Genomic DNA, 72,089 nt, shown 5'->3' on the forward strand with positions numbered 1-72,089 from the left:
CATGGGTAGATTCATTCTTGATAGTCATTAGGTTGAATCTCAGACTACTTCTTTTTCATCATCATCTTGGTCATGAAACTTTTGCCAGTGAATTCGTCAATTACTTTTGAGCTTCTGAAAATCTGAGCTAATATAATACTTTTGTTAAACCCTTTGAATTAAAGCTGAAAGTCTGCACTTCAATCACATCCTAATTCTTTAGTTTAAAATCATCTCTGATGATGCACAGAGGCAAAATAATCAAAACAAAACCAAAGAAATAAATGTGTCTCTGTCCAAATACCTATGGACCTAAATCTAGAAGAGAGGAAACTTCTCCCACTAGCTCTAGCCTTTCTGCATATGTATTTGAAGGTGTTTCTCTTTCAGACTGCAAAATTTGAGTGGGAGATTGTTTAAGTACACCTTTGAACTGTAAGATTTGTGACAGGCTATTTACTGCTATTTGTGCCACTCTTAATGCTGAAAAAACATAGTTGTGACCAACATAGTTGTGATTTCTGTCACTTGTGGTGTTAATTTAATTTGAAATGTCAGATGGAGTTGTTAGCAGAACGACGAGCACCAAATCGTTGGCCCCATCCTACTGCTCTTCACTGAGTCCTCACCCTGAACAAATTCTGGTAAGCTATGCTACTATTTCTTATCTAACAAAACAGAGGTTAACTTGGGGAGTCGAGGATAGGTGCCCAACACAGGATCCTTTTACAGTGATCAGAGTGATCTCCAGTGTTTTTTTAAAAACATTTTTCTAAGTGTAAAGTTTCTATAGAGACAGCGTCCCATAATGAAAACTGCAGACAGCACGAGAGCCTGTCTGTGTTTCGCTCAGCAGTACACACACAGAGCTCTGTAACATTACAAAATTGACTAATTTGCATAATTTTTAATCAACTTTTCTCCCATATTCAAAATATTCCAAATATTATGTATAATATAATTCACTGGAGAAGTAGTAATCAGAGTAATGTCTGATTTAGTTATTCATGTTTTAAGCTATTGTACTCTGATAAGGACTTGTGTTTCATGAAAGCTCCTGTAGTGTGTCTGATGTGAGATTTAGGGTTGTCTGTAGTTATAAAGTTTTCTGTTTAAGTATTGATGTTGTTCATTGTTTTGGTTACCAGTGAATACTGGTAATAAAAAAAACCCAACTCGGTTTAGACAGCAAGTCAGCATGAGGCATCATGGTTACATGTGTGATCAAGCACTTGTCACACTGCTTCTCAGTCTGATGGGTAATTGAAGTATAAGCTGAAGAAAGATCTGGATATATGGATTATTAAGATAGAATATAAGTTCTGAATTTCTTAAGCTCAATACACTTTCTTTAACTGCATGAGGATTTGCCAATAAATTAGCAAGGACAGCAACACACTCCCACTGCCTGCAGTGAAAACTTTGTTCCTGTAAGTGCAGAGAAAGGCATTGAAGTCTCTGTTCTCATATCAGCAAGGCCTGGAGGACTGGAGGGCTGCTCCAGCCTCAAGCAAAGACAGTTTTCCTGGAAACCTAGAGGGACTTGCAGGTGTCTGCTCTCAGAGTCAAGTGGCCCCCTCTATCCCACATCCTGTGGAAGACATGTTTTCCCCTCTGCTAGAGGGGATCTGCTAGAGCTGAGAGCCTTTAAGCTCATCTTTCATACAGCCATGCTTTATAAAATCCCAGGGGGTAATGAGTAGAGCAGCATAAGACAGATTTGGCATAGATGAAATTACCGTTTTGAAATTGGTTGGCTGATTTATAACTGTTGAATGAAACTTCTGAAAAAAGTTAAAGAAAGCAGAACTTTCCTATAAATGTATGACCTACACTTAAAGTAAAACTCCAGCATTTATTGTATTTAACTCAAAGTCGTCTTTAAATTACAGTGTCCTCTCTCAGCCATGTAAAAATGCAGATCACGTGATCCTAAACAACATCTTTCGTTTTCTAATCTGTTGTCTTTAGAATCAGAAACTAACATGTTCTTTGCAGTACAAGTATATTTACAGCCTAAAGCTATCCAGCAACCAAGATCTTACAAACGTCCTACAAGTCGATCTTTAAGTTTATTAGAATCTTGCACTATTTAATAATCAGACAAGCTGGTCACACCGCTGAATTGGGCCCCTAAACTCCAGCTCGTAGAGTCAAAAATCACTAATGTATTCTGTCACATTGAACATATTCTGCAGGCCCTTCAGCACACCTCCGCTGACCTGTTTAATGCAGTTCTTGTTCAGACCATAGCTCTTGGAGATGACGAGTCGCTCCATTATCTGAGCTACCCGACATCTGATGCGGTCGACACACTCGTCCTGCAGGCAGGCGTTGATACTGTGACACTTGGTCAGCACTCTCATCATGCAAATGAATGTGCAGGGCTGGTTGAACTGATCCCTCCCGGCTGTGGCTTCAAAATTGTGGTCAGGCTGGTCATCAGTAGCTGTAATCTGTAAAGCCACAATATTCAACATGCTTTACTGTATTATGATTTCTACTTTTTGGTATGTGTCTGTCACTGAATGCTCACTGACTGTTCGTGGAGACAGCTTGAACTGTAAGAGCGATACAGCACAGTGCGCCGTTGCTCATAAAAAACATATTTACATACAAGGAATATGGATGTTTATCTGCACTTATTGGTGAACTTTTTCCCCTCATCGATTGTATATTATTTTATATTCTTTTGTAGATTCATCGCCCCATGAATACATGAGAACAATAAAGATCAAAGAGCAAATACTGAGGTGGGGAATATTACGGTATATGAATCACACAATATGGTTCTGCAGCAGACAATCTTCTGCAAATTGCATCATTATTTAGCACTCACAGAAAAGGATGTCTTAAATCATCTGCACCTGACGTGACTAGTGGGAGAGTATTTCACTCAACTAGTAATTGCTGCAGGTGGACGTCTCACAGCGTTGAGCAAAGTGCTAAGACAATGAATCCAACCTGTAGCTTATCACTGAGTCATCTCACCCTAGGATCACACATATATCTGGGCTTCTACTGTTATATTAATGTTACAGAAGTTGAGTTGATGCATCTGATAGAGGGGAAGACTAGTTTCCCAATGCAAGACATATTCAAGTAATCCACATATCACATACAGTAAGTTACATTTTTGCAGTATGCTGAGCAGTTTTTCAGTTATTTAATCACATTTTTGCATAAAGACTGACCATCATAGAAACTGCAGCTTACAGTTTTTTCTGAATGCTTAAACCCTAACTGTGATTCTTATAGCACAATTCCTAAAACTATTAATACTTATAGCAAAACCACTCACTGAGTTTGCAAATCTAAAAGCACAAACACTGCTTTGCACTCAGTTTGCAATTTTGTAACACACACTTTGCAAAACTGTAGGCACAACTCACTGCTTACACTCAATTACCAAATTTCCAACACACTCCTAGCAAAATTATACACATGTATGGCTATCATTAACACTATTTTGCCAACTGTCTGGCACACTTTCACTTGTGAAAACTTTTTTAGATAATTAGTTCACTTTGCAATCAGCCTAAGCACTATAATACAGGTAAGCTCTGTGTGTGGAGTACAATGGAGGGAGCAGGAAGAGTGAGAAGTAGAGGAGGCCGAGGAAGAGGACGTGGAGGTGAAGAAGTAGGATGAAGAGGACGACAAGGACAAGGAGGAGCAGGAGGAGGATGAGAAGGGGGTAGAGGAGGACGAGGAGGGGGGAGAGGAAGGGTAAGAAGAGTAAGAAATAGAATTGCTGATGACATCAGAGCTACAATAGTGGACCATGTAATCAACCGTGGAATGACCCTGAGGGAAGCTGGCCAACGGGTTCAGCCTAACTCGAGCCACTACTCTGTAGCAAGCATCATAAGGACATTTTGAAATGAGAATCAGTTAGTACAGTCACTTTGCACTAAGATTTGTAGCACAACAATACCATAGATGTAAAAATACTGAAATTGTTACTTTACAGAATTGCTAGACGACCAGATGCTGGGGGCAGAGGAAGCATGTTCACTGCAGAACAAGAAACCCATATAGTCAATATGGCGATTGCAAATAATCCTATACTTGGAAATAAACACTTATGTTTGTTTTGATGTGTGTGAATAATAGTACTTGAAGTTAACTGACATAGCCTACCTTGTGCACAGAGAAAGCAAAAGCCAGATGTGTTTTTTATTCATACCATCAGTGTGCAGTTAGCGCATTGTGTGCTTAGTAGATGATGGCTTGTGTGTACTGTTTGATACGAAAACACCATTTTTACGAAGGTGTGAAGAGTTAATCTAGCTGTGTTCGCTTTTGCAAGAGAACTACAATGTTTTGATAATTGGGTGACAGGTTTTCTTATTTGTGTGTAGAGTTTTGCAAAAATAGCCAATAGTTACAAAAAATGTGCTTAAGCAATCAGAAAAAACTGTAATGTGACTCACGCAGAACTGAAGTGTCTTCCATTCATGCATGAATGTAGCAATACTGTTGTGTCAGTGAATGTAATTAGATTTAAAAAACAAAACAAAACGTGAGTAGACCTACTGATGGCATGTTTGCTGTCCACAGCCAGATGGGTCTTGGGTTTTTCCTTTGACTTTGATAAACACCTGCAGCATCAAAAATCAGTGTGGCATGCACGTTTATCCACATGTTTGCCTTGTTATCGGTTCTCAGTTCCAAAGTCTGCATCTCTGATGGCATGGGGTGCATCAGTGTGTATGGAACTGGCAGCTTGTACATATAGAAAGGTATCTACAGGTTTTAAAGCAACACATGTTCTCATCCAGATTACAGCTTTTTCAGAGAAGGCCTTGCACATTTCAGCAAGACTGCTAACGTGGCTTAGTTGTGGATGACTCGGGTGCTGAGCTGACCTGGCTGCAGGCGACACCTTTCATCAGTTGGAAACATTTGATAAATCATGAAATGCAAAATATAACAAAGAAGACACAGGAGTGTTGGCAAATGAGAATCTGATATCAAGGAAAGACTGGGACAAGATATCTCTCCCAAAATTCCAGCAGCTGGTGTCCTCATTTCCCAGATGTTTAGGGAGTGTTGTTTAAAAATGAAGGGATGCTGCATAGTGGTAAACATGGCCAAGTGGGTCCAGGCGATGTGGGAAAGCAACAAAAAGTGTCCAGGTCAGAAAAAGGAGACAGGGAGGCAAAAGGGTTAAATTAAAGAGTTTTATTAAAGTTTCTATTAATAACTCAGCTAAAAGAGACGGGCAAGCCGCTATCACTATTTGAAGAAACAAACAAAGACTCAGGCATCGGTCAGTAAACTGAAAAGTAAGTTAAAAAAAGTTTAGTCAAGAAACACTCCTCTCCACAGAGCAGGAGTAAACAATCACCGAACACAGCTCACTAGCTGCAACCACCAACATGACTCTCTGGCACCAGAGCTCACCTTTCTCTGGCCTTAAATACCTTTAACTGCTGACGTGAGTCAGCTGTACAAAAGAAAAAGGTGGCACCTAAGGCAGGAGAGACGGTAGGACACGTCTTTAGGAAGAGCTCTTTCAAGCTATATCCACATATTTCAAATATAAACGGCAGGAAAATCTTCTCAGTTATTGTGGCTGATTTTAGGAGCTGCCTCACAGCTTGAAAATAACAAGTACAGTCAAGTTGTAGGTCAAACTAAGCCATGAGTACCATATGCTTCCCGCAGCTAGAGGTCATGCTAAGGTCTCTTATGATGAAGTGTGCCACACGGCAGGGAACAGTAGATTATTAATAAGCAGGTGTACACAGGAGTTTGTTTGGGAAATCTGGCACGCAAACCCTTGAGAAGCTCTTAAAAGGCCTTCCAGAGAGGAGAATGCTGGCAGACAGTGGGGTGACGAGGGAATTAAGTGAAAGGCCGACTGGGTTAGTTGGGATATTTTTTTTCTTTCATTTTGAATGCTCGATGTAGTGGTGGCAGCAGACACTGTTATGAATTATTTAGCACTTTAGCCCTTAAAGTAAATTTGCAGTGACTTTCCTAAATGACGCGGTGTGTCTGGCTTCAAGACAGACACTGTGGGATAATGGAAGGATAATAATGGCTTTCCTATTGGCTTGTATGTGTCTGTGAGTGTGTGTATGCAAAGATTTATACTACATGCAAAGATTAGCCTTCACACACACACACACACACACACACACACACACACACACACACACACACACACACACACACACACACACACACACACACACACACACACACACACACACACACACACTCGCCTAAGTCCCATTTGGGGTCGCACATCTTAACTCCCACCCTTTGGGGACACCACTTTCTGTATGGTTTAGAAGCAAGCTGGCAACTCAGTTTTACTCCTTCAAGACCACAGAAATAAAAAATCACTTGAGATTTTCATTTTAAGCAACATTTGTTCAGACAGTATTTTTACCCTCACATTGGGGACTGGGGATTTTTAATGTCCCTTTTGGGGTCTTCAGCGATACACAGATAAACAAACTATTTTATGCCACTTTTGGGGACCTTACTTCCATTTGGGGTCTTCAGCAACACACACATACACAAACTATTTTATGCCACTTTTGGGGACCTTACTTCCATTTGGGGTCTTCAGCAACACACACATACACAAACTATTTTATGCCACTTTTGGGGACCTTACTTCCATTTGGGGTCTTCAGCAACACACACATACACAAGTTATTTTATGTCAGTTTTGGGGACCATACTTACCTTTTGGGTCTTCAGCAATACACGCATACACAAATTATGTTATGCCACTTTTGGGGTCGTTACTTCCATTTGGGGTCTTCAGCAATACACACATAATCAAACAATTTTACTTCAATTTTGCGATTATTACTTCATCAAAGTAAGTACAAGGTAATGTTATGATTTAACCATCTAGAAATGTTTTAGTATGCTGCTGCTGCTCAGTGTCACAATGTTAAAAGTCATCTTTTTCTACCCTACCTAACAATATTCATTGCAATTAGGTTTGCTAACTTGACAGAATCCAATGGATTTGCCAGAACTTCAAAGTCAGGTCATTACTTATTATGAAAGAAATCACAACTTATTGTGCCACAGAACCATTTAAATATTCTGATTCTTTTATTCCTACCGTGTTGTTTTTAGCAATTTACATGCACTTCATGTATACACAGGAACTTGCAGCAACAAAGAAACAACAAAATAGACAACAATTCATTAAGTGCTTCTACCTGCAAATGTAAAAAACTTTGATTCCAAATACATTTCATAGAGTGTGAAGTGGACACAATGAAAACCATGTTAAGAAAAAAATGTCAACTTGAAAAGTTTTTTTTCCTCTCAGAATGAGAAAAGGTTGTAGGCAACAAAATTACACCTGCTTACTGAACCTGAAATTTTTTGAGTGCAACGTCTTCAAAACATCTTCAGAACCATTTTACCAGAGAAACAGGAAATTTTAACTCACTGAAATCACAAACAGCCCTCAGTCCTTTGCACAAGCTTTTTTTTTTAAGGCAGTAATGCGATTTCTAACATAATTTTTTACCCCAGTCCAGTTTCTGTCTTTCAGTGCATAGGGTTCTGCATTGATGCATTGAGTGCAGTCCAGCTTCTGAGGCACCTTGCATGTGTTGATGAAACGCATCATGTGTCTTTCAACTGCACGTACCTCATGATCTTCCCACTTACATTTGGCGTTACCTCGGCTGCCTTTGAAGAAAAGAAAACAGACATCAATACACTGCTTAAAACCTTTTCAATATCAAATGTTTTCCTCCTCTACTCAATGAATGTCATGTATTTAATATATATTCTTAGTGCTTATTTGCTGATTATATTGTTTTACGTATAAGAGAGGGCCAGCGTTGAGTGTAAACTAGGTCGCAGGCTGATAGGAAACTGCATGCTTTTGCAGAGCATATGAGCTGCAGGCAGAAAGTGAAACTAAGTAGAGTGTTTGATCGAAACTTAAAGTGTGCGTGACGTCTAGAGGAAATATATAAATAACCAGACTGCCTGCTGCTGCTTCAGACTTGAGCTGATGTCTGTGTGCTTAGTCTCCATTTTCCGGAAAATGTAAAATTAAAGATCATTTTTTGAGTTAGACCACTTTGAGCCGTTAAAAGAATACAAAGAACTGAATTTAATAATTGGTGCCGTGACCCGGGTTCTTTTGCGGCTGAGAGGATTAATTTGGACCTTAAGGTCAGTGTTGGGGAGTAACGGAATACATGTACCGCCGTTACGTATTTAAAATACAAAATATGAGCAACTGTATTCCGTTACAGTTACCGTTTAAAAAGGTGGTATTTAGAATACAGTTACTTTGTTGAAATAAATGGATTACACTGCGGTACTTTCCTGTTTCATATTGTGGTGAGTCAGGACTAAAGAGGACTGTTTGGGTTTTGTTTGACAGCTACGTTCTGTTGTTCCAGACGGCAGCGTTACGGTTGCCATGGTTACAGGGTGACGCTCTCTCTCTCTCTGCGACTGTGGTCGTGTCCAAATTCATGGGCTGCATCCTCCTGAGGACCCAGCCTTTGCGGTCTACGTGGGCCGGGTCCTCAGAAGGTCGGGTAGGCCGGAAGTAAACGGCTGTGAAATGTGACGGTCCAGCCTTCTGACTAGCGTCACCGCTGTCTCGGTGGAGTTTAATAAACTCGGCCGTCTGCTCCTTGCTATCTAAAATATAACAGGACACTGGAGTAAATTCTCGACCGTCTCACACTTTGGTTTAATCAGTTTTCTATTTGACATTTATTCAGCTGTGTGAAAACCACCCGGGGGATTAATAAAGTTTTATTTTATCTAATCTAATAACTTTAATCTCAGCCAAACCGATTTACTCACGAACAAATAAAACACTGAAAAAAGCCCAACAATAACATCTTTAGGTTGTCTAAGTGACTTATATATCACGTTTAACCTGAGTAGCGAAAGTCCGCGGTGATCTGAAAATGATGTGCTGGGAGTTGTGCTGTTCTCTGCGGCTTCAGTAACCCTCGAGCTCCCTAGCTATCGAGCTGGTGGGTAACAGACGTCTCCGAAAACATCGAAGCACTTTTGCAAATATGCGATATCTTGATAAACCGAGCAGATATTTGAAGTATACACAGCTACTTTCTCACCTTAATATATGTTAAAAGTTTATTTTGTGACTCAGAAAGAATAATAAGAGTAATTTTAAAACTTAGTAGCGGCCGCCATTGCTGGGAACTGGAATTGGCTGGGCCGCGCTATGAATTCTGGGATATGGTGGGCCACGAAGGACACACCCGACCCATCCTTCAAATTCGGGGAAAAGGAGGACGCATTTGTCGGCTGCATTCGGAGGAGTCTATGAATTTGGACAGCCTTTGGTGCGTTGCTGTGACGTAATCGGTCTACAAATGCGGCCTCAGGAGGATGCAGCCCATGAATTTGGACACGACCTGTGTGTTTCCTGGGTGAGAGAGCGCCTTTTTGTTGTTGTTGTGCTAAGCTAACAGGCAGAATGCTACAGGTATAGCTCTAAAGAATGTAGCCTCATGGGCAGTGTAGTCTGTGTTGCAGGGAGAATGGACCGCCAAACACGTTATGTGTCTGTGAGCAAGAGGAGGGAGAAAAAGGAAAAGTACGAGCTGTCATCGAGCAATAACGGGAGCTGGAAGCATGTAAATATAATAATAACCACTGCAGCCAAGAAGAGAGCCTGACGAGCCCAGTTGTAAGTAAGCTATTAAGACTCGACTGTACACTGTGTTCGTGTTTTGCTCCGAAAACAATAAGTTCCGTTGGAGCAGCCTTTCAACGCCTCTCTCTGTCTCTCGCAAGAAAAGTTGACCCACACAACAAAGTAAAGCTAGTTTTTGGCTATGAGCCGACACGGACCCCGCCGTATTAGTCAGAGGTCCCTTTACTACGGTTCAGAGCCGCGGACCTTCAGTAATAGTAATAAATCACACAGCAATAGTACATTCACGTAGTTGTAAAAAACATGATAATATATTAAGTAATCCAAAGTATTCAGAATACGTTACTGTCATTGAGTAAAGTAACGGAATACGTAACAGAATACATTTTGGGGCATGTATTCTGTGATCTGTAATGGAATACATTTTAAAAGTAACCTTCCCAACACTGCTTAAGGTATGATCTGATATGAGGCGGACAACAGACCGGTCTAAAAAGATTTAAAGGTAGGCACAAGCCTGTTCAAAGTAAAAGCAAAATCGTGCATATTGGATGAATTCCAAATTATTTGTTCGCCGAGTTGATGATCGTCACCATCAAAAATTTCCTCAGTAGTGGTGAAATTAAACTAAACTTAATCATTTATAACCACATGACCCATCACCTTTTCACTTCATTAATTCACTGAACCATATTTATTTTTCTGTGCCAATGTATAAAGTTTATGTTTATGCCAAAACAAATTGGTCGGTACCGTTTTTCAAGGGAGGACTGAAAGAAGTCCTTGGAGATGAAGACGTCCCTGGCCCTCTGTCTCCATCCTGATCCATTGTCTCATTCTCTGGTGTTTTTATTGCCTCCAGAGCTGATTGAAGAGGCTCACTCTCATCGCTTGAGTTATCTGAATTTTCCAGATCAACTTTTTCTAAAGGTTAAATGAAAATAAAACACCGCCAGAGCATTTAATAATTAAAAATAATAATAAATTATTATATTTTAGAGCATCCTAATAAAATTTACACTCTTACCTTCAGGGTCAATTTCAATATCATCAAGTGTTTGGCCTTTATAATTTGAAACAGTTCCATTCTCCAGTGCCAAAAGCAATTTGCTCATCTTAGCAAGCTGAAGTGTTCCCTGAGGCAACCGGTAATACTGCCTGTGCACACGTATGTCATGACCCAGAAAGTCTGCTAGTTGATCTGCTTCATTTTCTTGAAGATTAAGCACCTGCGACATTGTTGCGATATGTTTTCGGAGCCTTGTTGATGTTAAGATTTCAGGGTGTTTTGCTCCACTCTCCTTTGCAAACATTTGGATACAGTCTCTTCCTCGATAGGCAGATAAAGCTCCTGGTCTAGCAAACATGTAAATGTTCTCTTTGGGGACGCCACAAGATTCACGAGTTTTCACAAGGAGCTCCATTGCAGAGACCATTGATGGTTTTAGGAGAATAGGAACTCCTCTCCCTCGTTTTCCACGGATTTCTACTCTGGTGAAGAAATCACACATTTTTTTCTCAAGTGAGGTCAGACAAGCCGCCATGTCCATATTGATTTCTGACTTTTTTCTGTCTTTAAAGGTGGACACCTCCATTCTTGATACCTCTCCTTCTCTTCTTCTGTTAAAAATGATCACTTGAGCAAGTGTCACTTTGGCAAGCATTGCATAGCTGTATGGAGTTGGAGTCAACCTCAGCATTCTTTCCGCACCGCTTTTAACAGTCTCCATATGGCGATCCAAGCATTTGACATCATCTGTTAAAGGTAAAATCTGTGGTGCATTCCACTTAGACTCCTTCATGGTTGTTGTTGCACCTCTGGTGATCAGTCCCTTCCATCTAAAATTTTTGATAGCCTTAAATTCTCTGGCAAATTGCACAAGGCTTGAGTCTCTGTCTTCTAAGGACAAATTGTCAGTCTCTACAAGCTCACAGATAATTCCCAGATTGTTGCCAATTTTTAGAGCTAAGGTAGGTTTCTGGAACGTATTTCTTTCAGGACTGTACCCAGCCACCTCTTTCACTGCAGATATCAAATGGTTGAAGTTTGCAGGATAAATCAGTTCCTCTGCTTTTTGAATGGGGGTATTCTTCTGAGCTATAAGCAGCAGTCGCCCAAGTTCCCTAAGCCTTTGCCTTATGTAGTCATGTCTGTTCTTTCTTGAACCATTTAGATCATAAAGGTGCTGTCCAAACTGAAGAAGAAGTTGGTCATTTTGGATTAATTGAGTTACCTCGTCATATTTCATGCAGGAAATCACAGTTTTCAAGCCCTCTCCAATGTCACGAGCAACAGCAGTTTTCAGTGCACATTTGGATCGAACCCACTGCTTCCCACTCTGGGAGTTTTCTTCACTTTCTTTCTTTGCTGGGCATATTCTCATGTGCTTCCACAGTGTTTTCTTAGAATAGAGTCCCTGGCAGTGATAACAATGAATGTAATTAATGCCCTCTGTGGATTTCTTTGGTCTATAGCAGGCCTGTAGCTCACCAGCCCCCCTCTTCACAACACTGGCATTATGGGCAAAATTTCCACGTCTTCTAAGGATGTTCAACCTATTGCGTCTCTCTCTTGAATTTTTGGGATATTGAAATGCACGAGCAACCTCTTCCTTATTTTTATGTACAGTCTCCAGGTGTCGTGCAATTTTTGATGTAGGTTGGAGACAAAACAAACAATAGTTTCTCTTATCATACACACGGCGACTTCCAGACTTTGAAGGTGGTAACACTTTGATTGAGTCCAAAATCTGTTCAGTTCTACTTTTCTTCGGTGTACTTTCATTGCTATTTGTTGCACTGTGGGACGAGAGCTTTCTCTTTCTTGGAGTTTTTGAGATCCTCTTCTTAAAAGTTGTGGCACCATTCCCTTTATTTAAAATTTCTGAATAATTATCTAGTTTTTGTGGAGATAAATCAGGGTATTGCAGAGAAGGCAGAGACTTCTGTGCAGTTGGATAAAGAGGTTCATCTTCATCTAGCTGAGAGGAACTTCCTTCAGTGTCTGGAACATAATCAACATCACTATAGTCTGTGTGATCGGATTCATCAGAAGACGTTTCTGTATATGTTGAGACCTTGGGGGAAAAAAATAACATCTCTTTAAGTTTTAAGACATGATAGAAGTATTTTTTGTGACAGATTAAAAGTTAGAACCATTTAAAGATAAATAAAACATGTATATTAAACATTTTCCACCTGTTTTTGTCTTGAGGACCTCTTTTTTGAGTATTCAACGAAGCAATTCTCAGATGCTGGTTGAAGTAATGATGTTGTGGCAACTATAGGAGGAACTGCAGCCTTAAACGATGGACAAAAAACAAAAACGGAATTTCTAAAAGTATCATATTATTACAACATATTTTTGATATCTATAAAACCAAATAAGGAAATATTGAACTGTAAAAGTAATACTGGTTATAGCATAAAATTCAACACTGGAATTACTGAAAAAAAAAAATATGTCATTTAGTAAAAAAGGTTGCATAGGGTATTTTTTTAAGAGGGATATGAAAATTAATATTAAAACAAACCTAAACTGCAAAGCAGTGTACTTGTTTAAATTCAAAGACTTGTTACCATTACTTCAGCTACCTTCTGTGCATTTTCCAGAGTTTCCCTGGTCCTCTCCAAGGAGAAATCATCAGAATAATGTAGTGGCTATGAAGATACAGAAATTCATTATATAGCAGACATATTTAACAATAATAAACAATCTTTGAGTTTTCAATTACACAGTACTTGTATGGACAGAACTTTGTTAAATTAGTTAGGTAATAAATGTATTGCATGTATAAGAAAAAGCATCATGTAAACAAATGACAGCCTAACAGTAACTGTTATGCTTATTGTAGCTGTTAGCTAAAACCACTAATTTAGCTTAGTTTGCCCTGGGTTCAGCTTTGACAAATATGATCGACTGTTGTTATTATTATTAGGCCTCAGACTTATAACTTTTGGGGACATTTCTAACACAAATACACTCTGCTTTAACCTAAGTGAGGACAGTAAATGGCAAACTGAACTAAGGCTACTCATAAGATACTGATGAGAACGTAACACTTACCTGAGTGCAGTGTTCAAGATCGCCGGTTTGGCTGCTGATCTCAAGAGTAGACTTATCCTGAAAACAGAGACATGACTTCACTTACAACTACAAAAACATCACCAACTACAGTCATCATTAGGCCTCACACTTATAACTTTTGGGGACGTTTCTAACACAAATACACTCTGCTTTAACATAAGGCTCCCCTAAATTGACCGTGTGCTTCGTGTTGTGCGTGCCCGCATCTGTGCATTTCATGGAGTCTGTGTAGAAATGACTAATAAGACAAGGCTGCAAACTATTCTCACAGACTTCAAATGTGAAATTGAATCCAATAAGATGGAGGATGATTTTGGGCAAAATACATATAAAAAAAATCGATTCTGGATTTTAATGAATCGATATCACGTTATCCAAGCCAGAATCGATTTTAATCAATGAATCAATTATTAAAACCCACCCCTACTAACAACTACAAAAACATCATCAACTACAGTCATCATTAGGCCTCACACTTAGAACTTTTGGGGACGTTTCTAACACAAATACACTCTGCTTTAACCTAAGTGAGGACAGTAAATGGCAAACTGAACTAAGGCTACTCATAAGATACTGATGAGAACATAACACTTACCTGAGTGCAGTGTTCAAGATCGCCGGTTTGGCTGCTGATCTCAAGAGTAGACTTATCCTGAAAACAGAGACATGACTTCACTTACAACTACAAAAACATCACCAACTACAGTCATCATTAGGCCTCACACTTATAACTTTTGGGGACGTTTCTAACACATATACACTCTGCTTTAACCCTTTAAGACCTACCATAGAACCAAGTCCGCCAGAGCTTATATTATATTTTTACATGCTGTGGAGCCATTTTTGGGAGCATTTCAAGTTGCTATACATCAATACAACCATTATAGCCCAAATATTAATAATACGTATGCATTAAGTGCATAGAAATTACATAAATTGCAAGAAAGTGCAATAAACTACAAAAAAATTTAAAATCGTTTTTGTTTTTTTAACATATATTTCTAGTTAGAGAAATTTAAGAGGCTTATCCCTCAAAACTGTAAATACAAAAAAGTTGCACAAAATAGTTTCCCACCACAGGAATTTTATTTTAAGTGTCTTCATAGTTTTATTTTTGAAATACACCAATTTTTATATACTGCAGGAAAATGAAAATAAATATTATAGTGCAAATTTGCAAAAAAAGCAGCATATGCATCAAAATAAACTATTTCCAGCAGTGCAATATTAGTCCTAAGCATCCCAGAAACAACACAGAAAGTCATAAAGTCAAACATAACTTTTAAAAACACCAGTATAGGCTCATGAGGCCCTGATGGTAAAAAACTACATTTCCGCAAAAATGACGTCACTTCCGGTTTCGGGCAGGTAATGGAGGACATGCAATAGCTCAAGCTGACGTCTATTCTAACGTACGAAGTGTTATGAACAGCTGATCGGATCGGCAAAGCGTGTTTCTGGAATATTATGTTTTTGTTGATGCAAGAGCTTTTTATGCCGTTTTTGCAAAGCTATATGTGGAAAGAAACCGTGACCTAGGAATAGCTGATGGCATAAGATGTAAGTACAACTCCTCCGGTTTCATATTGCAAAAAACAATTATTGCGCTAGCTTACGTGGTTGCAGTTCTACAAGGATTTAAAAGTAGTTGCGCAAAACGGAGCGTGCCCGCTCTGACCGGTTTTAAAGGGTTAACCTAAGTGAGGACAGTAAATGGCAAACTGAACTAAGGCTACTCATAAGATACTGATGAGAACGTAACACTTACCTGAGTGCAGTGTTCAAGATCGCCGGTTTGGCTGCTGATCTCAAGAGTAGACTTATCCTGAAAACAGAGACATGACTTCACTTACAACTACAAAAACATCACCAACTACAGTCATCATTAGGCCTCACACTTATAACTTTTGGGGACGTTTCTAACACAAATACACTCTGCTTTAACCTAAGGCTCCCCTAAATTGACCGTGTGCTTCGTGTTGTGCGTGCCCGCATCTGTGCATTTCATGGAGTCTGTGTAGAAATGACTAATAAGACAAGGCTGCAAACTATTCTCACAGACTTCAAATGTGAAATTGAAACCAATAAGATGGAGGATGATTTTGGGCAAAGTACATTTATATAAAAAAAAAATCGATTCTGGATTTTAATGAATCGATATCACGTTATCCAAGCCAGAATCGATTTTAATCAATGAATCAATTATTAAAACCCACCCCTACTAACAACTACAAAAACATCATCAACTACAGTCATCATTACGCCTCACACTTATAACTTTTGGGGACGTTTCTAACACAAATACACTCTGCTTTAACCTAAGTGAGGACAGTAAATGGCAAACTGAACTAAGGCTACTCATAAGATACTGATGAGAACATAACACTTACCTGAGTGCATTGTTCAAGATCGCCGGTTTGGCTGCTGATGTCATAGGTAGATTTATCCTGAAAACAGAGACATGACTTCACTTACAACTACAAAAACATCACCAACTACAGTCATCATTAGGCCTCACACTTATAACTTTTGGGGACGTTTCCAACACAAATACACTCTGCTTTAACCTAAGCCTCCCCTAAATTGACCGTGTGCTTCGTGTTGTGCGTGCCCGCATCTGTGCATTTCATGGTGTCTGTGTAGAAATGACTAGTAAGACAAAGCTGCAAACTATTGTCAGACTTCAAATGTGCACTTGAATCCAATAAGATGGAGAAGGATCTCTCTCTCTCTCCCTCCAGCTCTGTTGATGTGCCACTGGGAGTGTAACGACTGCTCCTCCCCCCTCTGCTCAACAAACACGTGGCTGCTTTTGCATTCGTCCCCTCGCTGCTCAGAGCAAACACAAGGCTCATGTGCAGAGTGAAGCAAAAAAAAAAAAAAACATTTAGAGAGATTTAGAGAAAGGAAAAAAAAAACGGGGCAGGCTTCAGTTGTTCACTTCAAGGAGGCGGCTCTACGGGCCGTTTTGTTTGCCACCGACACACACACACACAGTATATATATATTCTCAATCACATTCACACCAATCTCTTATATCAGTTCCACTACATCAAGACTATTTTATGGTGATTAGCCGTTTTATTACCATGTATTTTGCAAGGTAAGATAACCATGTCCTGCATTCAAAACCACTGAAAGTGTCTATGGTGGTGCTGTACCTAATATTGTGCTCATTTGATCCAAAACCTATTTTTACTTTATTTTGAAGGCAGAGGCTTAGATCCATTAGGTATTCACGAGAAAAGCCTTATCACATGTCAGGATTACAGTATATGGAAAATATGTGATTATAATGGGAGTCAAAGGGGCCCAAAATGGTACAAGGGTAACAGGAGGTAGTACATATGTGGATCTCCTTACCTATACACCACACCATAGAGGGGATCAAATACACTCTGCTTTAACCTAAGTGAGGACAGTAAATGGCAAGCTGAACTAAGGCTACTCATAAGATACTGATGAGAACGTAACACTTACCTGAGTGCAGTGTTCAAGATCGCCGGTTTGGCTGCTGATCTCAAGAGTAGACTTATCCTGAAAACAGAGACATGACTTCACTTACAACTACAAAAACATCACCAACTACAGTCATCATTAGGCCTCACACTTATAACTTTTGGGGACGTTTCTAACACAAATACACTCTGCTTTAACCTAAGGCTCCCCTAAATTGACCGTGTGCTTCGTGTTGTGCGTGCCCGCATCTGTGCATTTCATGGAGTCTGTGTAGAAATGACTAATAAGACAAGGCTGCAAACTATTCTCACAGACTTCAAATGTGAAATTGAATCCAATAAGATGGAGGATGATTTTGGGCAAAATACATATAAAAAAAATCGATTCTGGATTTTAATGAATCGATATCACGTTATCCAAGCCAGAATCGATTTTAATCAATGAATCAATTATTAAAACCCACCCCTACTAACAACTACAAAAACATCATCAACTACAGTCATCATTAGGCCTCACACTTATAACTTTTGGGGACGTTTCTAACACAAATACACTCTGCTTTAACCTAAGTGAGGACAGTAAATGGCAAACTGAACTAAGGCTACTCATAAGATACTGATGAGAACATAACACTTACCTGAGTGCAGTGTTCAAGATCGCCGGTTTGGCTGCTGATCTCAAGAGTAGACTTATCCTGAAAACAGAGACATGACTTCACTTACAACTACAAAAACATCACCAACTACAGTCATCATTAGGCCTCACACTTATAACTTTTGGGGACGTTTCTAACACATATACACTCTGCTTTAACCCTTTAAGACCTACCATAGAACCAAGTCCGCCAGAGCTTATATTATATTTTTACATGCTGTGGAGCCATTTTTGGGAGCATTTCAAGTTGCTATACATCAATACAACCATTATAGCCCAAATATTAATAATACGTATGCATTAAGTGCATAGAAATTACATAAATTGCAAGAAAGTGCAATAAACTACAAAAAAATTGAAAATCGTTTTTGTTTTTTTAACATATATTTCTAGTTAGAGAAATTTAAGAGGCTTATCCCTCAAAACTGTAAATACAAAAAAGTTGCACAAAATAGTTTCCCACCACAGGAATTTTATTTTAAGTGTCTTCATAGTTTTATTTTTGAAATACACCAATTTTTATATACTGCAGGAAAATGAAAATAAATATTATAGTGCAAATTTGCAAAAAAAGCAGCATATGCATCAAAATAAACTATTTCCAGCAGTGCAATTTTAGTCCTAAGCATCCCAGAAACGACACAGAAAGTCATAAAGTCAAACATAACTTTTAAAAACACCAGTAACACCGTTTCTAACACAAATACACTCTGCTTTAACCTAAGGCTCCCCTAAATTGACCGTGTGCTTCATGTTGTGCGTGCCCGCATCTGTGCATTTCATGGAGTCTGTGTAGAAATGACTAATAAGACAAGGCTGCAAACTATTCTCACAGACTTCAAATGTGAAATTGAATCCAATAAGATGGAGGATGATTTTGGGCAAAATACATATAAAAAAAATCGATTCTGGATTTTAATGAATCGATATCACGTTATCCAAGCCAGAATCGATTTTAATCAATGAATCAATTATTAAAACCCACCCCTACTAACAACTACAAAAACATCATCAACTACAGTCATCATTACGCCTCACACTTATAACTTTTGGGGACGTTTCGAACACAAATACACTCTGCTTTAACCTAAGTGAGGACAGTAAATGGCAAACTGAACTAAGGCTACTCATAAGATACTGATGAGAACATAACACTTACCTGAGTGCAGTGTTCAAGATCGCCGGTTTGGCTGCTGATCTCATAGGTAGATTTATCCTGAAAACAGAGACATGACTTCACTTACAACTACAAAAACATCACCAACTACAGTCATCATTAGGCCTCACACTTATAACTTTTGGGGACGTTTCTAACACAAATACACTCTGCTTTAACCTAAGCCTCCCCTAAATTGACCGTGCGCTTCGTGTTGTGCGTGCCCGCGTCTGTGCATTTCATGGTGTCTGTGTAGAAATGACTAGTAAGACAAAGCTGCAAACTATTGTCAGACTTCAAATGTGCACTTGAATCCAATAAGATGGAGAAGGATCTCTCTCTCTCTCCCTCCAGCTCTGTTGATGTGCCACTGGGAGTGTAACGACTGCTCCTCCCCCCTCTGCTCAACAAACACGTGGCTGCTTTTGCATTCGTCCCCTCGCTGCTCAGAGCAAACACAAGGCTCATGTGCAGAGTGAAGCAAAAAAAAAAAAAACATTTAGAGAGATTTAGAGAAAGGAAAAAAAAAACGGGGCAGGCTTCAGTTGTTCACTTCAAGGAGGCGGCTCTACGGGCCGTTTTGTTTGCCACCGACACACACACACAGTATATATATATTCTCAATCACATTCACACCAATCTCTTATATCAGTTCCACTACATCAAGACTATTTTATGGTGATTAGCCGTTTTATTACCATGTATTTTGCAAGGTAAGATAACCATGTCCTGCATTCAAAACCACTGAAAGTGTCTATGGTGGTGCTGTACCTAATATTGTGCTCATTTGATCCAAAACCTATTTTTACTTTATTTTGAAGGCAGAGGCTTAGATCCATTAGGTATTCACGAGAAAAGCCTTATCACATGTCAGGATTACAGTATATGGAAAATATGTGATTATAATGGGAGTCAATGGGGCCCAAAATGGTACAAGGGTAACAGGAGGTAGTACATATGTGAATCTCCTTACCTATACACCACACCATAGAGGGGATCAAATACACTCTGCTTTAACCTAAGTGAGGACAGTAAATGGCAAACTGAACTAAGGCTACTCATAAGATACTGATGAGAACGTAACACTTACCTGAGTGCAGTGTTCAAGATCGCCGGTTTGGCTGCTGATCTCAAGAGTAGACTTATCCTGAAAACAGAGACATGACTTCACTTACAACTACAAAAACATCACCAACTACAGTCATCATTAGGCCTCACACTTATAACTTTTGGGGACGTTTCTAACACAAATACACTCTGCTTTAACCTAAGGCTCCCCTAAATTGACCGTGTGCTTCGTGTTGTGCGTGCCCGCATCTGTGCATTTCATGGAGTCTGTGTAGAAATGACTAATAAGACAAGGCTGCAAACTATTCTCACAGACTTCAAATGTGAAATTGAATCCAATAAGATGGAGGATGATTTTGGGCAAAATACATATAAAAAAAAATCGATTCTGGATTTTAATGAATCGATATCACGTTATCCAAGCCAGAATCAATTTTAATCAATGAATCAATTATTAAAACCCACCCCTACTAACAACTACAAAAACATCATCAACTACAGTCATCATTAGGCCTCACACTTATAACTTTTGGGGACGTTTCTAACACATATACACTCTGCTTTAACCCTTTAAGACCTACCATAGAACCAAGTCCGCCAGAGCTTATATTATATTTTTACATGCTGTGGAGCCATTTTTGGGAGCATTTCAAGTTGCTATACATCAATACAACTATTATAGCCCAGATTTTAATAATATGTCTGCATTAAGTGCATAGTAATTACATAAATTGCAAAAAAGTGCAATAAACTACAAAAAAATTGAAAATCGTTTTTGTTTTTAACATATATTTCTAGTTAGAGAAATTTAAGAGGCTTATCCCGCAAAACTGTAAATACAAAAAAGTTGCACAAAATAGTGTCCCACCACAGGAAATTTATTTTGAGTGTCTTCATAGTTTTATTTTTGAAATACACCAATTTTTATACACTGCAGGAAAAATGAAAATAAATATTATAGTGCAAATTTGCAAAAAAAGCAGCATATGCATCAAAATAAACTATTTCCAGCAGTGCAATTTTAGTCCTAAGCATCCCAGAAACAACACAGAAAGTCATAAAGTCAAACATAACTTTTAAAAACACCAGTAACACCGTTTCTAACACAAATACACTCTGCTTTAACCTAAGGCTCCCCTAAATTGACCGTGTGCTTCGTGTTGTGCGTGCCCGCATCTGTGCATTTCATGGAGTCTGTGTAGAAATGACTAATAAGACAAGGCTGCAAACTATTCTCACAGACTTCAAATGTGAAATTGAATCCAATAAGATGGAGGATGATTTTGGGCAAAATACATATAAAAAAATCGATTCTGGATTTTAATGAATCGATATCACGTTATCCAAGCCAGAATCGATTGTAATCAATGAATCAATTATTAAAACCCACCCCTACTAACAAGTACAAAAACATCATCAACTACAGTCATCATTAGGCCTCACACTTATAACTTTTGGGGACGTTTCTAACACAAATACACTCTGCTTTAACCTAAGTGAGGACAGTAAATGGCAAACTGAACTAAGGCTACTCATAAGATACTGATGAGAACATAACACTTACCTGAGTGCATTGTTCAAGATCGCCGGTTTGGCTGCTGATCTCATAGGTAGATTTATCCTGAAAACAGAGACATGACTTCACTTACAACTACAAAAACATCACCAACTACAGTCATCATTAGGCCTCACACTTATAACTTTTGGGGACGTTTCTAACACAAATACACTCTGCTTTAACCTAAGTGAGGACAGTAAATGGCAAACTGAACTAAGGCTACTCATAAGATGCTCATTAGATACTGATGAGAACACATTATGTGCTAACACTGCTGAAAAGCTGTGTGTGTTGAGACAACAACCAGAAATAAAAAGACCGACAAGGTGGCTCAACCCCTCCTCCCCACCCCTCAACATTTTTATTTCTGGTTGTCGTCTCAACAAACAAACACAGAAGCAGCTCTTCAGTGGTGTCCTGTACAAAATGACAACAACAAGTCAGTAAGGACCCAGTACAGGCTTTAATGCATGGTCAGCGTGATGAGCCAATGCAGCGGCCCCACAGACCACACCCCACCATACGAGTATATTCACTGATATTAAATACTATTATCTCATCGAAATACAAAACATACTTTGTATTTCAACTCAAAAATAAAAACATCATGTTCTGAAGAGGTTTAAGAAAAACTTGAAGAGGTTTAAAATTTAAGCTGTTTTAACAGTACAGTTTATGTGATATCTTTGGGCCAAAATCAAATATAGTTAGACTTATTTGACATCATGTGCAGCAATAGTGCAATGCAATAGTTTACCATCTTGCGCCAAGGCCAGTCAGCTTTCCCGTAGTCATAAGTTATTTCTTCTCCTGGGTCAATGTCACGTAAGGCAAACAGGCAAAGATGTGGCCTTCCTTCAACTTCAACTGTTTTCATCTTACAGCTAGGCCTTCGGTGGTCATCATTCACAAGCCTTCCTAATGACTTGTCTTCAACAGAAGCATCAATGCTTGAAGAAAAAAATCGCATCAACAATAGAGTAAATCAACATACTGTGTGGCATGTTACATAAATAGATATTTGTAGTAGTGTATTAAGTATAGCATAGATCCAAAATACACTGTAACATGAAATATTGTCTTACCACCAAGAGGTTCCTTTCCATTTGAAATCAAATAAGAACACTTCCACCATATCATTGAACTTGTTTTTTTCAAGATAAGGATCTGCTTTGCAAAGTTCTCCACAGTATTCAAGAACAAATTCCCCCTGTTTGAAAAACTGTGAGGCAATTACACCACGACCTTTAAAAGAAGAAAATATTGCTCTAGTTTAAAAAAAAAAAAACGTTTCCACCAATTGTAAGACATTTTAAAACTTATGAATAAAGTTACTCTTCTTTACACAGCCTATTAAAAAACTATAACATAAACACTTGATAAATGCAAATGACATGAGCAAGGTTATCAGTACTAAATGTCTAATTTGCATACAGGAGCAAAGTGTTACTGATTATGCCTGCTGTAATTATCAAAATGCACAAATTACACTATACCTTTGCATGGGCTGATGAATTGCTCTGTTAGACCAGTCTTGTCAGTTTTCAGCTTAATATAGTGTTCTGCATCATGTTGAGGATTAACTCTTTTCCTTCTTCTACCTGATGTTTCCATCATAATATCAAATGCAAGATTTCTTTTCTGTAAAAAGAGATTTAAAGACCTAATTATTCCATGTGTTCACCAACTCCAAATTAAAATACAGTATGCCTTTTCTTAAACGCTTATGATAAAATATAAATATTTGATAAATTATTAAAAATATTTGTTAATTACTAAAGCACACTATCAAATCTCATGATTACATTAAAGATTACACTGAAATTTAACATTTGTACTTTTTCTTGGCTTTTTTCTGTTTTATTCGATTGACTCAGTAAAGAATGGCAGGAAAGCGGGGCAGAAAGAGAGGGGGAAGACACTGGGCAAAGGACTCGAACTCAGGCTGGTGTCAAGAAAAAAAAAAAGCTCAAGCTGGTGTCGAGGCCACCACGAAAACAGCTAACAAAAAAATGTCACCACGCTAATGCTGTTCACAAGACAGCAAAAATCAGCGATCTGGAGAAAATTGTCTTGTTATCATTCCCCCTTACATTTTATTACTCTGATTTCAATGTTAGCTCGTTTGGGCTTTATCAAGGGCACACCTAGCTAACCAATATCAGCATTCATCTTGAAATAACTTTCTTACATTCAGACAGAAAATACTGACATTTCTTTTTGTCGTGTAATTTCCTTTTCAGCAGAAACCTAAAGGCATGGCAATAACAAACTAAATGTCTTAAGCTAATTTTCATACCTTTAAAGCTGCTCCATGCGCTGCTGCTCTCCGATGGTCACCTCGATGACTGTGATCCAAAGCTATTGTGACCCTCCCCCACCCGCCTCTTCTTTCGCGCCTCTCCTTCGCGCCTCTCCCTTTCGCGCGCCTCCCGCCCGCCTACCGGCAGGCGCTTGCCGCACCCTGCCCCGCCCCGCCCACATATCTAAAAAAAAAAAAAAAAATCGGAGAAACCAACGCTTTTTGCAAAGCCTAATGGCAAGATTATGATTATGCACTTAAAGATGTTCAATCAGTCAGTTCAGTATTATTTTAATTATTAATTTAATTAATTATTATTTTAATCACTGTTTAACTTATCAAAATTTTTTAAAAAAAATCAATATATTAATCTGCAAAAATTAAATCAATTTCTAAATGTAATTTCTCAGTTTCCTTGCTATAAAGTATAGAGGAACTAATGTTCGGGGTTTTGTACACAGTGAATAAAATTGTCAAATGAGAAATATAAGAGATGCCTTACTATTCCACTGTTAATTTAAGTATTACTTTTACCTTTTAAATGTTCTAGTATTATAAGTTTTTTTGTTTTGCTGCATTTTATTTCACACTATTTTCTATGTTTAAAAACAGTCTAAAATATGTAAAGACTTAAATTAGGTAATAAACACTTTATCTTAGTCTCTCCAACAAGCTCTAGATCTTCCCCAGAGAGATCCCAGTCAGTGGAATATGCCCAGGGAGGCACCCAGTAGGCATCCTGGTCATTTTGATGTGGTGGAGCAGTGTCTCTCTTTCAAGCACCCCTCAGATGACAGAGCTCTGCACAGTACCATAGACCTAGAGGAGCTAACTCTAATCACAGCCGCTTCACACTCAGCTGCAAACCACTCTAGTGCACACTGAAGGTCATGGCCTTAAGAAGCCTGAAGTACCATGTCATTTTCCAAAGATGAGACCCCAAGGTTCACAAACCAGACACCATTTCATCCATGAAAACCACCAACAGAATCCGTGACAAAGGTCAGCCTAGGCAGAGTTTAACCTTCCCTGGGAACAACTTCAGCTTTGTGTCAAGAATGCAAACACAGCTCTCGCTTTGGGAATACAAAGCAAATCAGGTTACCAGAGGGCTCATAATTGGTTTATTTCTCTCAATCCAATTGAAAGTTTTCTATACTCTGTGATTGGGATTATTGTCTTGCCTGAAAATCCACACTTGTCTTTTCTTCAGATTCTTTTGAACAACTGTCCAGGTACACTTCTCCATTCATTTATCCTACAATTAAATAAAGTCTACCACTACCTTATGGTGTAAGACAGCCCCCACCATAGTGTCTCCATGTACAAACTTTTCTTTTTGCACAGTGTTTTTGAGGGTGATGTGGAGAACAAATCTCTCCAAAAAATGCTGTGTACAATGATATCAAAAGAGTTCACCTTTGAACATGTGTATACAGGTCAATGCAGTAGAATGGGTTACTTTTTTTTATGGGAAAAACTGCTATTTGCATGTCTTGATGCATGCTCGATCATCCAGATAAGTAAATCCCAAAAGGTTGATTAAGTTCTTCTGGACGTAGCATTTTCAATGGGAGAAACGTTTTATCACTCATATCCTCCCTGGTGAATTTGATGTGTTAATCCACTGAGTTAATGTGATCCATTACTTGTGGTACATCCTGAGATTTAATTTTCAGCTAGGTGTCATCCACATACCTGAACCAATGACTTGGTGGTGTTCCAGGGTAGGATAACAAAGATCTCTTTTCCACTTCTTCCATGTACAAGTTATGAACTACCTATTCTTCAGTGACTGGAACACAAGTGAAGTAAGAGGTGCAACATTGTACAAGACCATTGTTTCATCTGCCTCCATAATGGCATCTCTCACCTTCTCGACAAGTTGTTCTGGATGTGGTGTTCAGAGCTGCCTACCAACAGGTTGAGCATCAAAGCCAGAAAATTTGAGATGTTACAGTTGATCCATGTTGATCATACAGAAAATTGGACTTAAATGTACACCCTGTTCATATAAACAGTAAGCCATATAATCAAGAATTACTTACCTGGATGTTTGAGCATGCATCAAGACAGTAATCAACGTATTAACATTATCTGTGCAAAGATGACTACTTCTGAAGTAAAACAGTGAAAAATTACAGCACTTTAAAGGAATAGAAAGCCAGGTATTTGGCACATTTTGGCACCTTTTGTGAGTTGAAATTTCTTAGGTATTGAACAGAAATGATTTAACTTTATTTACATACCTAAAAAGGTTTCCCTCTAAATTCAGAGGGGCTGTAACTTCGGCTTCTATTGTCCGATTTGTGTTGATTGACATCTCTTTTTAATTGTTTGAGCTAATAAAATCACAGTAATATGGCCATGGTCACGTCAGTCCCACCAATCAGAAGTTGCAAGGCCAAAAAAAAATGCGTGACCTCACCCTGGTCCAATCAAATGTCTGTAACTGGGCAGAAAATGATAATTTTTAAAAAAAATAGTAAACAGCTCCAAGGCATTGTGGGAGAAGGAAACATTCTGTAGTCCAATATAGATGTTTAAACATTGGAAACAACAAGCAAAGTCCAATTATAACGTTACTGATTATTGATCGTAAAAATATTGTGGTCTGATTTTACGGCTGGTTTGTTGATTTTTGGTCAGAGTGTGACGAAGCTTGCAGTTCTGGAATCTGTAAGAGCTTTCTTTTCAAAACCATGTATTGTTTGTTTGGTTAGCTGAGGCTCCGTGCTGATGAGGCTCCACTGTGTTTGTTTACTGACATTTCATGAAATGGTGTAACTGCTTTTGTGTTTGTGTTTGGTGGTTGTAGAAATGGTAGAAATGGATAATATGAGCGTTTAGCTGAGATTCACAGGTCTCTATGGATACCATGTATGCCAGGACTTAATATTAGTGAGCTTGTCTTACAGCTGATTAAACGGGATCTAACTCCTTTTTGCCCCCAGTACCAGGGCTCAAAAGGTAGTTCCAGAACAGTGTCAGCCTTCTTTATGCATGTTGAACTTTTTTAATCCCTGGCTCTAATGCTGCTACTCTATCAGATTATGGCAGAAGAGACGACTCTCTACAATTTACATTGGCTTCTCCTGTGATTAAATGACAGATTAAAACAGATATGTATGGGAAAAATATGAGTAAATCAGTGTTGTTGAAGAAAGAACAATTCTAATTTTTTATTTTATATTTCACTTGCTGGCACAACTGCTGTAAGAAAACTCTTAAGAGATGTGCTATCAGGAAGCGGCTGCAGTCTTTATACTTAAAATGGCAGCACAGAAGGATTTGAAAGAAAGGACTTGTAAGTGTGCATCCTTGTAATCTTAACATAGATTAGCATTATAGTGGCTCTTTTTTATCAATACAGATATAAAGAGCCACATATTCATCATGACTCAAGTATTTGTGATCAAGGAAAAAAGATTTCAGAATATGTTAGGAGATATTGGATGGTAATGATTTCTATTGATATACTGATCTTTGTTGAAATTGCAGATTTCCAGTTGCATATGATTGATTTGATTTGTGGATTTGATTGATTCAATTCAATGTTATTTATACACCAACAATAGGCAAGGCAAGTTTATTTATATAGCACAATTCAACAACAAGGTGATTTAAAGTGCTTTACAGAGACATTAAAAAACCAAAACAGCATGATTTAAAATTGATTAAAAAACAGTAGATAAAATCAGAACACTAGATAAAATCAGTAGTTAAAATATAAGTTTTGAAATTTAAGCTTAAAAGTGTGGATTTGGTGCTTTATTCAAATGCAGCTGAGAATAGGTGAGTCTTCAACCTGGATTTAAATAAACTGAGTGTTTCAGCTGATCTGAGGCTTTCTGGGAGTTTGTTCCAGATATATGGAGCATAAAAGCTGAATGCAGCTTCTCCATGTCTGGTTCTGACTCTGGGAACTGATAAAAAAACGGATCCAGATGACCTGAGGGATCTGGAAGGTTCATACTGGGTCAGGAGGTCAATAGACTAATAGACTAATAGACTCCAATTTGTTCACGTAAATGGAGAGTTGTCTTCACACACTGAGGTTAATTATGGAGTTCCATAGGGTTCAGTGCTAGGACCAATTCTGTTTACATTATACATGCTTCCCTTAGGCAGTATCATCAGAAGGCATAGCATACATTTTCACTGCTATGCAGATGAAACACAACTTTATCTATCCATGAAGCGATATAACACACACCAATGAGTTAAACTGCAGGAATGTCTTAAAGACATAAAGACCTGGATGGCCTCAAACTTTCTGCTTCTTAATTCAGATCAAACTGAGGTTATTGTATTCGGCCCTGAAAATCTTAGAAATATGGTATCTAACCAGATTCTTACTCTGGATGGCATTACCTTGGCCTCCAGTAACACTGTGATGAACCTTGGAGTCATTTTTGACCAGAATATGTCTTTCAATGTACATATTAAACAAATATGTAAGACTGCTTTCTTCCATTTGTGCAACATCTCTAAAGTTAGAAATATCCTGTCTTTGTTAGGATGCCTGGGTCGTTGACCCAGGGTTCTGAGTTCATTATATTATTTATCATTTCTAGTCTTTGGTTTCTTTGAGTTCTGTCTTATGGTTTATGTCTCTGTGTTCTCTAGTTGCTGTCTCCCCTGTCAGCTGTATTCCCTTGTCAAGTTCGCGTCTCTGTGTTATGTTTCCTGTTTTACTTTGAAAGTCTGTCTCATGTAAATGTGTCTGGTTTTGCTTCCTTTGTCTTGTTAGGCCTGATTTGCCCCAGCTGTGTTTCCCTCCTGTTACCCATTCCCTGATTGCTCCCTCTGTGTATTTAAGCCCTGTGTTTCTCTGTGTCACGATCTACCCTTATTCCATGCTGTGTGTTCTGTCAGTCGTCCTGGGTAAGTTTGTTTTGATATATCCAGTTATGTTACATTTGAGTTTAGCATTAAAGCTGTTTTGAGTCCAAGTTTTGCCTCTGAGTGTCTGCACCATGGGTCCTTTTCCTGCCTGCACAAAGCCATTTCATAACAGTCTCAGAATAATGCTGAAAAACTAGTTCATGCATTTATTACTTCCAGGCTGGACGACTGTAATTCATTAATATCAGGAAGTCCTAAAAACTCCCTGAAAAGCCGTCAGTTAATCCAAAATGCTGCAGCAAGAATACTGACAGGGACTAGAAAGCGAGAGCATATTTCTCCTGTTTTGGCTTCCCTTCATTGGCTTCCTGTTAAATCCAGAGTTCAAAATCCTGCTCCTCACATACAAGTTCTTAAATAATCAGGCCCCATCTTATCTTAATGACCTTATAATACTAGATCACCCCATTAGAGCAATTTGCTCTCACACTGCAGGCTTGTTTTTCCTAGAGTATTTAAAAGTAGAATGGGAGGCAGAGCCTTCAGTTTTCAGGCCCCTCTTTTTCTGTGGAACCAGCTTCCAGTTTGGATTCAGGAGACCGACACTATCTCTACTTTCAAGATTAGGCTTCAAACTTTCCTTTTTACTAAAGCATATAGTTAGGGCTGGACCAGGTGATCCTGAATCCTCCCTTATGCTGAAATAGACGTAGGCTGCTGGGGGATTCCAATGATGCATTGACTATTTCTTCTTCAGTCACCTTCACTCACTATGTGCTAATAGGTCTCTCTGCATTGAATCATACTTTAATTTCTGGCTTTCTTCCACAACATGTCTTTATCCTGTCTTCCTTCTCTCAATGCGTCACAGCAGATGGCCACGCCCCTCTCTGAGTCTGGTTCTGCTGTTAGTTTCTTCCTGTTAAAAAGGAGTTTTCCCTTCCCACTGTCTAAGTGCTTGCTCATAGGGGTCATGTTTTTTTTTTTTTTTTTTTCTTTGAATGTATTATTGTAGTGTCTACCTAACAAAATAAAGTGGCTTGAGGTGACTGTTGTTGTGATTTGGTGCTATATAGATAAAATTGAATATAAAGCAAAGTGGATGAGCAACTGTATCACTTAGCAGTAAGGTCACTTTTTGTGGAGAAATTTGTTTCAAATCTGAGACTCTTGCTGAACTCTAAATGCAAGTAGTTAATGTGAATTTTTTTGTACTTAAATATATATCATATAGGAGATACACTATTTTAACCCCGATTCTTTTGTCCCCATGATGGAACCGAGAAAACAGACTCATAGTGTTAAAACCTTTATATTTCTTTTTATTCAATCATCTTCCAGAAGAGAGACCCCTGCACAGCTCAAACGCCAGTTGCAGGATCTCCAACATTTTTAGCTCAACATGTGTCTTATATGGTGTTCTGTACTTCAGACATCACAAACTGTTTCAAACATTGCTTATATGGAAAGTTCCTCTTTTCTGTGTCTTATCTATTAATATGCCTGTGCACTTAGTTTGTGAGTTAAAAGTGGCCTTGCTCTACAAGCCTTCATTATTAAAGTACATAAAACAATATAATAGGAAAATAAGGATACTAAGATATTGATTTCATGACAACTAAACTTTGTGGTGCCCAAATTTATGCACCTGCTTGATTTTTTGTTTAAACATCTATTGCGCACTTTTTGTAAATCCAGTAAATGTCTTTTCACTTCTCAAATATCACTGTCTCCTATATGATATATTTAACTGACATTTTTTATTGTAACAACCAACGATTTATAAAGGAAAATAATGGCTGTTAACAAAGTTGCCCAAACTTTTGCATCCCACTGTATTAGTACATGTTGTCATTAGTATAATATGAAAAAATTCTACATGTGTCAAGTTGTGTGCCAACATTTGCTGTGTAGTAGAACTGAGACATTAATATTATTTCAAATAGATTTTTATAATGACTAAAGTTCTCAAACAGAAAAACATTAAACATAAGTATTTACAGAGAGACAGGAATGAAAAGGACCCAGCTGCTCTCCAGAGCAGGAACAAGGCTGAGGAGGAAATGCTCCATTGGAGACTGGCATGGCCTCTTCAGGGACACCGGGATGGCCAGCTCCACCGCCGATGGACCTTCCTGGGACCCGTCCCTCATCTGCCTCGGAGCGGTCCTGTACAACAAAACACAAAGAAATGAGAAGGCTGCTACTAGATTTTCATTTTCAACATTGAGAAAAAGAAAAACCGGATATAATCAGATTGATTGTAGATACTTAGTAAAGGTGATCACAAGGGAATCCCACAGAGTAAAATGCTATCATACATACCTGTGGGTGCAGGAGCTCAGGGACTGGGGAGCCAGGAGAAGCAACAGGGGATGCTCTGCTGCAGAATCAGTTGGTTCCATCAATACAGTATTAAATGTTAACAGGTTGAATATAATAATCAGAGTATATAGTGGTCCCTCATTTATTGCAGCAGGGGCTATAACTAGACCCTCACCATGCACTTCATACACTTTTTTCCCCCCCCACACATGAACATTACTCACAGTTCTCACCAGTTGATTCTGACAGTGCAAACCTTTGTAGATTGCAAAACGTATTATTATGCCGCGTTTTGTCTTCATCTGCCTGCCACTTTCGTGCACCTTTTTTCCCTCGCGGTGCAGGTGTCTATTTCCGAATGAGGGTCATAGTTATGGGTGTTTTTGTGCTGTTTTTTCTATTGGACGTGATGGTTATCAAAACCAAACATGATAAATTTGGCAAGCGCAGGAGACACAGCACGGAAGAGATTTGTCAATCAGGCTGCAGAATGCAATGCTGTACGGTGCAATAAAAAATCAGCGAAAAAGCGAGGCAGTGACGGATGAGCGGGACCACTGTGTTCTGTTTATTAATAAACAAAATATATTCCTATATGACAACATGCATAAAAGCAGAACAGTATTTGTACATCAGTGGGAAACTAGCAGTGGCTTGCTAGCTTTTGTGCGGCTTCCCCGGGTCAGTGAAAACTTTCAAAAGAGAAATGAATGAACTTACCAGGTTGCCAGCTTCACATATCTTCCTCCAAGCTCGGTCCTTTATATTCCTGTCTCGGTACAAAAAGCAGCTGGTGTCGTACAGCTCCGGGTTGTTTGCTACGGCGTTGATTAGCCTTTCCTCCATATTGAATGAAGGGCTTTGGCTGGATCTGACCCTTTGACCTAGGTCAGAGCCACATCACCAGGCTTCTGATTGGTTGTTGCGGCGCAATTTGACGCTGGAGTTCAGATTTTTCCAACTCGAGCGGTTGACGCGATACGCGTGTATGCACAGCAACACAAAAACTGACGCGCGTGGGTTTTTTTTCGCAAGTCAAACGCGCCAGATGCGATACACTGATGTGCATTTCACGTTTTTTTTTCGCAACACAAATCTGCTACCAAATTTTCACGGGACCTGCAATCGTGTGTCAACGCGCTTTTTCCATTGACTTTACATGTAAACCTGATGCTCTGGCCGCCTCTATCGCGTTCGGTGTGAACACACCGTTAGCTTTTATGCCCCAGTTTTATACTTGGCTTTGGAGTTGATGTCACGCTGCAATGCATTGTGAGACAGCATCACCATTTTAGTAGGCCACAAATCAAAACAAACACACTGTGTTGGAAGGAAGATGCTATGAACCACACTTAAAAGCAGCTCAAAAAAAAAAAAGGACGTATAAAGACAGATGCAAAGAGATGGTACTTGCCTGATGTATTCTCGTACCTTGTCTGTGGAGTCAGCGCATAAGTAGCATAAGTTGGTTTGCGCATACACGGCGAACCAATTTCGCAGTTATAAATCTCTGGAGGCGCACATCCAATTCACCAAGGATTGGGTACAAGATTTTGCTATTTTTAAGCCTTCACGTTGTGAATTCATCATCCAAACAAAGGTAAGGGCTCTCTGTCCTGGTCACTGTGTCCTTGGGCAAGACACTTTACCTTACCGCCTACTGGTGTTGGCCAGAGGGGCCGATGGTGCGATATGGCAGCCTCGCTTCTGTCAGTCCGTCCCAGGGCACCTGTGGCTACAACTGTAGCTGGCCTCCACGAGTGTGTGAATGTGAGAGTGCATGAATAGTGGAATTGTAAAGCGCTTTGGGTGCCTTGAAAAGCACTATATAAAGGAGCGGTGATACACACACACACAAAAATCCAAGAAATGTCACTTTTGGGGACAGTGGAAATCTTTGCAATTCCACACACTTCCACTAGGGGGCAACATAGAGTTATACACAGATGGAGAAAATTTTTGGGGGCAAGGTCATACACATACACAAAAAATCCAAAAAATGTCTCTTTTGGGGACAGGGGAGATTTTTGGATTAAAATATGTTTTAGAGCATGCTGAACATTGTTAGAGGTAAATCTAATTGGGGACGGTGGTTTTGGTCCCCAAAAGGAGAGGTGTCCCCAATTGACTGGTGTGTGAGCTGATAGAAGTCCCCAATTTTGACACAAGCAAACTCACACACACACACACACACACACACACACACACACACACACACACACACACACACACACACACACACACAAACAGCCTTTGTGATTAAGAAAGGCAACTCAGATAATTCATTAAATCCACCATTCCATCGACCCCTCTTCTCTTTATCGTCTCTTTATCATAATTAATGCGATGTTATCCCTTCACGCCACAGCTGCTTTTGCATTATAAAGCTCTCAGTGCTCTTGATGATAATGGTCTCTCCTGTCTTCTGCCTCTGTCTTCTGCCTCTGTGTCTCCATCTGCGACACTGATTATCTCTCACAGTTATTATGCTGTGGCCTGATTATAACACAACAAACCACATGTTTTAGCGTCTGGATCGCATATTTCTTTTAACAAATACGTAGTCAACGTCAGTTAAGCTCTGGGATCTCTGTGTGCAGGCAAAGTCACAACTGCTATTTAGTATGGGCAAGGCAAACATTTTCGAGAAAATTGAATGAGTTTTATTCATCGGACAAATGAGAAAGCCTTGTGTTTGAGCCAAAGAACTCATTTATATTTGGTGAATACAGTGAGCCAAGCACTGAGTAGTCTACTGGCACCAGTACCATCAGTACGGATTTTTGCTTCTCAAGTTTACCTTGAATTTTCAAGTTGGAACAAAAGGACCTCTTTCTTAAAAGCTGCAGCACATGAATAATGGATTGCATTAACACAGAAGTGACTGATGTGAATTTGCGAATGTGCCCAGTGATAAGATATTCAGATATCCGTAGCCACTCGCATAACAGTTCTTTTACCTCCTGGGCAAAAGTAGATAGAGAGACCCTTTTACAGCATCAGATAGCTGGCTCTCCATCACGATTTGTTTTGTGTCCTGGTAATCTTTCAGCAACAGCCGGCTATTCCTGGAGGTGAAACATCAACCCAAAGAAACACTGAAGGGATGCGTTTCATAAATATGAATTATGGAGACAAAGGAAAGAAAAGCATTTCTATGTAACCCGAAGGAAACTGTTAAAGGACTCTATAGCACAAAAAATGAATAGATATCAAATTCAAGCAACATTAGGCCTTTGAACTTCTTTTAAAAAAACAAACAAATAATACAAAACTAGATAGCAGCCACTTGCTCACACTTTCAAGCATCCAAAATGCACTCACAGACCCTAAGTACATATGCATAGATCTCTCTTATCTTTAGTTAATAGTCAGTCATCACACATTTCTGGCAGCTTAGCTCATCGCGTTCATTTAAAGGCAGTAGCACACCTTAACCACCAGGTGGCATTGCAGACCCACAATAAATGATGGTGAGGGTCGGAAACAGTATCAGGACACAGGTGAAAGTTATGAAGTGGTTAGCTGTGAAAAGTACAGTTTGTTCAAGTACTGAACAATGGTTATTTCTATTTATGCCTTTATGTTATTTTCAGAGAAAAACTCTTCTCTTTGACTTGGATTTATTTTTGAGTGAATGTGAATCATGATCATATGATCATATGATGGACAGAACTGATGAACATGAACTTCACACTGTTATGACATTGTGCAGTAAAGAAAAAAAACATCATTAGCCTGCTTTTACTTGAAGGGATAGTTTGAGATTTTGTTTGGCAATGAGTTATTGTTATTGTTTGTGTCTAATATGACGTTATAATTGTGAGAGTTGTTGTTGGATGGCTATCTTCAGACTTCAGGCAAGCTGCCCCTCTCCCACGGCCACCAGCTCATTCTTTGCATCAGAAATCAAATTCTCTAAAATGTCAAACCGTTGTTGCATATAAGGAAGGGACTGACAGTGACATTTCCACTTCAGTGATAAATAAATAATCTCCCAGTTATGATCCTGAAATACCTACAACAGAAAACAAAAACAATGATCAGATTTGATTCACACATGCCTGACTAATGATGATTTGGTACGCAGTCAGCAGAATGCAGCTACATCACAGCGAGCATGATCTTGCACATTACTAGAATCAATATTCGTTAAATGCAAGCTTGTAGGCCTGGATGTGTTCTTCAGGGGAGTAATTACAATTTTTTTTGCCCACCTGCAAATTGTGTGATTTTACCTCTTGACCCCTCTGCCGTGACGAGTGATGATCTGTCGCGGTCTCCCACCTGAACCGAAACACTTCACTTACCCCGTGGTGCAGCGTAATAGCACAGAGAAAATCAATACAGAGGTGACAGTGAATTAAAGCCACTGGGTAAGTTATGTGGACACTGATATAAAACCTTTGCAAGGATGCTGGGATTATCCCAAGAAAACCAACTGGCTAAAGACTGCGACAACTCAGGAAGCCTAAAACCAAGATAACTGCTGATCCCTTTACACTGTCTTGCTTTTTATCCATACATCCTGTGGACAATCTAGCCACGGTGTGGAAAGTAGATATTTTCCTAAACGCCTTTCAGCTCTTGTTGCTGAACAGGCCTTCTGGGAAGGTTATCCACACAGTGATATAAACAGCTGCATTGCCTACTCTGCTAATATCTGAGTAATCCATCCTTCTTTTACTCAAGCCTGTGCAGCTTTCCTGGGAAAACAATCAGTATCACTGTAATCTGGACTAGTGATGAGCAACTGCCTCAGCTGGTTTGTTCATCCTTTTTTGTCTGCCTAAAAACACCACAGGGATGAGAGGAAGAGCGCTAATCAAAAAGAGTTAAATCATGCCCGCGTCAGTTTGATGATCCACAGTGGATTTCCATGCAGATGGAAATAGAAGTAGACAGTAGAGGACTTTTTTTCCCCTCCTCTCCCTCTGAGAGGCACTTCACACACACGCACATACAACTCTACCTCAGCTCATGTTACAGGTGTTATCCCCTAGGAAAATTGTTGCTGGTGGGTTCCCGCCTTTCTCTCTGTCTACGTAGCAATGTAGACAGAGAGGTATAATGGAAAAGCAATGCTGAACAGCGTGAACCTTCAGCTCCTTTCCTTCTTGATGAGAAAATCATGTTGATGCAGGTAGACAACAGAGAGTGAGAAGGAAGCAACGACAGCCCTTTCCCCTGCTACGCTGATCGCAGAGTTCACCTGCAAGTCAATTTGAATAGAGACAAACTGTGTAATACAAATCTCAGAGACATAAATGGGCTTAAAAACATGTAATATGGAACAGATATGCTGCTGTCAGACATTAGATAGCTCCGAGTCATGCTGCCAGTATTTTTGAAACTACCACAGATGACACAATATTGCACAATATTGCACTATGGAGATATTAAAGTCACCTTTTATATATTTGAAAATTTTATATCCTTATACTGCCATAACAGGTTTTCTTTGGTGCCTGCAGGATTCAATAACATGTTTACTATTATCTTATTGCACTTTATGGGATTATGTTTTATCTTTTATTACATTACTATGTTCACGTGGTTCCAGGTATCTGGATATTGACACTCTGTGTAGCTTTTTTACCCTCTCTCTTTATGAATATTACTAGGCGTAAGGAAAGGTAAGGCATAAATGAATAATGTGCTGCATGTATGTGTCAGTTTTCTGGTGGTGGTACTGATTGGCACTTGGCTTGTTGAATGATATACTGGGGTTTTTCCTGCACAAACACCTCTAAGATTAAGAGAGAAAATATATATCCCAATGGGCATCAATTCTTTGGGCAAAAAGTGTATTCAGAAGTATTGTCATCAGAGTATTGTCCCTGACTATGCCCATCCCTTTGTGACCACAGTATATCCATCTTTTCTGGCTGCTTCCAGCAGGCTTACATCCCATGTCACACAGCTCAGATCATCTCAATCTGGTGTCTTGAACATTATGGTTTGTTCACTGTACTCAAATGATCCCCACACTCACCAGCTCTCACCACATCCCAAAGAGCACCTTTGGGATGTGGTGTAATGGGAGTGTTTGATGAGAAACAAATCTGCAACAAGCATTTGATGCTGTAATGTCAATATGGAGCAAAATCTCGGAGTAATATTTACAGCACCTTTCTTAAGCTACACCATTAATTAAGGCAGTCCTGAAGGCAAAGAGGGGGTTCAACCCACAAATTATCAAGGCATACCCAATAAAGTCCCTGGCAAACTTATATTTAATATAAGCCTCCAACGTTTCTGTAGCAGAAGCATTAAAATATTGTGAAATGCAAAAATGACACATTTCTCACTGAAATAATGAAATCAATTTGTTAATTACAGTAAATTTGTTGGTTTTCTTTTCATTTTTGTGCAATTGCTGGTTCAATATAGAACACTTACAGTGTAAAATGGGAGTTAAAAGGTGAAAAGGAGCCATTTATGAAAGAAACAAGGCTTTAGAGTATTAATGTATTAATGGCTTATAAGTGTGTTTTCCTCCTAATCATTAACAGTCAGGGTTATCTGTTCACTTGTTTAACTTTCTTTATTATATGCATTTTAAGGAGTACAGAATTATAACACAGTACAATAATATTACAATTAGATATGATGGCATAAATAACTCTAGCAAATGAGTGCCTAACACAACTTGATCTTTATTATTATTAGATATAATAAATACATTTCAGTTCAATGTATCCTGTGAATGAGGTGTTTTATTTTAAAAAAATCTGACTCTTCACTATGATTTGTTCATATGCCAGTAGAACATTGATTGGCTGTTAGCTAATCAGCAGTACAAACATATAATAAACAGAAAATACATTAAACAAAGATGAAAAAGCATCATTGGCTTCTGGGCTCTAAAGAATAAAAAAATATAAAAGAAAATGAACATGAGATTTGAGTGTGTGATGGGCCTAAGTTTGCCACATTAGGTTCAACATAGGTGGGAATAATTAATTAGGCTTAAGAATATGATGATTTTTCTCTCAGGTTAAAACTCTGGATATGTTAAAATAACATAATTAAAATAAACCAACAAATTAAAAAAACAAAACAAAAATAACTGCGTCACAGACACAGCAGGACACTTATTGTGGAGGTGATGATGAAACTGATCTAGTAAAGCAAAATCCGAGTTTAACTGGAAATCACTCTAAAACCTTTATTGGTTTTCCCTCTTATTAGAACTTTTGTCTTAGTTTTACTTTTTCTTGGAATATTACTTTCAAAATGAGCATATATTTTTAGAACGGCCCCACGGGAGTCCCTGGTTTGAAAAAAAAATGTTCGTGGCTCCGGTGCGTCAGCCTGTGACTTCACTGGGCTGGAAGGAGCAGAGATGCTCTACAGGAAGCTCCCAGTCATGACTGTGTGAGCGGTGAGACGAGAGTGAAGCGTGGAGCGTGCCTGCAGCACCTCCTCTCCTCTGGCTGCAAACTTCAGACAACAACCTCTTTATGATGTGTGAATGGAAAAGCGCGCTGGAGTTTGATTTGATGGCTGTTCGATATCACAAAGTGGAATGGATTTCGCTGAGAAGAACAGACAGTTTGACTGGATCCTGTGCGGATGAAATTAAGTTTTTAAAGGATTTATAGAAAGGGGCTCTTGGTGGATACAGTTCGTACTGTGGCCCTGCAGAGATTTTTCACTGTGTAATGCATGTTTCTGAAAGCTCGGTGTAATTTTCTTAAAACTCCAAAGAGCGACAGCTTCCTCTTGTCATGAAAAATCTCACCATGGATAACATGACTGTGGAGAATGACACGTCGGTGCACGACAACCAGACCCTTGGAGTGTGGACTGACTATTCATTTGAATACAAGGTGGCCAGCGTGTTTTTGGTGACTCTAATATGTGGGGTTGGGATCGTGGGGAATGTGATGGTCATACTGGTAGTCCTGACCACCAAACACATGCGGACTCCCACTAACTGTTACCTTGTGAGCCTGGCGGCGGCTGACCTGATGGTCCTTACGGCCGCCGGGCTGCCCAACATCACCGACGCCCTGCACGGGCAGTGGGTGTACGGCTACGCGGGCTGCTTGGGCATAACTTATTTCCAGTACCTGGGGATAAACGCGTCCTCCTGCTCCATAACCGCCTTCACAGTGGAGCGCTACATCGCCATCTGCCACCCTATTAAAGCGCAATTCTTGTGCACTCTATCCAGGGCTAAGAAAATCATCATGCTGGTGTGGGCGCTCACCTCTGTTTACTGCATCATGTGGCTCTTTCTGTCAGACACTAAAAAGTTGATCTACGACAACGTGGTGCTGCTCACCTGCGCCTACAAGGTGTCCAGGAGTCACTACCTGCCCATCTACTTCACGGATTTCACGGTGTTCTACGTGCTCCCTCTCATGCTGGCCACGGTTCTGTACGGACTGATCGCCAGGATACTTTTCATCAATCCACTGCCTTCGGATCCGAAGGACAGCACCAAGAAGTGGAAGAAGGAGACGACTCAGGGAGGGAGGATGATTAGCACCAGCTCCTCCAGCAGCACCACGGCTGCCTCCCGCAGACAGGTAGCTCATTATCATCACCATCATCCCTGTAGCACTTTTCTGCGTGAGTTGGGTTGCAGAGGGACTGTATTTCGTTCCAATTAAAAACAAGTTAAGTGTTTCATTTCCAGCAGATTTATTCTGCTTCTCTGCTTTCCTCCCCCCCCTTCTTCTTCTTCTTTAAAAAAAAAAAAAAAAAAAAAAAAAATCCAGATAGATATTCTGACAATGAAATGTAGCCCTGCGTTCAGTTATGCTAGTCTAAGTTTAGAGTGACAGGAAAAAAACAGTTTTTCTGTTTGGGATTTGGAAAATTTTGTACCGCGTGAAACAGAATGAGAACACCCAACCTGGGTTCCTTGGCTTATAAGCGTTTCTTTAAAAAAGAAAGAACGCTTTTTAAAAAGCCGTTTCTTTAGTGAAAGATCCACAGCTTCGTGGATTACAGACATTTGAGAGAAATTAGAATATGTCTTCTCGTCCTTATCTCCGTGTGAGGGGGTAAAAATTTTAAAAATCCAGCAAAAAGCAAAACAATCTCAAAAATCCTCAACTGCAATTCCATCAAAGCTGCACCCATATCAGAGGCGGGGCTACATTCTAAATGGTTGTATTTCAGGCCGACATTGCAGGCACACACGTGTCTGCAGTCACGGTGCATGAGTAGTTGGTGGATTGTTGCGTTTCAGACACGTCTGCAAGAGGACCTCACCCTCTCCTGACCCAAGCAGCCATGCAAATGCCTAAAGTATGCTGTCCCTCTAGCACAACAGGGAGGCCCTGTCTTAGTAAGGGGGTTTATGGAGGGGTTTAGGACAAATTCATATACCTAAACGCAGCTTCTGTTAATCTTATTTTATTTCTGAAAACTTTCCATTAAGCTTTAGTCCCTAAAGTACTGGTAACTGAGCCTGGTGGAGTGTAAAACCAGCTCGAGTTCATTTCCCTCCCTTTCTTTCTTTCTTTCTTTCTTTCTTTCTTTCTTTCTTTCTTTCTTTCTTTCTTTCTTTCTTTCTTTCTTTCTTTCTTTCAGAACAGTGGATATTCTTAGTTTAGGACTGAAGAAGAAGCAGAAATTTTGAGATAGTCCATCCTAAATATAGGCCAAAAAATGAATTATCTTATCTTATCTATGTCTTTTGTTAAACACACATGCAGTACTGCTAAACAGTGTAAAGCAATTTCACCATCCGTCTTCTGTTTAGTTTTTTCTTTTTAACATTTTAAAAAGTTTTATGAATAAAACTGAATCCTCTAAAGGTAAGGACACCATGCCAGACACCTAGGTAGGCTGCAGGGAGAGATGTTTGTTTATCAGATCAGAGGAAGAAGCCTTCCTGGAATGACAAGGGGGTGTGGTAACCCTGAGGGAGCTCCATGCTCTGCTGGGTAGTCAGATCAGTTAACCCTAACTGAAATAGACTTTTAGGCATTTTCTCCATCAGTGGGGTTTTTATTCTAACACACGTCTGCCAAAGCACAGCCACATTTGCTTGTTATCGTCAGCATTCACAACTCAACACGGACACAACCAACAACCCCTCCCTCCTACCACATACCTTACCGAGTTACCTAAATGTCAACAGCAGCTAAGATTAGGCACTCCACTTGCTGATGGCACTTGCTCTGCCCCTATCCAAGTCAATTAGACTCACCTCACTGCAGCTGAGACAACATGTCATGAATATGGATACGGTTTAATTACAAACATCAAGATTTTTACCCAGCAACTAAATTAATAAATCCAATCTTTGTAAAGTTGTGATTAACGATTTGATCCAGTTACTTAATAAATTATATAAACATTAAATAGGTGTTCAAATAGGTCACTAATATTGACAAAAGACTTTCAAGCTGGAAAGATTTTTATCTCATCAAATCTTTTCATTTTTTTAAACTGGATAGTTTGGTATGAGCAACAAGCTGATCAGCAGTATATATTTGTCCCTCTTTCCCATGTTAGAAGCATGGTAAAAACTATCCAGTCCCTGAGGGGTGTGCTTATGTAGCACACCCAAATTTTGTATAAATCAGCTGTAAAAAGGACCCATTTTCACTATTGGTTTTTCTGATGTCATTATCCACGGGTGACATAGGAACACACTGTCCATGTAATAAGCTTGCTTCACAGTACACCCATCTGGTGTGTGCTGCTAATTCATGTGATTTTTGTACAATGCGAGTGACTCCACCCTAAAACACTTACCAGATAAATAACAAAACCCAGTGCAGCAGCAAAAAGGTCAATACACGCCTCGGTGTGTTTGTAGCCATGTTATTTGTTGCAATGTTCGAACAGACCTGCTGGCATTTTCACAGGTTTTAAGATCAACAAAGTTCTCAATTCAAATTATACCCCTAGTATATACAAGTGCAATCGTTAATCAATGAAAAGACTTTCTGACAACTGAGGCGAGGCTAAAAATCTTTGATGTCTGTCACGTGTGCAGAAACTGATCTCACAACTCTTGCTGCTAAGAAACGATGGAAAATAAACCACAAAAGAAGATAAAGACGAAAGTAAAGAGGAAATCAACTTTAAATTCTCTTTTAATAGCAGGCACAGATAAACTCTTAGCATATAATTAAGAAGCCCAGAGATTTTTTCAGGGAAGTGGGGTGGTATAGCACCATTACCTCACAGCAAAAAAACCCCTCAAAACATCCTGGGTTTGAGTCCAGGCTAGGCCAGTTTTGTGTGGATTTATCATGTTCTGTCCATGGTTGCGTGGGTTATCTCAGAGGCTATGGCTTCCAAGTACAGTTTAAAGACATGTAGGTTAGATTATTTGGTCATAAGTGTACGTGATTGTGTACCTTCCCTACCGCCCTATGGCAGCTGGGATAGGCTCCAGCCTGACCACAAACCTGAATCGGATAAGCAGAAGCAAATGAATGGATTGGTCTTTCTTGTCATAGATATGTCTCTAAATGCAGCTAATGAAAACAGACTCAAAATGTTAAAAAAAAAAAGCATAAAAAATGTTTAATTCGTCAGGTTTAAATGTGAAATAAATCTTGACGGGGATCTTTAAAGGAGCCTGTAACAAGAAGAGAGGTTCAAACTTTAAGTTTTTCAATTCAACCCTGTTCAGTTTAATTTATATAGCAACAGATCAGAACAACAGTCAACTCAAAGTCCTTTAGACCTTACAATAATAATGAGAAAATCCCAATAAACAAATGATCCCCTATGGGTAAGTGCTTGGCAACAGTGGGAAGGAAAAGCTCTCTTTTAACAGGAAGTTACAGAAGCAGAACCAGGCTCAGGAACGTGCAGTCATTTGCTGTGGAGAGCCAGAGATTAATGATTAAATGCAGAGTGGTGTGTAAACAGACAGAAAGTGAACGAAGAAGAGTTTTTGGGTTGAAACAGGTGATTTTCTGGTACTATAGCACGGCGTATTATAAGTTAGACCATTTTTGGCAACCTTTTCATGAAAATGTCCAAAGGTTGTGACAGTGTCTTGGTTTGCTGGTTCCAGATGATCAAAGTTGAGCACAAAGGTCTAAAGACAAAAGCAGAGTTCTGTATTTGATCACCAAACTGGAAAAGTCAAAGAAAACACCTACTTGATAACTTGGACACATTTACTCAGCTCTGACATTCACATTTTGTTCATAACCACTATGGTCAAAGGAAACTCTTATTACTGTCCACAGTAATCCATGTTTGACAGTATGGCTCAGCGCTGGCACATTCCTGCCTTTGCATTTGCATGCATGAAAAGCTTTAGGCTGAGAGGTGCAGCATGACCCCTAAGAACACAGATCAGAGCAGGCATCAATGGCATGACATTGATGAAGTCAGACACAGCATAAAAATGAGGAGCTGAGCTGGAGGTGGGTCACGTTGTATATGAGATTTGCAAGTTGGAAACACAGAAGTGTATCAGCTGAACCTCCAGCTGGGAGGGATTCGTAATGGCTCACATCCATTATGGAAAGCAATTCTGCCTTAAACTGTAGCAAACTGTGTGGGAATGAAGTTATCAATGCTATTATATAGAATGCTATTATCAATATGAGCTGATAATAGCTAAGCTGTTTGCTTAGCTATTATCAGCTCATATTGATACTGATATAAATAAATGGTCTTGACAAATTTACATTTTTTTAAAACAAGGTTTTTTAAAATTTAGTGTGAGGCAGCTTTCCTCTTCTGAGCTCAGTATTGTTGTGTTTAAATATTGTAGTAACGCTCCACCATGTGGGAGCAGGGGAATGATAACCCCATAAATGCTGCAGTTTTAAATCTTTGAACCCTGGTCAGAAGTTTTGTCATGAGTTTTTAAATCATGGCGTGCGGTTTTTAAGGACATTTTTTGTGCCATGAAAGCACATGTTAAGCTTTTTGTTTGCCATTTCAGGCTGTACCCATTGTAAAGAGATTAAATAACCAACACAGTGGCTGGGTGGAGGTGGCTTAAAGGCGGGTGAACAAAGGTTCATAAGGTCAGGAGGTAAACTGCTTATCCCCGCCTCAGGATTTGATTTTACTTTTTTTTTTTTTTAGAATTTTACATTTTGCTCTTCAATTTGGCAACACCACCAATTTTCTAATTATTCCAGTGCCTTCACATGAACCTTGAAATTAAAAAAAAACAACAGCTTGTGGTCACTAATAAGCACTTGTTTTGTTGTTGTTTTGTGTAGAGGTATTTTTAACACATTGTACTGTGCTCTGACATCTGAAACAAATGGGCTGTTTCACAGGAAAAGCCATTTGACCAAATGAATGTTTCCAATGAGAAGCAGAAGTGTTTGATGTTCTGCAGCTGTATAATAGGGATGTTGATAGGCTGACCACACTGAGAACAAATTTGTAGATGAACTACAGAGTTGCATACATTAAATAAACTGAATCCCAAATGAATCACAGCCAAAACTATGCAGAGTGTTAGTTACAGACAAAAACTAATATTAGCAAAAAAAAAGTTAGGGGTGAAATTTCATACACCACATAAAGATGTTTTTACATTTACTAACATGTTGATGCATGTTAGGGTGTTGGTTTTGTGCATGCTGGCTCATAGCTTACTGGGTAAAAAGCTGTTGAACAACCCTGTGCAGTAGTGCAATGTGTTGGGCTTCATTTACACCTGATGAGCATTTAAAAACTTTTTATTATGCTGTCCGAAACAGGTTTGTCTTGTAAATGAGTCATTGAATCTCAGTGAGATTACCTGTAAAAATAAAAGTTAAATTAAAAAAAAAAAAAGCTTCTTTAACACATGAATGAATTTTTTTCCCAGGTGACAAAGATGCTCGCTGTGGTGGTGATCCTGTTCGCCTTACTTTGGATGCCCTATCGTACCTTGGTGGTGGTCAACTCTTTCCTGGACAAGCCCTACCTGGACACCTGGTTCCTGCTCTTCTGCCGTCTCTGCATCTACCTAAACAGCGCCATCAACCCCATCATCTACAACGCCATGTCTCAGAAGTTTCGTGCCGCTTTTAAGAAATTGTGTCACTGTGGCCCTCAGCGCATGGAGAAGCCCGCTTCCTACAGTGTGGCCCTCACCTACAGTGTCATCAAGGAAACGTCCAACGGGGAAAGTCCTGACCACTTCACCACAGTTATGGATGAGCACCACACACCGTCTGCTCAGTACCTACCTGCCAGCATCCTGCCAAATGCCAAAAAGATGGTATATGAAGAGCCTTCTCCGTCGAGCAGGGATGTCAAGGCCTGACTAGAAACAACCTTTCCACCTGAAGGTGGTATCAGAGATTTTGACAGCTCCAGTATTGATTCTGACATGTATTGAATATACAGGTTCCAGCTTTATTTCTCAAGATTTTTTCCTCTTGTAAATGTTTGTTTTATTTGACAACAACATTTGCCAGAAGACAAATAGGATGAGCTGCCCCGTGCTGTAGGTTTTCTTGCATGTTTTGTGAAATGCAAGAAGAGAGAAAATATCATAAAATAGGAAGTCTTAATTATTAATGCAGGAAGTGATCCTCCTCAGCCCTATGATGTAATACAAAAGCACATTTTCTATTAACTTTACCATAAGCTTTATAGTATAAACTTGCATGGCACCGATTTGTTATAAGTTGCTGTATAGCTGTATGACAAATTTGTCGGAAGTAGGGTGCCTTCTCATCTCATCTTTCTCCCACTAAACAAAACCAGACTGTTGAATAAGACATTAAAGTAGTAGTCACACTCAAAAGGAAATTTCATTAGTGGATATCATAGGTCTTTGTGATAATAGCCTTGCCATTAGAGACCTTTACGGCAAGTTTAAAATGATTTAGCTGTCTCGCTTAACTCTTTGTTTGTTCCCATTAGTCTGATAGTGCCACTCTCAGCCACAGCAGGCAGCTGTTTTCAACAAACAGCTCTCGCTCCATCCAGTACGAAACAGCAGACAGACAGATTTAGCAAATACTGCTGTGGATGTTGAGCAGATCAGATATTCCCCCGGGAGTCCCCATTTGGTCAAACATTTCATATTTAAATTCAATTTGCCAGCTGATCAGAAAGATTTTCACTGCAAGTGAGCAAAAAAAGGAGAAACTCCAGAGTGTGCCTGAAACACAGCTTAATCACTAGTCCATTCCCTCATTATCAAACAATACTTAAACAGTCAGCTTCAGACAGAAGTATATACCTAAAATGGACGTTCACTCGTTTTCATTTCATTTTCTTAACCGCTTGTTAACTCGGGTTTGCAGGCAGCTGGCGCCTATCCCAGCTATCATATGGTGAAAGGCAGGGTGCACCCTGGGAAGTTCGCCAGTCTCTTGCAAAGCAATCACACGGAGACAGACCACCATCCACGCTCACCTTTACAGCTAAGTGCAATTTAGAATCACCTTTTAGCACAACACATGTCCTAGAGGAGTACCCACAGTGACTCCATAGAGGCACAGCGAGAACATACAGTGGATTCAAACCTAGGAACTGGCTGTGTGGTGAGACCTTGTTTATGTACAACTGTTCTTCATATTTATGGCTGATGTGACTGTTGAGCCATCACTTTCTATTCGCTTGACTCTGCCCAGCTTCCTCTCCCTGTTCTGGGAATGGAGCTCTTATTTTCCTTTGACCTAAAGTGGTTAGTAACAGTCAGACGATTACTTTTATCACCACAAGTATGCCATAAGCATACCACATTGCACACTGACAACTAATCATAGCAGTATTCTGTTACATCGACAGTTCGGTTGATGACTTTCTGTCAGTCTAATGACATTTTGATATAATTTCATTCTCTGGCCAGGTTTGTGTTAGCATGGAGCAGGTGCCCATGTTGTATTATTCCTTTTGTTAATCTTATTCACAGTACACGGCAACATTCTTGAGTAGACCAAGAGGACGTGAACCCTCTACCATGACATGCTGTCACACTGGACTATAGTTGAAATAGCAACACACTAAAAACACTAAAATAACAACTAGATGCTAGCACAGGTGTTCAAGAGTTTACAGTGAACCTATAAAGGAGGTTCATTTAGATGTGTCCCAGCAGATTCCTGGGTTCAAGTTTTTATTTTATTTATCATCAAGCATATTATAAAGTTTATCTGTAATGTAACTAAGTGCTTTTGCTGTAAAGTAACATTTTACTTTCTTTTATGTTTACATTTTTGAGTGTTCTGTACAATATTAGACTTTTGTTTTGTTTCTGTGCTTGGACTGCATACACTGTATCACCTGTACATCAAAGCCTCTCATTTCCCAGTCAGTGAAATGTTCTGTCATGATAAATATTTATATTGTCTGCATTACCCAGCCCCATAGGATATCGTTTTACCAACCCTACCATACACAAAAGCAAATACAAAACTCTTTTTCCGTTGTTAATGTACCACTAGAAGGCCTGTATTTTACATAAATCCAATGCACATGACATTTTAGTCTTGCTACAGCACTACAGGGAAAACACAGATGTGGAATTATGTGACCTTTTAAAAATAGGTCCAAATATGAGAAGAACTTTATCTTGCTTTCTCAATTTAAAATCCACTGATGTCTAATGATTTCTCTGTGGATTTCAAACTAAACAGTGACAAACACTAAAGTCTTCAGTTGGCTACTGTGACTATGACTGCTGTGGAATCAGAGCCCGTGGGGGGGTGAGTGGCCGGTGTATCATAATGAGAAGAGAAGAATGTGTAGCTCTGATGTGCAGAAAGAGAGGCTGTTTGTTAAAGGGTCTGGTAACAGTCGTGACAGTAATTCACTGAAACTGCAGATTGCAGCACTTTTGTGGGATTTATCCACTCAGCAAAACCCAACAGAGCAATGATGGAAGGTGTAAATAGATCGCAACAACGTGCCATACTTGAGCTGGTGCAATCCACACTGTGTATATAGCTCACACCCCGCTATTAAAGGATGAATTTTCTAGTGTTTCTTTGAGCTACGTGTACAGTGTGTGTAAACTGAAGACGGCTCAAGGGGATAAATAAGTAAGGAGCTCAGTGAGAAGGGCCTTTTTTGTGTTAATCTAAAGGCTTTTTTCTGTCAATATTGTGAAGTTGCTTGAAATTGATTGTGCAGTGCAATGTGAAATTCAATTGGTATTGTGTTTTCAAACATGTGGCAGCAAAATGGAATTTGTGTTTTTATTTTATTTTTTTTGAAATAATAGCTCATTTTGATCTATTGTTCCATCAGTGTGTTTGCCATCATTTCACAACAGCGGGTGGGGGCTGAACTCCAAAGTGGAAGAAAAAGACTGTGGTTTGTAGTAGTTGTAGCGTAAAGTACCTCTTGTTCGTACAAGTTTCAATTTCTTCCTTTGTTCTCGGTTGAAACATATTTCATTTCTTTGACAAACAGCTGCGATGGAGATTTTGTGTTCTGCACGGTGCACTGTCTGCAGCATGAACTCAGGCTTTTGTGAAGTGCTACCTGATGAGTTTCCATCTGATGCAGTGTGGGGTTTTTTTGTGCACTTTTCTTTCTGCAGGTGGCTTTTCTCTGCTTTATTCGGCTTGTTTTGTATTTTGTAACCTTCTTTGTCAATAATAAACACAGATGATAATTACACGACGCTGGAGATGGTGCATTATTGCTACGTCGATATACACTCTTTTGTTCCCGATTCTCTACAGCTCCACCACTTCTGATCTATTACCAGCAGCCATTGAAGAAACTGCCTCATCCAAGACGCCCTTATGAATCAGGCACAGATAGCTCTGCGAGCTGCGATCACACCGAGGACATCAATCACGGGTGTTGATTGCTTCGTTCTGAAACCACTCAGCATGCGGTGGCCTCGTCTCCTCTCGCTGAAAACTATCAGAACCCAAATGTGCTCAAAACAAATAATGTGACACCCGTGTGAAATTTATGTTTACTGTAGGTAATGTCACTAAATATCTGATCCGTCAAAGCTCCCTCAATTTTGTTAAGTGATAATGCCACCACTGGAGTCACACAGTAATTTCCCATGCACTGTGATGGAGCTGGAAAGAGCTTAATGTGCCAGGAGAGAATGTCCCTGGAACACGGAGGCACTGTTTGCCGACTGCATTTCATCAGCTGCACGCACTCTAGCTGTAATCTGACTGGCATACAATTGTTTTCACAAATGCATGTGAAGACACAGATTTTATTTTAATCCCCCTACTGTTTGTTGCTCTGAGTCTAATTTGTAAACTTATTTGGAAAGCTTACCGCTTGTGGTGGAACTTGAATAATGAAAAAAAAAGGTCATTTCAGCAACTCCCTCATTCAGAAAGCTCTGCATATTTGAGTTGGCAGGTTTTATACTGGATGCCATTCCTAAAGCAACCTTAAAGGGATTTGCGTCTTCTCAAAATAGTGATCTTTCACATCTTAAGTGAATGTGAAAAATGCTAAACCATGGAGCTACTAAAAGTAAGAATAATATCATCCATCAAATTCATCTGTAGCTTTCATTATTGTATATTTTTTGATGAATAAAATTACATTGGGGTGGAAGCAGAGTGTTCTAACTGGACAAGCAGGAGGATGACAACTGATGCGTGAATTTTGAGATGTCTACCAGCTCATCCCTGCTTGTTATTTTATCACTGCTCTAGCTGGCTGTTCTTGTCAGGCTAAAATGACCCTCTGGCCACTGGTAAATGTCCCAGTGCTCCAGATGGGCAGTCTGCCACAGAATGTTGTAAACTATGGACTCAGGCTCACGTTCTTCAGTATGCAGATCTATTCCTTTTTAGCTTGAATTGTCTGCTTTTCTTTTTTGATTCTTAACTGCAATGTGTTCTAACTAGAAACGGCAACTAAATATTTTTGGAAACAGGAGTATAAATATAAGCTAAACAGAATCAAACAAAGTGTGTCTCAAAGCTATAACTCTTTCCTTTCTTTAGTTTCTTTTAATGCTAAAAAACCCCAAGCAAACTAAAATGCAGCACTGCAAACCATGTGAGAAGTTCACACTGCTTATTGCTCAGATGTTCTGACGGCAGTAAATAAGGAGAAGGAAAGTCTTGTGTTTCTGAATATTGCATATATCTGTGATTGACCTCTGCTCTTTTCCAGGCCATCTGCTACTTCAGCTAGTATACAGGCTCACAGGTGTGAAAGATGACCTAAAACTAATACTGAGATCAGATTATGGAAAGTATGTATGTGCAACAATTATTTTCCCCCTATCCCACTCTGTCCAAAAGAAAAAAATGCATATGACTTTAGCAATGTAAGCATTGTGGCCGTACAGTGATAGTGCCTCTGTTCCAGACTGCATAGTGCTGATATTTCTCTAAGGGTGGATTACCTTAAAATTTTGCGCATGAATCTCAGAGGATAAATCGAGATGGCTTTGATGATCACTGGTCTTTTTTTTATCTTGTGCTGCCCTGAGGTTCAAGTATGTGGCTCTTTATGAAATGTCCTGACAGCTATTGAATGAATTTCCATAAACTTTCCAACAGACATTCATGCCTACTTAGGATAAATTATTAGCACTTCAGCTCAGAATTATAGCTTGTTCAATAATTCAGCTCGTGATCTACTCCAATGAGTGAACACATTGCAAATAATTGCCAAACATTAGCATGTTAAAGATGAGAACATGCCACACAGATTTGAACAGTTGTCTGTACCTAAGTACGGCTTCATAGCACAACCTTTAATCTTTATTCCTGCTTCTTTTTTTATGCTTGACACTTGTAGAACTTGTTCTTGCCCAATCAAAAACACGATGATGGGAAAGCAGAATGTTTCACAAAATTTCAGTGAGTTCGTCATCTGTCAGGTTCAGATTTGAGGGTCGGGAGTATTATAACAGAGCTGATCACATATTCACACTGCCCACCCATTCGCCCAGTTTCTTTGAACTGGAATACAAAAGGAAAAGCCCACCTTCACTGCCAAGTGATGGTGAAAGGTTCAGTTGTCATTTCTAAAACCATTTCAGCCATTGCTGCAGCTGAAAAGAAGACACCATTGAACAGCAGCTTCAGGGCTCTAACACAGGTCAAGGTGAAACATGGAAAGTCAAAGAAACATGCAAACAAATAATTCCAAGAATATATGCACATAATCAGTGACCTCCTCAAAGAAGGAACACATACATAACTACCATGCAAAAAGGATGAAGCGCTAAAGAACTTGTCCTTTCTTCTCATTCCCTCATTCAAACTCAAAGAGTTTGGGGAGTTTGCAAGTGATTTCCAGTTTAGAATAAGCTTTCTGGCATAGAGGACAACCTAGATGTCTGTGAGGTGAGTCCAGTGGCAGAACCCCCAGCCAGGCAATGCGATGAGAGTGTGAGGTATTAATTCTGAGTCTATCTGACAGACATTTAATTGCCGTGGCTCAAACCTTTTCCATTACAAAACAAGAACCAAAAATTGATAATCAGCCAAGTTTGCAGCTCATGCAGGTAGCACCACCAGCTGCAAAGTGACTTATTCTGCTCAGTGAACTCAGTGTACAGTTTTGAACTGCATTCAATTGTTTCTAATGAGAATACATAAAATCCAGTGCCCCAGTACCCAGATGCTGCTGTCTTTGAGTCCTTTCCACCTCATTTACATCACAATAATAGTAATTATGTTACAAAAAGGTCAGGATAATATTTCCATATTCATGGAGTTCAAATGGGAATTAATCTTACGGTGATTGAAATATCAACTGGCATTAATTGGTGCTACCTTTTATACAGTTAGTCCCTAAGCATATTTCTCATGTGTGACCACTAAATCAAAGCTTCATTAGAAAAACAGCTGAGTAAACCCCAGCAGTTGGTATACTGACATGCAACTAATTCAAGCTTGCCAAGACACCTGCCTTTGATTATACTCCTTTCAGAGTATTACACTATACTAAATAGGAGGAAAAGCCACAGAGGTACCAGCTTTTTCCACCGACTGTTTCTAGACACATTTAGTCAGTGTAAAGGAGTAATGATAATAAAGATGCACTGGCCTGGGAGAGCCACGTTGCTTTGACAGAGTTTCAAACTATTGAAAAGTAGACAGGAAGTCAGACTGAAGTAGCCAAGAGGATTAGACGCCTCAGCAGTGGGCAGCTACACCGGTGGCATGTTCCTGGCTTATTCCCTGCTCAGCTTTCTAGCTCTATTACATATTCAGTGCCGGGTAATTTTCATGTCCATTTTGAATTATGAGGAGCAAGATGGGAAATTATGTTTCAACCCTGAGCAGAATGCCAAGAAAGAAATTTTAATGGGCAAAGAACACTGTTGTGATAATTTAGCTCTTATTCAAATTCAAACTACTTGCTCCAAAAGTAAATTACAGCTCATGTTCATTCTCCAGAGCTCATTTACAATTTTATTGTATCAACGGTTGGCGTTAATATGGCAAAAAATAGAAAAAAAATTAACAAAGTTGAACTAAGTTTACACTTACACTAGACAGAAAGTACCACCAAAGTGACCAAAATGAAAGAGACAAAAATGTCAACACAATTCAGCTTTCAATGCATCTGTGATTTATGTTATTTTATATCTCTACATAGTCACCTTTTAAAAAAAAATATTTATTTTTGCTGCTGTTTTTCATGCTATTGAAGATTTTAGCTCACTGAATTGATAGACCCACCACTTCACTCAGCCTGTGATAAAAATGAGTGATGTTTGTTTTGGAGCTATTTGCTATACTTGTTCAATATATCAACCATCTCCTCCCTTTTGGCATTTTATTGCCTTTATCACTGGATTTTGCATTTTTTTCCTCACATACTTTTTTAGCACCAAATGATGCAGAGAGGAAATTACCATTGTAGGCTGGATGTGAAAGGATGTGAAATATTGTAAAAGTAAAAATAGTTGAAATACAACAGTACAAGTGTGCACATAGAAATATTGCTTTGACCACAGACAATATGAGAGACAAAAACTCTATGGAAGAATTATGCACCAACAGTAAGTAAAGTCAGATTGATTTCTAATTGAAATGAAAGTTGTTGTTTTTTTCATTTTCATCTTAATAACAATTTAAAAATAACTGTGCAAATATGTGTCCTGAGGCACTTCAAAAACATTTGCTTCTAGAAAGGCGTTGCTTTGACTTAAAGAGGAATTCACTGAAATGTATATGCTACTGCTAACTAGCTAGCAACAGTAGTTAGCCAAGACAAGCTATACCTAATGCGATCCTGATCAAACTGTCAATAAGGATATTAATATAATAGAATAAAAGCAAAATTATAAATTCACTAATTTGTGTGTATCAACATTTTGTGCACATAAATATTTGTTCTCACTTTAATTTACTTCTCATTTGTAGAGTGCAAATGATTAGCAAAACAACTATGGTGGCATTTTAAAAAAATAGGGATTCATCACATCACAACCAGGAAGTAATTCCAAAAACATAAAAATTCTAATTCATGTTACTTAATACGTACAAAGTTAAAGTGAAAAAACTATACAACTCAAATAGCAGACAGCAGTAGGATGGTCAAAGAGGTTGGAATTATGACTGTTCTTTCCAATCCAGTAACTCCGCAAGTGGCAGTCATTATGTATCTGCTAATTGACTTTAAGAAACAAACTTTAACTGCTCCGTACACTGACTGTGTCTGACATCACGCATTTGCCTCCTACTGATTCTGATGATCATCTTGGAAATTAGTAAAGGCTAAAAAAGTGGAAGAGCTTATCTGTTGCCAAGGCCATATCTGTCATGGTCCTGGGTCGTGTGACCCAGTGTTTGAGTTTTTTATATATCTTTGGTATTCATTTGTGCACTAGTTTAGTTCATCTAGTTAATTTCTAGGTTGCTGTTTAGTCCTTTGTTTCTTAGTTGTTTATGTCATCTCCTCCTGTACTCAGTCTCCCTGGTTCGTGCGTCTACCTGTCATGTGTCATATCTGTGTGGTTATGTTAAGTTCATGTCATGTATAATCTCCATGTTTCCTGTTTTACTTTGAAAGTCTGTGTCCAATGTCAGTGTATTTAGTTTCACTTCTCCTGTCCTGTCTTTAGGTTCATGTGTGTCAGCTGTGCTCCCATGTGTGGCCACTTCCCTTGATCATCCCTTGTGTGTATTTAGTCTCTGTGTTTCATTTGGTCTGTGTTGCGTCGTCTGTGTTCCACGCCCTATGTCATGTCAGGTTCCAAGTCTCTGTGCAGGTCATGACTCATGTTGCTTATTCTTATATTTTGTAGTTATTTCATGTTCTGGCACAGTCTTGTTTATAGTCTCACTGTTCTTAGTTTCTTCCCAGTTTAGGTTCCTGTTTAGTTGTTGCCCCTGTTCAGCTCTTGTTTAATTTAGTTCATGTACTCCAGCCTCAAATAAAGGCTCACCTTTTGTTTAAAGTGAATTTTGTCTGCTCATCTGTGTCCGCACCTGGGTCCTCCAAACACTCTCCACACGGTCAGCCACTGCGGACCGTGACACATATCTATGATATTGCTGATAAACAAACATCAGATTGCCTCTTGTCTTTCTGGTGCAAGTACTTAGTTTTGGATGAATCTACTAGTTTCTCTGAAGACTTTTAAAAACATACATTCCTTCTTGGAGTATTTATTAATGTCACCTGTCTTTATCCTGCATGCAAATGACCAAATACATTCTAAAACTTATGTTAATATGTTCTCTGATGGGAGTCTATTTCTGACCCTTGCCCTTGCAGACATACTTGGACCCTTTTCTGCACCATTGACCGTTGACTATATGCAAGAAGTTATGACAAGAAGTTATCAAAAAAACAAATTGCCCTGAGATAATCCACACTTATACGGAGATAACATGCAAACTCCACCCCATCTAATGCTCTTTTCTTATTTTAGCCATATTGTATGTTTAAGGTTCTGGGTTGGATTATTATATGAAACACTGGTAAGGTTTCAAATTGCTCAGGCTTCAGACTGCTTTGAATCCCCCCCCCCTTTTTAATGTTTCTTTTCTACTGAAGCTGATTTACCTGTATGGTCATCTGTTCCCAAAGCTGTTTAATCTTTAATCATTTCTTCTTAGCTTCCAGAGTGAGTTTGCTCATTTCGGTTTAGCTTTTACTGTTTGAAAATGTTTGATTTTAGTATCGTCAGTGTTAGTTTTAGTCTTTTTCATTATTAGGATATAATTTTTTTGAGTTGGGGGGGGGGGGGGGGGGGAGAGAGATACAAACACAGCCTTAGGAGGGTTTTTTTCCCTGCAAATCACATACTAGAATAAAGATACAAACGAGCACAAAAACCCCAAACAGACAACATGCTTTTAAATTTAGTGGTCCTCATCTTAATGCTCTGACATTCAGAAAAAAACATCCACAGCATGCACAAAAAATGCAACAAAATGTTTCATTTTGTTTTAAGACACTTGAGGCTGTATGGGGCTAGGAGTTACATCATGTTGATGTGCTGTTGCAGAGTCCTAGAGGGCGACATCAGAGAAAGTAACCCGACAAAGCAAATGAAAAGCAGGACCACCAGCACAAAACAGCAATAAAGGTAATTGAAATGAAGGAACATAACCACTTATAGAGGCTGTTTTTGTTTGTTTTTATTTTGTCCCTTCATTAAGCTCCTGAACTCCAATGTTAAAGATTAGTAGAGTATGGAAAGGCATATATGCTGGAACAATAAAGCAATTTGCAACACTCACACCTTGACTCATTTTGGAATCCTTAAAAAAATCCTTCTTTTCATCTTTCATGTTTTCATCTTTCCATGTATGTTTTCTATGATTTCTGTGGTTTTATTTATAGTCAGATACCAGATGTAAAGCAAGGAGTGGTGCCATACAGACGATAACTTTCACAATATGCTGTTACTAAAAACCTTTATGGTATTTTGATGTGAAGCAAGTTTTGAGACAATATTTCCTAAGCTGGTGTAAAGTGGAAAGAGATTAGATAAGATTAGATTAAGATATAATAAAGTTGTGAATAAAATATACATGTTGCTGTTTTGTGAGAGCTAAGATCCTGTAGAATTTGTTTGTGGTTAAAATGAATCTCAGTCCTCCCTATTCGTCAGTAGCGCAGTTTCTGCAAAACTGCTCTAAGGCGTAAGCTACAAACCTGGATGGTGCATACAAGCATCAAGCGAGGCATGAAAAATCTGGACTGAAGAGGGGAAAATAAGACCATGCTGGCTAATGTTTCCATTACCTCAGCCAATCAAAATGTGAAGAGAAAGAGAAGGACTGTGGTATGAAAGAAGCCGTGTAATCACAGCTAGGCGCCTCAGGAGTGCAGCCTTTATGAAACAAGTCAGTGGATAATAAAAGTAGAGGGAGGATGCTGAAAACAATTTGCGACAGATGAGCTGGTCACCTGTAAGGTAGACTTTGTAGAAGACGACTTTACGCACTGTCATTCAGCACTTTTACACATATCTGTGAAATTAGCATTGGGATATGGAGTCTTTCCTCAAATTTAACGAACCCTTTCTACTTCAATTGCTAATTTCAATATCGTGTCAAGTCAGCCAATTTTACCTGTGTTTTAACTGTTTCCTCAGGTTAAAAATGTAGTGTACTGATCTGCATGCAGAGAGTCAGAGGATTAGGGCGGGATCCCCTGAGCACCTCACATGAGAGCTAGCTAGGGAGGATTCTTGGTTTGCTTCCCCCCCCCTGTGGAATTAGGCGTCTTTTGAAGTGACTATTTTTGTTTGCAAATTGGCTAGTCATACACTCACCTCACCCACCTTTTTAAGTAAACCTGTTCAACTGCCAATCAACCAATCACATGGAAGCAACCCAATGCATTTAAGCATATAGACATAGTCAAGACTACATCTGGAAGTTCAAAATGAGCCTCAAGAGTGGACAAGAAGTGATTTCAGAGATTTTGAACATGGCATGATTGTTGATGCCAGATGAGCTGACCTGCTGCTGCTATCTACTAGGATTTTCCTTCACAATCATGTTCTCTATGGTCTAGACTCTAGAGAGAATGAGCCAAAAAAAAGAGAGAAACTATTCAGTTCATGGATGACAATGTCTTGTTGAAGCTAGAAGTCAGAGCAAAATGGCTAGACTGCTTTGAGCACACTTTGGGTCCCTTAGTACCACCTGAGCATTGATTAAAAGCTACAGAGGACCAGAGTAATGTTGCTGAACATGTCCTTCTCTTAATGATCACAGTGTATATCCATTTTTTCCATCTATCCAGACCTCCCTAGCCACCTCTTTCAGCTTGTCGCGGGGAACACTAAGGTATTCCCAGACCAGCTGAGAGATATAATCTCTCCAGTGTGTCCTAGGTCTGCCCCGGGGCCTCCTATATTTTTTAAAATTTAAATTATTATTTTATAATTAAATTCTACACAGATGACCCTACATAGTGCGTTCTGCCGCCTGTTTGTGTGCATTAGCTGTTTTTGGGGCCGGCTGTGACCTGCCATTGGGCTGTTTCTGGCACACACACAAACCGTGTTAGCCAAACTTGAACAGAAAGCTGCATTTGTTAGACTAAAAGTTACACTTTAACAATAAAAACATACAGGTGTGTGTAGTATTTACAAATCAAAATACAGTTTGTCAAGCATGATCAGCTGACAGTGTTTCCTGCCATGTAAAAACATACAATCCAATTGTGTAATAGATGACAGTACTGCAGTAATGATGACTAAAATCTGCCTACTTCACCATCACATCATTAAATTGGAAATGTACTAATATTTCCAGTTTGATGCCATTTATATTACACATTTCTAGGCTGATTAATCACTGGACAAGCTACACACCGTGAGCCACGGTCAGTCATTTAGGCTTTCATACCGCTCTTTAGCAATTTTTTAAAATCACAGACATTGTAATCTAGGGTTCAAAATGGATAGATGGATACTACGACATTTAAATAAGGAACTTGGGACTGAACCAGCAACTTACTAAATAATGATCATTCCCATCCACTGTCAATCTCCCCCTGTGGAACTAACAACAAGCATACATCACTGCTATCATTACCTTGCCAGGCACCAAGATCTCATGGAGCCACTATGATAAGGCCTAAATCTTCTCATGATTATCATAAACCCGCCGAGAGAGAGGAGGAGAAGATAGATGGAGAGCTTGCTAAAGTGATTGCCAGTGACCTCCAGACATTCAAGACTGTGGAAGGAATGGATTAAAGCAATACAGCAAGACTCTCAAAACTTTTCCATCAAAAGAATCATGGAAAGAAGGGCATCTGAGGTGTCTGCAGTTTGAACATCAAGGGCTAAAACATCATTTCAGTCAGTGCCTCTATTGTCAAAAGAAAATGTATATGTTTGCAATAATTTGTATGGCTTTAATATGCACTGCACTGTTCCAGACCCTCCTGCACTTCCATGTGCAAACATGGAACATCAGAGCTGGTGAACAGAGAACCCAGACATATTCGCCAAGTCTGAAAAAGCATGAAAGGATGAGTTGGGTTGGAAGTGGGCTGCAAAGCGACTTGCAGGAACTGGTGGTGGGATGTCTCTTTTAGCCAAACTTTTTAGCCAACTCCCTGTCCCTCTGTGCGTGTGTGTGTGTGTGTTTAAGGATATATTCAATCTTCAGTGATGCAAAATACTGAAAAGCTCAGAGTGCTAATTAAACAATAGCTGGACGACATTCATCAAAATTATGTTTACAGTCAGCATGAATCAGCCGATAAGATGCTTATATTTTTGGCTTTTTAAAATGGGTTTTCTTTTACAAAGAGGGATGAAGTGTTTCCTCAGCTGGTGCTCCAGCTTCTTTCTTGTGTGTGAAAAGTTCCATATGGATGCGTATTGAGCTTAGGGTCATTTAGCTCATGTTTGCTGTGGGGTGGGGGGTTGTACAATTCAAACACCACAGACCTGAATGTAGTGCTTTGTAGTTATTTGCTCAAATTGTTGCTAACACTGTGTGTTGTTAACAGACACAGTGTTTGAAGGAAATCTGCCAGTTTGCTAAACAAAGAAAGATAATTGATTTAACTTTTTGTAGCAATCATTGAACATAAGAAAGGCAAAGAATAAATGATTTAAAAAGCAATGTGAACAGAAAAAAATCTGAGAAAATATTTTGGTCAGTTGATGGGAACAAGGTCAGGTGTGTGTGTACAGCGCAGCACATTCAATTTCCAGTTCACATTCCCATCACATTGCTGACGAGGTGAGCAGCATGTAGCCTTGCTGACCTTGGTCCTGCCTTTCTTCTTCTGACAGATGATAGCAACGTTGCTGAGCAACATTACCCTAACTTATTTATAAACTTTCCATTTAATCCAAAGGTTATTTCATCTTTTTTCCAAAGCACTGTCCAGTATTCAGAAACTAACAGTAACTTTTTTTGTAAATTTATAGCATATTGCTTTTATCTCTTTTTTAAATTCTGATGATTGTGCATGGCATTTTGTTTACAGTTCCAGCTGAAGGTTTGCATACTATGCATATTTCTTGAGCTAGCACTGTTAAATTGTATCCCCAAGGGAGTGAAAATTAAGGGAGTGTACAGAAAGGGAAAGGGAATGTAATTTCATCAGTCAAGGTTGTCCAAAATATTCCAGATTTATTTCTGTTGTATTCTTACCTCGTGAAATTCACAGTAAAAGCTCAGATAAAGACAAATTTTTCCATAATATTGAGTTGCCCTGTTGTTGAAGCCACTTCAAGCAGTATAGGTTCTTAAAATGAAAAGACAGCAGTTGTTTACGGTCCATGCCTGAATCAAAGTACCAACAGGAGAATCATGACCCTGTCATGGCTCGCCTTCACAGAAGAGCACCAGCACTGAGCTGAAAAGAGAGGGACATTTCCTTTTTGTGGTTCATTTTTACACTACTTGTGTTGGTAGGATTGTATTTTTTTTATCAGTTATGAACCTGTAACTTTGGAGTAGAGAGTGTGCTTCAAATCTAGACGCTGTCAGTAAAAACGATCAAGAAGCCAAAATGTTGTCAGGCAGTGCTTCTTTTTAAAACAAAGTGACAACCTTCACACAACCTCACAGTCAAAACCAGTAGATTTTTCTAAGCGCCTCACACATCTAAGCAGATTATAAAGACTACGCAAAGCCCCATCCTGGTTACAATTACAATGTCGGAAACACGTTGCAATTGTAGAAAGTGGTATTACCACTGTTTTCAGGATAATCTTGTCTAAAGAAAAAGAAAAAGAAAAAAAAAGACAATGTTTTATATTTGGATTCTACTGAATATCAAGAATAGAAAACCTTTCAGGTCAGAGGTTAAAACTGAAAGTCCTAAGGTCATGCCTTTGGCATTTTAAGACTTAGTTGGGAAGTTGGTCTAATAGGTGGCTCATTGTGAAGGAGTTTAAACATTTGCTTGGCAAGCAAAGAGATGCTGGTTGGGTTTTTGCTGAAGACACAAATCCCTTGAGGCCTACATCTGGAAGGGCATCTGATGTAAAACTCTGCCAAGTCAAAACATGTGGGCCTACCTGCTGTGGCAACCATTGTGACAAGGGAGCAGCTGAAAGCTGCAAATTATTATCCAGTTAAAACTTCAACCCACAAGCCCACTACTTAAAGTCATCCATCCATCCATCCATCCATGCAATTCAGGGTCAAGGTGCGTGGCTATGAGACTATCACAGCCAGAGTAAACCCTGAACAGGTCATGTGTCTGTCACAGGGCTGACCCAAACAGACAGAGAACCATTCACACTCACGCTCATGAGCAATTTACAATCGCTATATTAATCTAACCCCACAAACTGCCCACCCAGAAAAAACCCAGCCAAATGGTGGATTCAAATGCTACAGGACATCTTATTTTAGTGAATACAAAAGTCTTCTCTTTTTTTCAGTTTTAATACAGAAATTAATTAAAAAATTTTCAAACAACATTTCTGTTTTCACACAGAAAACAGACCTAATTTTCATGATTTGTACGTGTGTGTATTTTAACCTGATTTTGTATAAACCAGTTAAACTCTTACCTTTCCCTCTTCATGCTGACATTTGGAGTATTTGCAATATGTCTACAAGGCTGTAACATTATCAAAACCCGGATATCTGTATGTGTGTAACAACACAAACAGTAGTACTTAATGGTCAAACAAAGACTTGTTCTTTCATGAATCTTCTAAAACCCGCACGCTGGACACTTTATTAAAAAAGACAGGAGCTGGATCAAGCCTTTAAATGTTGAATGCTGTCCAACACAAACTAAACCTGATATACCATCACCACCAGCAAGCACGCACACACACACACACACACACACACACACACACACACACACACACACACACACACACACACACACACACACACACACACTAGCTTCCAATCATGCACTGAATTGGCAGATAATTGCATAGATGTCTGGAAGTCAGGCAGGTGGTGTCTCATCCAGAGTAACGTAAATAGCACTGAGAAGTGAATTTGGCTAGCTCTCCTGAAACCAAATCATTGATAGGGTTACTTCATGATATTCACATAGTGTTTGTCATTGCATGTGAGATGTAAATGGTAAATGGAGTTGGTCGTATATAGTACTCTTCTACAGCATGGCTTATTCACCCAATCGCAAGAACTTTTTCTATGCTTAAGTGTTTCTATCTAACCTCCACAGTCCTATACATGAATCAGAGAGTAACTTGGGGTTAGTATCTTGCTGAAGGCATGCCCACTGGAGCATCCAGGAGTCAAACTACCAACATAATGATGAGAAGATGACCTGCACCACCTCCTGAGCTACAGCCACCCCCTATTTTTAATATGTGATTGAATCAGCCTTACACTATCATAGCAGTACTCTACATAGAGTTAATTTAAAGAAAACACACTCTGAGCCATGAATAAGGCAAAACTTATTAAACACTAATATTACATTTACAGTAGTTGGACCATCATAACAGATGAAATTTCATCTCAGAAATGACCTAGTCACGCTCCCAACATGAACTTTGGCTGAAATCTTTCTCCTTTTTTTAAGGATTTATAGCACGGTCTGTTCAGAAAGTACTTACAGTTCTTCCTTGACTACAATTGATTACCTTTATAAAAGAGCTGGCATCTCTTAGTCTGTGGAGAGATTCACTTTTCTCCCAATTCTCCCATAAGCTGCTGCCTTCTTATTCAGCAGTAAAACAGGATGTGAAGGGAAATAGTGGCTGATTTGTGAGCCTTGTTACAGTTGGCGGGTAGCAGCTTCTGCCTGCCATGGAGCGCAATTAAAGCTGAAGGGAGAACTGGTCTGTCTAACTGGATTTGCCCATAAATCACAAACTATATCTTGTATAATTGCATATACTACCAATGCAGACTGCATGCTTTCTGCACAGCATTATGAATTGGACAGCTTCAACGGAGATGCTGCAATAACTATTTGTTTTAATAGGATTCTTATGGACTCAACTACTCACACAGTCAATGGATCTTTAAAGTTGCACCAATCAATGTTTTAAATAAAAAACGAGATGGAAATACCCTGTAAGGTTTCTTAAGTCTAAAATAGAGCACAGAGGAGAGGGTGTAAAGGATTTGGATCCATCTCATGGCCTGAAACATCTGTTTAAAATTTTAAAAATGTTTGCCAAAAAAAAAAATAGTGTACTAATTGCTAGACAAATATCTAACCAGCCACATGGCAGCATTTTTGCAAATAGACATGGTCCAGATGACCTGGTGAAGTCCAAACCGAGAATCAGAATCAGGAAGAATAGTGATTTAAGTGCCTTTTAATGTGCCATGATGTTGCTGGCAGATGGGCTGGTCTGAATGTTTCAGAAACTGCGGATATACTGGGATTTTTCCAAACAACCAACTGATGGGTTTACAGAGAATGGTCTAAAAAAAACACCCAGGAAACGGAAGTTCTCAGGCCGAAAATGCCTTGTTGAAGTCAGAGGTCAGAGAAGAATGGTCAGACTGCATTGAGCTGATAGGAAGGCAACAACCAAGGTATGCAGAAGAGCATCTCTGCATGCCAAGCCATGAAGCGTATGGACTACAGAAGCAGAAGACCACACCAGATGCCAGTCTTGTTAGCTAAGAACAGGAAACTGAGAGTAGATAATCTCATATTGTGGTTAATTAAACCTTTGTGTCACTTTACCATCTAGCTGCCACAGTGCTGACCTTTATCCATTATATCCACAGTATACAAATCTTCTGATATCTGTTTCCAGCAGGATGCCATGTCACGAAGTTCAAATCATCTCAAGCTTGTTTCGTACACATTACACTTTGTTCTCAGATAGCTACAGTCACCACATATCAATCCAATAGACCAAAAGGCCTTTGGGTTCCTGTGGAACTGGAGATTCTCATAATAGCCAAATATGCACCAACTCTATGATCCTCTCATGTCAATATGGATCACTGAGAAATATTTCTATCACCTTTTTGGAATCTGTGCCATGAGGAAGCAAGACAGCCCCGGCAACTGGTAAATGGGATCAACCTGATACTAACAGGGTATACTTAATGAAGCGGCCAGTGAGTGTAAAACAAATTTCCTCCAAAATTACGCATTGATGGTAAATAGGAGCAATTTTATTACAAACGTTGCCTTTAGGGCAGCCTTATGAGTCATAAGGCCTGCGTGGTCACTTTGTAAACATTAGGTGTAACATCTAACATTGTACTGAACCTCACAGATGATGTGTAACTGAAAATGTAATTTCACAAACATGTTACGCAACATTTCTTCTTGACATTACAATAATTGCCAACAATTCTTCCAATAGCATTTACGTATTCAGCATGGTGTCACTACAAAATCATGCCCGGTGTAGGCTTATTACCATGTCTGAATATGGCCCTGCCATTTCCTTTGGTGTTAATGCCCTTTTTTTTCAATGACATCAAAGTAATAATTACCTAAGGAGAAGCCAGAGGAAAGGTCATATAAGTATGCAGCTCCGGACACGATTCTCCTAATCACACTGCTTTTCTGTGTGTTGGCCAAGGAAACTTTGGAGTCGTTTTCCTCTTTTTTACTATTTCAAAAGCTAATTTTTTTAATGATACTCATCACCCCATCACCATGGTGATGCCTGGGGACAATAGTTACTCACCAATTTCTATGTTTTTCTGGAAAACAGGCAAACACAAGTTTCTTAATTCAGCCGTAACTCATCAATATGCTATTTTAATTTCAGTTATTTTTATTTACATTTTTTGTTTTCTAACAACCTTTTCATTTTATTTTTACTTTTTTAATGCCTCTTATTTACATTGCTTTTGTGTCTTTTTTTGTGCTCCTCAGTTTGTGACTTACCGTCTGGCATTTTATGTTACTGTCTTGCTCTGAGACATCGGAAGTTCTTTGTTTGATAAATGAGGCATTCACACCTTTTTACCAAACTTCATTTGAAATGATTAAGAGCTTCTCACACAAGCAAAATGCAATCCTTTCAATTTAAGGATTCAGCCACTGCATCACCGCTTTTCTCTCTGTTCCAGCTTCCCAGAGGAGTCGCCTGTCAGCTGCTCAGCACTGGCTCTTTTTCAGTATCTGGATGGGGGTGGGGAAGTCATTTGATAGCACAGTAACTGTGTTTTTTTTTAGAGGAATTTTAAAAACCAGTTCAGTTAAAGCTACACTGTAATTCATCCTATGTCAAAAAAGCTATTTTGCCCAAAACAAAAAGCTTAAATTCTCTTTCACTTTTATGTCGCATAAAGAAAGAATTCATTGTATAATTAAATCATTTTACAGATATGTGTGCTTGTTTATGTGTGCTTTTACATAAAAGCACAACGCTGAAAGCACATTTCAAGCATTTTAAATTAACACAGGTAAATGTCGGGGGGGTTTATTGTTTTGTATAATTTAAATGTGGGAAAAACATTAGATTACATAAATGATCAGATTTGGACTCCTTCTTCAAACTGCAGTAAAGTTACAACATGAAGGGAAAAAAAGGTCTTAAACACAGTGGTGCAGCCTGAACTAAAGACATGCATTTCCTTACTCACATTGGCCAATGTACTCTGAACAAAGTATGCTTTTATAGCAGTATTTTATGAACAGTTACATAAAAAATAGCACATCCAGGCTTGAACATTGCCTGAAGAAAGTAGATCTGTGCTTAAAGGATAACAAATTTACCATCTGCTTGATAGTTCTCACTCACACCAATAAAGAAAATCTCTGGTCACCTATAATTAAACAAATGAGCTGGAGCCTGAAGCAACAGGTCACCAAATCTATAATCAGTTTAAATTCAGGTTGGTTTTTTTCTGTCCACCATATACAACTATTTTAGGATCTGGATCCAATACTTTATATTTCTGAGCAGCATAGCAGATTTGACAGCCTGGTTACTAGTCGGTACAGGTAGCCCATCTGGGCTGTAGATAGAGAAGACTGACAGCTAGGATATGAAATAAATATCTTTTTCATTTTTTTATTTTTAAAATGTGATACTATACTATGATATTATTTATTTTCTCATTAAGGAAGCTATTTTGTTTTTCAAATGACAAGCAGGTTCTTCCTAGATCTGACTGTTCCAAGTGGTGATTTTGATATAAGCTACAGCTGCACAGAATGAATCAGTTCGCTCAGAGATCTCAGAGGCCTGCTATTGTGAAACAAGGCATCAGCATGAGTGCTGAGAAAAATGTCCTGACCTTTTTGAAAACCACTCACTTAACAAGCACCTGTGGCTTCATACAGAAACCTCTTAGTGGAGACTCAATATTTCTTGTTGCGATTAGAGAAAACCTCCTCCAATGAGAGCTCGACTGTGTCTGCATTAAGGTCAGTATTTAAGTGCATTTTAAATACTAAAAGAAAACTTCACAAACTAAACTTCATGTGGCTCTGTAAGAAGGTAGCATCACTCACTATATATGGGGAAAATTTATAAGGCTTTCCTATGATCTAAAAATTTTCCGTGAAAAACAGCATGATAACCTCAGGGGGAAATGCTACTCTCTTTTAATACAGAGACCAACATGTAGAGGTGTGATCTGCCGTGACAGCCAGGAAAGGAAAATAACCTCAAACTCTCAGGTCTGTGGTTTACTCTCCGTGCTTCACCTGAGTCGTTATGCCCAGAGCAGCTTTCACTTACCTCACCCATCCATTCCCTTCAGTGGCTGAAGTGGTACCTGAAGGGATGAGACGAGTTATTTTGGGTTCATGCTGGCTTCTATTGGAGGAATGTGAGGCTCTCAGTTTGATTTCATACATTTAATTTGGACAAGCTCAGGCATGTCATTAGCCCCTCTGACACCTAATAAATGATTCCACATCTTATCATTTTATGGATTACACATGATTTTATTGCTTTCCAAGTTTCATAAGCTTGTTGTTTTCGATTAGCAGAAGTGACCAAGCAAAAGACCAAGGCTGAGATCAAATTGTTCGTCCTCAGACAGGAGGAGCAACTGAGGCAAGACCCCAGAGAAAGGTTGCACTTGTGTTCGCAGGTCTGACGTAAATGGACAGCAAAGCTCCATGTCAAAACCTCTGTCCTTTATGGCTCATTAAACCCTGCTGGTCTGTGGCCACCTACAGTCAAACTGGCAGACAGGAGGGGAGGCTTGCAGGTAGAAAGACGAGTAACCAGGCAGGCAAGCATGAGCACAGTGCAGCAGGCTCCTGACAGAGAACATTAACATACCCTTGTTCTTCATGCTGCCTACACGCTTGATTAATGAGGACAAGCCCGATGGATGGCTGAGTGAGGTGGTGAGCATAGGCAGAAGGGGATAAGGAGACAAAGAGAGGGGGATAACTGAGAGGCAGAGGTAGAGAGAGTGAGGCAGTAAGAGGAGTTTGGAAATAGCAGACAGAAAATCAATTACAGAGCTTAGACACAGTGATCCTTCTTTCAGAGCTTCTCACTTCAGAAGTTTGAATACTCTAAGCTTTATTGTAGACAAGGTTTCTGTACCTAATACCATCATAGATTCATTCACCCTGATGATTCATGTGAGGAGGAAAAAAGCTTTTCCCCTTCTAATAATGGTGCTTTTAGCCTGAGTGATGGTGAAATGTTCATCCTTTCCATACATGCCGGTCACACTGAAAGAGTATCACTGTCACCACATAATTACATGTCAGATCATTACGTAATTTAATTTTACACAATAACAGTGCGTGTGCTGAATTAGCTTAAAAAAAGGGCTGAGGGGAACTCAGTCATGTATGCATTGTCACATGCTCTAACCTCGATGTCTGTAAAGTAAGGTGAGCGATTAAGCAAAGATGTAGTTATGCATACTTGATGCTTAACATTTAGTATTCATTACCATTTCTGTTACTGACGTCAAGTCCCATATGGAAATGATGCAGATCAATTTTCAGTCTTTCAAATGAAACTTGTAATAATAATCAAGTTTGTGTAACATGAAACTTAATTCACAAACTTATGTCTACTATATCTGACACCAAAGCCACATCCCATTATACTATATTATATGTTTATAGTAGATTTGTGTTGTATGAAAGTTAAAATTTTGATGAAAAAAAGTGAAATCTAAAAAAAAAGTCTTACTAGAGGCCAAGATCAAGGAAGCACAGAGGGAAGCCCCTTTCTGCAACTATTGGAGTAGCAGAAAGGGGCGATGAAGAAGGTCCCTAAGAAATACAGCAAGCTGCCCATACCTAAGGCCTTGGAAACTGCCAAGCAAAGACTCCCAGCATTGGCCAGCCACTTGAAGAGGTTCATACGGGAGTGCAAAATTAAAACCTATGGAAGATGGACAAGAAAAGTTCAAAGTCATCAGGTGCTCAGTTTAGAAAAAAGGGAAAGGAAGAGGAGGAGAAACAAGCAAAAGATACAGGTAAGCAGATGTGTCATTGGACAATGGCAGGTCATGTATGCTGAAACAATCAGAATCATAATCAGAGCCCATGGCACAGGCCGCCATCAAGTGTGGGGTCTAAAACGGAGATGCTCAAGCAGTGTGCCAAGGGTAAACAAGACATCAATTCACTGATCCACACCACCAGAATCTACAGCAAGGACATTGGAATGTCATTGGGACTGGAGGAGTGTAGTCATATGGTAACAAAGAGAACGAAGGTAGACAGCAACTGTTACACACTGAAGGAAGAGAAGGTTCATCCAGGTGCACATGGAGGTTTATTGCGCTGAAACACAGCAAAACAGTTCTGTGCTACTGACGGCTTCCATTACAATAACTGGCTTGCGTTACTTTTTTGAGGGATTACACGTAATGGCCCTTTAGTAATCAGCCCTTAGTACACAGAGAAAATGACAGACAATAAACCAGTAAACAATAGACATAAGATGTACTGGCTGGTCTACAAAAACATTTACTATAACTTTAAGTGAAACCAGCTAACAGTTTTCTTTCATATTTCTGATGGAACAACACGGTTATACAGTCGAATGGAGGAGGCTAACATCATGTAGCTAGCGCACAAACATTACTAGTGGTACCCACAGATAACGTGAAAAAACTCTCTTATTAGGTCACATTAAACATCTTATAAACAAGAATTACACTCCAAACATGTTAAATAAGTATCAGCTTTATATAAATGTGTGTAGTGCTTGTATACTGCTCTCTGAGACTTGAACACATCTGAGACTTGTTCTTGATGCTCAAAATACTCAGGCTGCCACACAACTGCCAGGTACTTGGTGGTTGGAGCTTTCCTTGCAGCCTCTTCATGGTTCCCATTTGCCTGTGGGATCCCCAGGTATTTGTAGCTGTCCTCTATGTGTCACGGGAGTGGAACGGACTCAGGCGCAGACGGAGGTAGCACGGTTCAACGACACTTTATTAATCACACTGGTGCGCTATATACACGTGAAGGGGTGGGGGAAAACACCAGGGTCCCGGGGATCACCAGGCTGGGAAGACACACTTCTTCACACTCGCTCTGCTCCTCGTCCAAACAGTCTCCACACAAGCAGCTCACTCACGGGGTCCAGGGGTCACAGAAGGGCTGATCCAGGTAACCTATTTACACAGACAAGGGTAAGTCGAAGGCAAACACGGGAACAGTAGAACTGCAAGAAGCCAGGCTAAACTAACGAGAGTTACTCAATATTCCAGCGACGAATAGCTCAGAGCCCCAGCCTTAAGAGCCAGAGAACTGCAATCGCTTGAGATCAGCTGCAGGTGCGTGGCCAAGGGCAGGAGCCCAATCAGAGCTCCGCCCAGGCAGACAGGTAGGAGAGAGAGAGAGCGAGAGAAAAAACACAACACTTGTGGCCACACTGGGCTGGCCGGGGAGGCACAGGGACCATGACAGTATGTCTGCAGTGTTGCCTTTTGGTAGTTTGATCCATACAGAAATGACAACCTTCCCTCTCTCCGTTATCATCCGACTATACTTCTCCAGTCAGAACGACATTCCAATGTCATTGCTATATATCCTGGTGGTGTGGATCAGTAAATCGATGTCTCGTTCACTCTTGGCATACAGCTTGATGTCATCCATGTACAGGAGGTGGCTGGCAACTGATCCATTCTGTAGTCGGTATCCGTAGCCAGTCTTGTTAAAGATCTCACCGAGGGGGTTCAAGCCTGTGCAGAACAGCAAGAGGGACAGAGCATCTCCTTTGTAGATCCTGCACTTGATGGTGATGTGTGCTATGGGCTTGAAGTTGGCCTCTAGTGTTGTACACCACATCCCCAATGATTTCCAGATAAAGGCTCTTAGGGTCCTGTGGATCTTCTATAGTTCTAGGTATTCCAGGATCCAGGTGTGGGGCATCGCGTCATAGTCCTTCTTGAAATCAATCCAGGCAAACCACAGGTTAGTCAGCAAGTTAGTCAGCAAGCTGGTCTTCAAGACTAGGCTGCTCAGTAGCTGGTGTTTTGCACCTCTGGTATTCCTGCCAATCCCTTTCTGTCTCCCACTCATGTATTGAGCCATATGCCTGTTCATCTTAGCCGCTATGATGCCTGACAGGAGTTTCCATGTGGTACTGAGGCAGGTTATTGGCCGGTAGTTGGATCGGACCGGTCCCTTCTGGGGGTACTTGAGGATCAGGACTGTCCGACCTTCAGTTAGCCATTCCGGGTGTCTCTCGTCAACTAGCAGCTGGTTCAGTTGTGCTGCCAGACACTCATGGAGTACAGTCAGCTTCTTCAGCCAGTAATGCCTACTGGCTGAAGAAGCTGACTGTATGTTATGTTGGGGACTGGTGCTGTCCAACTCTTCATACTGGAGACCAACTCTATACTGTGATGGCTACTGGACCCTGTTCAGGGAGGTTACTGTGGTCTGCCCTCAGATCCACTAGCCACTGAGCATTGCTTTTATGGGTTGCGTCCTTCACCCATGTGCTCTTCCAGTATTGCTCCATCTCCAGCCTTGGTGTTGCCCTTCTCATATTGTTCCCCTGCCACTGACAGTACACCTTGGCTGGTTCCGTGGAGAACCGCTGGCTTATTCTACTGCCTTCAATCTCTCTGGTGTATCTTACACTGTAACTCCTTCAACCAGGGTTACTTGCGTAGTAGCATTCAAACAATGCTCTATTTTTGTCTCTTGCCCAACGATGCCTTCTTGTTCCAGTAGCCCATTTCTCATCAGGGTGAGGACAGGGAAAGTGAGAAAGGTAATCATACTCTCTTATTAGGTGGGTTGTATATTTTTGACTATAGAAAATTCATATTAAATTGTATACATTTGACCAAAAAATTGAAACTTTAGCATTAAAATGTAGAAAAAATCAATTCAAATTAGACACACTTAACATAAAAATGTAATGGCAGATATTTTTACTTAAAAATGGTCTTTAGTTATAAGATATAAGCAGACATTTTTATGTATTGTAGTCAGGTCAGCTGTAATTTAAGAGGGAGGGCAGCTTGTCCACTAATTGCAGGGTTAGTCACTCCCTGACACCTCTGCTGCCATGAGTGTATGAATGAATAGGGGTGGTTAAAACATGTTACCATGGTGATAGCTGTATGTAAAAACATCATTTAAATATTTAATCAAAAAGTACAACTACTATATGGAAAATATATGGAAAAGATAATTTGCCTAATTTGCACTTACTCTCTAAACAGCATACATAATGTTTACTTAATGCTTGTTTACAGGTTTCTTTGATGACTGTGATGCTGGTCTGACATCAGAAACGTCATTCTCAACACTCTTAATGCAGTTCTCAAATCAGTAATGCATTTCCTCTCCCACATTAGGATTTCTCATTATGTTTGTACACACTGCTATTGTTTCTACACAGCACTACTAAAGATTTTTTCATCATTGTGTTGGTGCATTTCTCATCATTCATTCTCTGACAACTCATGAAAACAGTTTGTGCCTTTGTCAGTCAGAACTCCAAACTCTCAATTACCTTTATATTCTCCCACATTGCATTACTGTTTTCAGTCAATTCACTTTCCTTTTTTTAATGTGCATAAAATAACAAGGCATCTAACACATTGTTAGTGCCAGTCTTGAAATTGTCCTTCAGTTGAAAGCAAATAGACATGCTTGCCTTGTTTTATAGGTGCATATCATGACAATACTAATTACGCTGAAGCATTTACTATACATATACTATGCAGTGTGACTTTCCTGTACTATACTATTTTTTGTGATATGTTCTACAGCAGGTTGTAAGTTTGTATACTTTGTTCTGATTTCTGATGCATATAGTTTGCACAGACAGTGTAAAAAATGGATGCAGCTACTACTCGTTGACAACCGAGTTCTGAAGTTGAGCTTGGAGTTAATCTCTTCACTGTCATGAGGAGGGGGTCTGACTGTGAAACCACTTGCTCTTTGGCTAACAATTTCAATAACAAGTTGTTAGCCAATTAGTAGACCATAGATTATACTCCTTTTTGACTAATAGTATGACCACAATTTACAAAATAAAGTTAAACTCTGTTTTCAATGTATAGAAACAAAAATTAATTCATTTAATGAGTTCAGTCACTCATTTTGTCTCATGTGTTATGTTTTTCTCAATCGCTTTGGCGCATTTCTCACAGAATAAAAATCATTCTGACTACTTGTAATGCAGTTCTCAAAACACAGAAACAGAAATCAAATTGGCCTTTCTCATTGTTTCATACACACTGCCATTATAATCTCTTTTGTTTACAGTAAATGTTCTGATAAAGAGAAAACATCCAGTGAGCAGCAGTTCTCCGGGTGTAAGTGCTTTGGTGATGTCGGTGGTCAGAGTAGGATGGCCAGACTTTTTTGAGC

At 39.4% G+C, this 72,089-nt stretch overlaps 2 protein-coding genes across 2 annotated transcripts; one reads left to right on the forward strand and one right to left on the reverse strand.

The window, feature by feature from the left end:
• Positions 1-7,593: 7,593 nt before the first annotated feature.
• Positions 7,594-23,221, reverse strand: LOC148100497 (uncharacterized). Its single transcript, XM_087847912.1, has 12 exons — positions 23,104-23,221; positions 22,693-22,852; positions 22,365-22,557; positions 20,072-20,128; positions 18,964-19,041; positions 17,809-17,865; positions 17,193-17,249; positions 16,103-16,159; positions 15,481-15,537; positions 14,308-14,364; positions 13,692-13,748; positions 7,594-7,659 (listed from the first exon to the last, which is right to left on the reverse strand). The coding sequence occupies exons 1-12, from the start codon at positions 23,219-23,221 to the stop codon at positions 7,594-7,596; spliced, it is 1,014 nt and encodes a 337-aa protein (XP_087704038.1).
• Positions 23,222-38,550: 15,329 nt separating this feature from the next.
• Positions 38,551-48,593, forward strand: trhra (thyrotropin-releasing hormone receptor a). Its single transcript, XM_006794844.3, has 2 exons — positions 38,551-39,622; positions 44,857-48,593. Exons 1-2 carry the CDS (start codon positions 38,816-38,818, stop codon positions 45,295-45,297), a joined length of 1,248 nt encoding a protein of 415 aa, XP_006794907.2. The 5' UTR covers positions 38,551-38,815; the 3' UTR covers positions 45,298-48,593.
• Positions 48,594-72,089: the final 23,496 nt, after the last annotated feature.

The sequence above is a fragment of the Neolamprologus brichardi genome, chromosome 11 (assembly GCF_056152115.1).
Source record: "Neolamprologus brichardi isolate AB-2024 chromosome 11, ASM5615211v1, whole genome shotgun sequence".
NCBI classification, from domain to species: domain Eukaryota; kingdom Metazoa; phylum Chordata; class Actinopteri; order Cichliformes; family Cichlidae; genus Neolamprologus; species Neolamprologus brichardi.

Excerpts from the sequence above, each read along its gene's own strand:
- LOC148100497 (XM_087847912.1), bottom strand. The coding sequence starts at position 23,221 with ATGGAAACATCAGGTAGAAGAAGGAAAAGAGTTAATCCTCAACATGAT. Across the intron at positions 22,558-22,692 it reads TGGAAAGGAACCTCTTGGTG|CATTGATGCTTCTGTTGAAG; the intron begins GTAAGACAATAT and ends TTTTTCTTCAAG. Across the intron at positions 7,660-13,691 it reads ATCTTGAACACTGCACTCAG|GCAGCCGAGGTAACGCCAAA; the intron begins GTAAGTGTTACG and ends TTTTCTTCAAAG.
- trhra (XM_006794844.3), top strand. The coding sequence starts at position 38,816 with ATGAAAAATCTCACCATGGATAACATGACTGTGGAGAATGACACGTCG. Across the intron at positions 39,623-44,856 it reads CGGCTGCCTCCCGCAGACAG|GTGACAAAGATGCTCGCTGT; the intron begins GTAGCTCATTAT and ends TTTTTTTCCCAG.